This window comes from Aspergillus saccharolyticus (assembly GCF_003184585.1).
Source record: "Aspergillus saccharolyticus JOP 1030-1 unplaced genomic scaffold BP01scaffold_37, whole genome shotgun sequence".
Taxonomy (NCBI): domain Eukaryota; kingdom Fungi; phylum Ascomycota; class Eurotiomycetes; order Eurotiales; family Aspergillaceae; genus Aspergillus; species Aspergillus saccharolyticus.
The window spans coordinates 1-58585 of NW_020290647.1; the positions used below are offsets into that span (position 1 = coordinate 1).

The following is a 58585-nucleotide window of genomic DNA, read 5'->3' on the forward strand; positions in this document are numbered from 1 at the left end:
TAAAGTTGTTATTAAAGTTGGTGAAGCTATAAGTCTTTAAAATATACTCTTTTATATGCAATACACAGGGTGCCCACTCGCTTGCCGTGCCCACTCGCTTACCGATTACGTTAGTAGACCAATATTACTAATAGAGGGAGTAGATAAAATAGAAGATATAATCTAATAAGATAGATTGACTTGATAATCTTCTATATTAGAAGAGTAAGAAGTTATTCTAAGATTTATTATAGAATAATAATAATATTTAGTTATTTCTATTCATTCTACTAATAAGATATCTACTATACTTAAGAAAAATTAATATTTATATTTGAAGATTTTATCTAATATATCTTAGTCTAATATATTTTAGAATAATATTCTTAATCAGAGTAGATCTAGTAAGATATAGAGATACTAGGATTAATTGATAGTTTATCTATTTTTAATATTAGTAAATAAATAATATAAATCTAGATCTTAATAGATACTAGATACTTTATCTACTAGTCTATCTAAATAGATGTGTTGAAGTCTATATAAATTATTATATATATAACTAAATTACAGACTACTTGATTTAGAATATTCTAGATAGAAATATATTCTAGAAGATAAGATGGTAAGATCTAGAAACTTTAATAAATGTTTAAGAGAATATATATCTAGAATTACTCTTTTTAAAAGTCAAAAAGATATTCTTAGTATAGAACTACTAGATATGTAATAAGATTAGATTTAAGATAATCTAGATATATTAAAAGTAGTACTTACTAGTAATAGTTTAATCTTAGTATTTAGTATCTTAGATAACTTATTACTTTTATTAATTAGACTAGAAATAGAATACTCTAGAGACTATATTATGGAAATAAGAGGTATAGGGAATATTAAAGATATTGTAGTTGGTATATATAAAATAGAAGATATAGAGAATGGAATAGATAATGTTAATGACGGTGTTTCTCATGATTGATTATGACGATGTTGTTGATTCTGTCTAAGGCTTGGTGATCGCCGGCAGGGAAGAATCCCGCACAGGCGGTAAGACAGGCGGCATCATAACCACCGGCAGAACATCAGCAAGCTCAGCTACCACAGACGCCGGTTATATAAGATCAACATTCTCGGAGATTACTATATCTAATATAGAGAATAAATGATAAAAGATATTTAGAATAAATAGTCTTAATATTATAGAAAAAAGAAATTAAAACAGTAGAAAAAGAAATAGTAAGATATAAATACTCTAGTTATGATAAGTCTCAAATATATAAATAAGATTAGATATTCTAATATTAGATAATTATATCTATATATTATCCTCAGCTTTATAATCTTTCTATTATATAAGATATTAAACAACTAGAATTTATTATTAACTATAGAATACTATATATTTACTAAGTATAGTCTCTATCTTCTAGTAATTATCTTTATCTAGAAATTTCTTATTAATTATCTTGAATAACTAAGAAAGTATATAGTCATATATTTTAGAATTCCTAATACTATAAGTACACTTAAGCTGAACTACTAATATAATTAGATATATAGACTAAGATATAGATAGATCGGGGCAGTATACTTCTTATCTAATCTTCTTAAGAATAGTAAAAGATCTAGTATACTACTAATTAAGTTTCTATTTAATAATAGAGTTAGATAGTATAGTATATCTCTTATATAGTTATAAATATACTTAGCTACTAGATATAAATATTATAGACTTTTAATAATAATTATAACTACTCTTTGAATATATAGTAGTATACTTTAATACTTCCTCTATATTATAATAATATCTAGTCAGATATTAATATCTACTAAAAATACATCTAGATTATACTGTCTTAAATATAAGACTTATCTTAATTATTCTATATTATAATCTTTTATAGTAGATAAAATAATAATGTTAATATAAAAATAAGAAGTATTAGTAGAAGTATCTAATATATTATAATATTTCTTAGATATAGAGATATTAGTACAAGAAATAGAGTTAGAAATAATAATAGAACGATATCTAGAAGTATTCTTATATAATATAGCTTTCATAAGATAATACAATTAATATAGTAAGATATTAAATATTAACTAGTAAGAACTTTCTTTTATAGTAGATAGAGATATTAAATTAATAACTAAGATAATAGAAGAAAATATTAATAATTATAAGTATTTTTAAACTACTTTATATTAAAGTATTACTTCTATTATCTTGATTATATATTCTATCTGTTTATTTATTTAAGAATAAGTAGTAGTACTATAATACTACTTAGAATTTAGCTTTAGAAAAGAGTTTTCTAGAACTTGATATAAAGTATATATCTTAATTAGAAATAAACCAATAAGAAACTTTCTAACTATAATTCTATATATATTTAATTAAGACGGTATTCTACTATCTTACTATTTATATTAATTTACTATAAACTAGATTCATCTGTTTTATATACTCATTAATAATTACTAGCAAGAAATTATCATTATTAATAATAGAGAGATATAAGAAAGTTTATTATAATGATATAAAATAATATAGTAGAAATAATAGACTAATAGTCTATATAACTTATATCTTTAAGTATTATTCTAGTTATAAGATAAATAGTAGGAAATCTAGTCTTTAAACTATTTATAGTCTTAATAAATAAAGTCTATTTAATTTAGCAGAAACCGCGCCAGCTACACCAAACAGCACGCCACCATTGAATTATCGATCAGGGAGAGTGAAAGATTATATAAAACTCTATCCTCTATTGATCTATCACTTTTTAACGGTGTTTCCAACTCTTATAGTTGAGTAGTAGCTTAATATTATTTAAAATATCCTCTAGAAAGCTAATATAGCCTTAAATTAGAATTAACTACTATTATAAAAATTTATATATATATATAATAGCTATTAATAATATTCTTAAGTAATTTAAAAAAGAGTAAAGAAAGATAAATAATAATCTATTAAAATTAGTTTTTCTTTTACTAATTAAAAATCTTATTAATTTTACTAGTTAAAATATAGAGATACTCTTAGTAGATATTATCTATAAGAATCTTAAGAAGCTTAAAAGTACTCTTTAAATATAGATAAATTAATAGTTATAGATTACTAGAACTGTAAACACTCTTAGTATTTGGTCTATAGCTACTACTTCTATAGAAATACTGAAGATATACTTATATATTAATACTATCTATTATATAGTTACTACTACTATTTCTAGATTATATATAGGTAACTGGTTTACTAAGATCTAAATTAATATAATTAATACTATAGACAAGTTAATCAGCTTAAGTAGTCTACTAATATAGCTAGTATTTACTAAGAATCTTATTATTTATATATATAAGACTATAGACTTAGTAATTAATCTATTATAGTATAATAATAAGACTCTAGTAGATTAAATTAATAAAAGTATTACTAATATAAAGTATAAGATAATTATTTACGAATTTTTACTAATTCTATACTATTTAATAGTAATATAGTTCTTATAACTAATAATCTTAAGAATCTTATATCTTATATATAAATACTCTAGATTGAAATACTTAGTCTAAATATAATAATTAGGTAGTATAGATATCTAATTATAATATATAATATAGATATCAGCTATATTAGTAATAAATACTCTATAAAACTATAGAGATTCTTAATTAAGAGAATTAAAACTACTAATATTGATTATCTAATTATAATATCTACTAAGATTATATATATTAGTCAAATATATTTATAGAAAACTATTACTAAAAAGGGTAAATTCTTTATACTAGTAATTAAAATTAATAATCTAAATATAGTAAATATTCTTCTTTAAAGAAACTTTAGATTTAATAGTAAATACTTTAATACTAGCTATTATAATTATAATTAGTAGCTCTTATAATACTTTGGATACTATAAATATAGTTATATTAAATAATACTTTTAAAGAAATAAGATCTATATATACTATATTAAATTATATAAATTATTAGACTATATATTTAAGAATAATAAAATATATACTAAGTATATAAACTATAACTTAAAGTACTTTATCTTTAACTATATCTATATTAAGAAGAAGAAATATCTTAAGACTATTTAGTAATATTAATTAGATATATCTATATTATATATTAAATTCTCTATTAGTAATAGTAATTCTACTACTTTAACTAAGCTAATTAGTACTATTCTAGAGCTAAGTCCTAAGCTAATATAATTATAATATATCTATAGTTATTTAATTATAAAGAGTAAGACTAAGATAACTTATAGTAAGAGCTACTATAAATTAACTATAAAGCTAAAGATTATAAGGATCTTAGCTATAGAAATTTTTATTAAGATAGAAATCTTCTATAGTAAATAGTTAAAGTAAGATTATAAGAAGAATAATTAGAAAATTATAGAGATTAATATCTATAGCTAAAGTTTCTCTATAGATAATACTCTAGTATAGATTATAGTAAAGCCTATAGTAGCTTTAATATATAGTCTTAAGAATATTCTAGATATTATAAATTCTATAAGTTACTATTATAGTTAATAATATGACTAATTTATTATTCTAAATAAGAATAGTAATAATAAGCTTAGTATTCTTATTCTTAATACTACTAGTTCTACTAAGACTACTAGTAATATATAGATACTATAAGTAGCTAGAAATTATATAGATAAACTATTAGAAATCTAATAATATTATAATATATCTTCTTAGTAAGAAGAGGGTATAGAATATAGAACTTATTACTATCTAAAGGTCCTAGATAAACTACGATAATAACTAATTAATTATATACTTCTAGATTTTAAAAGACTATTTCTATCTAATTCTAAAATTAATATCTAGTATAGATCTTATATTATATATCTACTTCTTTATAAGTAGATATATTAATCTAAAAATATAGATAATCTGATACTACTTCTAGTTTCTTTATACTCCTATACTATAGATATTAAATACTAAATATATCTATATCTATAACTTATACTAGTCTAATAAGAGTAATAATTATTATAAAATTAATAAATCTAAATCTATATCTTGATCTAAAGATAAAGATCTCTATAAAAAGAAGAAGAATCTAGTTCTAAAACTATTATCTATAGTATTATAGAAATCAGATAAATATATAGTTCTTAGTAATTTTAATCTATACTATCTACTTTAGAATCTATTAGAATATAATTATACTAATAAGATAATTACTCAGCTACTTAATATTACTACTAATAAAAATCTAGAACTACTACTATCTAAGAGAATAATTATATATAAAAAGAATTAAAATTTATACTATAATTAATCTTATATAGACTATATAGTAGCTTAATAAATATCTTAGCTACTATTCTCTATAGAAGAACTAATAGCTAGATATTAACTATATACTAATCTATACTATACTTAACTTTAGTTCTATATCTGCCCCTGCAGTAAAGTACTGGGACTGATCAAATACTAACTAGTAAGCCTATTAGAAAGCCTTGGCTAAGAGTCTATAGCTATAATTACTTATATACTAACTAGTTAGACTAATTATTATTAATATTATAGTAGAGAATCTTATTAAGATTTTAATTATAGCTACTAAAGTTATTATATTAATAAAGATAATTATAAACTATATATAGCTCAGCTATACTAAAAAAATAAAGAAATTAAAATATAGATTATAGTAGATAAAGTAATAGACTAAATCTAGCTATAATATAGACTATAAAGTCTATAGTTAAGTTTATAATATATTCTACTAATAGACTACTAAGTAGAAGTATTAGCTTTACTAAAAGAGAATAGAAGATAAGAAGTACTTTACTAAGAGATTTTAGAAATTAATCTACTAGATTTATATATAGAGAGATCTATAGCTAATATTTATATCTATATTATAAGTACTAATTAATAAACTAATTAAAAAATCAGAGACTAAAGCTAAGCTATTTTAGTAGATCTTATTTCTAGTAATTAGTACTATAGATCTTACTAATATTAAAGACTTCAAATATTCTAAGTCTTATAAAGTATTCTAAATAACTCTAGAGAAGATCTACTAAGTTATTTAATAAACTATATTTAAAAAGACTTTTAGTTCTTATAAATTATCTAATCTAATTTTCTATAAAGTCTTTTCTCTTATTAAAGAATATCTAAGTAATATCTTTAATATATATTTTAATATAGACTATTATTCTCTATACTTCTACTATTCTACTACTATTATTATCTATAAATCTAATAAGAATAACTATACTATACTTAAGAATTATTATCTAATTATACTACTTAATATTATAAATAAGATTCTAGAGACTATTATTATTTCTTAGATAAATTATATAATAGAAATTATAGATCTACTTTAGAATATCATATTAGTAAATATTAGAAATAATTCTATAACTATATCTTATATCTTATTCTTAAATAAATCTATATTATATAGTGATCTAGCCATCTAGTAGCTAGTCTACTTATAATAGATATTTAAAATATCTATAATAATATTATCTACTAATATCTTATCTATAATCTGTAGAAATATTATATATTAATTAAAATTATGAATTTGGTTTTTTTATTAATTAACTAGTAAACCACAATTACTATATAGAAGATAATTATAAACAAGAGAAAAGTAGCTATAGATATTATTTAAGATTTATTATTCTTATCTATTCTTTATCAATTCTATAATACTAATCTACTTAAACTATCTTCTATAGATAACTATATTCTAATTATTAGCTATAGAGATAATATATTTATTAATATAGAGAAATATAGTTCTTAAGAATTATATTTATCTATAAAATCTCTATTGATATACTAAGAACTAATAATATTAATATATCTTAGTATTCTTATCTTTAAAGTATAGTTTAATTAATATAATAAGAAGTCTTTTATATATAGAAATACTCTCTATTATATAGTTAAATAAGCTTTTAACTATTATAGATATAATAGTTAAATTAATATAAAGTCTCTATTATCTTGAAATCTTCTTAGATCTAGAACTAGCAGAAACTACTTATCCTATATAATTAGAAGTTAAAGCTACTTAGTTTACTATAGTATTTTTCTTAATTATAGACTTTATCTAAAGTATACTTACTACTAATCTTTATTATACATATACTACTATTATACTTCTATAACTATTCTTTAGATACTTTATCTAATTTATTTAGAGTATCTAGTATAAGATTCTATACTAGATAACTAGAATCTTTTATATTATTATCTAGATTATTTTTAAAGTTTATTTTAATATACTATTATTATAGATTCTTATAAAATATACTACTAAGAATATTTATTTCTAAATTATAATATCATCTTTCTACTATAGAATCTTACTATTTATCTATTAAATATACTCTAGAAAATACTATTCTAGTAGTTTAGAAACTAACTTAACTATATTACTACTTAATTAGCTAAAATACTAACTAGTTAAAGATCTTAAGCTTAATCTAGATATACTAATATCTATAGAGACTATTAAATTAGTAATAGTTCTCCTATAGTAGAAGCTTCTATCTATAAATATTACTAATTTCAGAGAGGAGGCTATCTAAAGATATATTCTATTATCTTCTACTATTCTTTCTATATATACTAATAGCAGCAGCTACTCTAATAGTATTAGAGTTGTAGTAGTAATATAAATAACAACCAAATCTAACCAGTCAGCTATAATAATATATATATAATATATACTACTAAGCTTACTAGTATTACACTAGCTCTAATTCTTACTAAGAGAGAGTTAGAATACTTTATCTATAGAAAAACTATTCTCTGGATAAGATTAATTATAATTATTCTAAAGTCTAAGTTAGTAGTTATTCTTACTAATAATTAAGCTACTATCTATATCTATATAGAGTTAAGATACTAATTAAACTAGAAAATTATTAAAAAGATTATTACCTAGCTAGACTATATATAGATTATTAATTAATAGATATATCTCTAGTAGCTTCTAGACTATAAGAGTAAACTAGATAATAAATTTACTAATTAATATATTAAGATTATTATCTCTTAGACTATAGATTAATTAGTTAATATCTTACTAATTTCTACTATATACTAGTGCCTATGGGAGTTAGCTAACTAGTAATAGAGAATTAACTAGGCTGATAATCTATACAGCTACTATATCTACTATATTCATACTAATATAGTAGAGGGTAAGAAGACTTCTAGCTTATATACTAGTCTCTACTAGACCTGGTTCTTAGTACTAGTTTAGATATTAACTAGTAAGATTACTCTAGATACTTATCTAGATATTATTAGAGCTACTAAATTAACTATATATTTCAATAGATAGAGATCTTAATTAGTTAAATATATTCTTATTGTATATCTAAGATATAACTTTCTCTAATAAAGTACTCTTTAGACTAAGAAAAAGCTTACTGACTTCTAATATATCTTTAGTAAGAAGTTAATATAGTAAGTAATCTACTTTATACTATATATCTAGTTACTAAGCTAGTTCTATAATCTAACTAATACTATCTTAAATACTATAATTACTGATTTGTCCATTCCAACTTTTAATTAATAGACTAAGACAACCAGAGGTCTACTAGTAAGCCTAATTTCTTTAGTCAGCTAGCTTTTATTTATTATATTAAGACTATAAAATCTAGGGATCTTTAGGCTAATCAGTAAAGGAATACTGAGAAAGAACCTGAATACTAAATTATATAATAAACTAGTGACTATAGCAGCCGCCGGTAGGAGGAAAAACCCCACAAGGTAGATATAGAGATAAAGTATACCCAGTAGCTACTAACGCCACCAGTTAGCTATATGGGGAAGAAATCTACGTGGGACTATAAAAGACTACGTGAGAGTTGAAATTTCGAAGGAAAAGAAAAGCCAACTGGCCAACTGGCTGAATATTCTATTTGTATGGCCAACTGGCCGACTGGCTGAATATTCTATTTATATATATTTTTAACACCCCTACGGCCAGCCCGGTCGCAGGACAGGGACCTGCCGCCCCTCGGCCTATAGGGCTGACATATTTTTTATATATTAAGAAGCTCTAGTTAATCTTAGATTATAATACTTAATGGATACTATATTAAATATAATATATCTATAGATTCCAATAATAGATATATAGTTAATATAGATAATAACTAGTTTAAGAGAGACTTATACTAAATAATAAAGCTTTTAGAGTATTTATACTAGATAAGATATTTCTAACTTAGTTAGCTAATAATTCTTTTTAGAACTTAGTATTTAGAATAGAAAAATAATTAGATATACTAATATATAGATAGATAATTTACTAATCTTATTATATATAGTATTAGATCTTATAAAATATACTACAATATCTATTTCTTTTCTAAATATATTAAGATCTATATATAGATATTTAGTAGATATAAAATATATAAAATACTTAGAATTAGTAAAATTATCATATAATATCTAAGAGAACTAAGGCTTCTCTAATATTAAATTAATTATTAATATCTTAAAAGTATAGTCAGTATATAAACTTCTACTTAAGTATAGATTAAGTATTTATATCTTTCTATCTTACATTAGAGCTGTCTTCTATATATAGTAAGATATATAGTAATATAATTAACTGATTAAATTAAGAGACTATTTAAAATCTATAAGAATTAGTAAAAAAAAAGTATCTTACTTATCTTAATCTTTAATTTAGATATAATTAAACCAAAAGTATTAACTCTCTATTTTAGTAGAATAATAGATAAAAAGTCTATATAGACTTTTCTAGATTTTAACTTCGAATTTATATTTTTAAGATAGTAAAATATTATAGATAGATACTCTATATACTTCTTAAATATTCTAGAGTAGAGAGCTATATTGTCCATATCGATATAAATAAATTAGAGAATTATTTTAAAGTTAAAATTATCTAATATTATATAAAAGAAATAGAATAAATGAATTTCATAATAGTAAAATAGAAAATCTCTTATTCCCTATATATAACTACTATAAGTTGTTTTTATAATCTTTTTATACTAGCTACTAATAGAAGTAGATGATTAGATTGGAAATACTTATATAATAGTATTCTTATACTATAATTATTGTATCATTTTATATAGAAATAGAATATAGATCTAATTCTATTGTCTTGTTGGACAGCTTTCCTTCCTCGTGTCTTATGAGGCACCGACCATTCCTTCCTTCCATCCTGCCGTCTTCCGTCAATCTATATTTAGGATCTTGCGTAGCCTGAGAGTATAATAAAATAATCACCTTTGTATAGTTATAATATCTTGATACCTTAGTATCTAGAGAGAGGACTTTGGGTCTAATATGTTAACTCTAAGCTAGTAATCTATTCTAAATAATCTTGGGTTTCTCTAGATTTTTTTTTTAGAGTATAGAGATTACTTCTCTAGTATCTATCTTCTCTTCTTTCTCTTTACTACTAGATAGGGTTTCTAACTATCTTTCTTATATAGAAATAGCTATAATATATAGAACTAGACTATTAGATTATAATATTCTATCATATATTAAAAAGCTGATATATTTATTAATTAGATAAAGATATAGTATACTTTACTATCTATATTATTAGAATATCTAAATTATCTAAATTAGTAGATATTATTCTCTATTCTGTTAACTAGAATATTACCTATCTAATTTTAAATAATACTATTGGAAGGTTTAGATATTTTATCAAGTTTCTATCCTTAGAATCTATATATATATCTTCACTAATAGAATAACTAATTCTAGAAATTAATCTAGATTAACTTTTTAAACATATAACATCAAGATTCTAATCTACTAATAGAATATTATTTAAATCTAAGCTTTTAAGATTTATAGGAGTAGAAATACTAGAAGATCTAATTTCCTCTAGAAAAGACTTAATTCTCTTCTTTTTTATAGACTTTCTATAGAAGAATATTAATAAAAGATCTAAATATCTAACTCTATAGATACTAAGATAGCTAGTTCTACAAGTATTTATATTATCTATATAAATTCTAAGTACTTCTCTTAAGTTCTTATCTTAATATTTTTATAAAATCTCTATCTTAAGAATAGTATATCTAGAATCTAAATCTATATTCTTAGTATCTTTTGAATATAATCTTTAGTATTTTTCTTTACTCTAGAGCTAATCTTATTATTTTCTTTCTTATTTAATAAGTATTTATCTTCTATATACTCTAATAATAATAGATAATTAGAGAAACTATTTTTCTCTCTTTATTTCTTATTAGATTTTATAATATCTTTTTCTTCTACTTCTTTCGTACTTAACTTATTTATATCTTTTAATCTATCTCTACTAATTAAAAAGTCTCTAGAATTTATATAATCTTATTTGTAGAATAGTTTAGATATTATAATAATAATAAAAGCTAAGTTAAGCTCTCTATATAATCTAATAAATAATAAATAAAATAATATAGTTTAATCTTAGTTTACTAAACTTATAGTAGAGTTAAGAAATATAAATTAGTATCTTTATAATTTTCAGTAAAATTATATAATATAATTTAGAAAAAGTATATAAAAAATAAATATAAAAAATAGTAATACTATAATAATAGAAATAGAAATACTAATAATAATAATGAATAAATAATCTTATATATTAGAGTTTTGATATCTAATAATATAAATTATTTCTTTCTAGATATAAAGATAGACTAATATCTTAAATAAAAAGAATATATTATATATTTTAAGAATATTAATCTTTTTATTAACTAAGTTAGAGATATAATTTAACTATACTAAGAACTAGTAGTATATATAAATATTATTAATTATCTTTAAGATATAGCTCTTAATTAGTATCTTATATTTAGTAAGTATAAGAAAGATATATATATATATATATATCTTTGTAAGATAGAATACTTAAGATTTATATATTTACTCTAAGTTTAATATAATTTAAGCTCTTATCTATAAAGAAGTAATTGATAACTATAAATATATAGATATATATTAGGATAAGTTAATCCAGATACTTATTTAAGATATTATATATAACTATAAGATCTTCTATATTAATAAGATCTATAATTAATCAATATTAATATAGATATATTTTTACTCTAATCTTACTACTAGTTATAATTTATCTATATAAATTATAAAAATAATTAAATTTCTTAGCTATTTAGATAGTAAAATATTACTATAGTAAAGATAGTTAGATAATAGATAAGAAGTCTAGTAGAGATATTAATATAAATCTAACTATTATATAGATAATTATTAAGAAAAATAGTCTTACTAGAAATACTATATAATTATATATTAAGATTATTTTAATAATCATTATTAAGGATATAATGATTCTTAGAAATATTGAAGAATTTAACATAATAGAAAGTATTATAATACCTATTTTTTTAGAGACTTCTATATATTCTAGTATAGTTATAATTAGTATAAGAATCTTAACTATAGAAAGTCTTAGTTACTAATATAAATCTAAATACTAACTACTAGAATAATAATAGATAATTCGTTTAGAGAGATTATAATAAAATTTTTATTGGGAATCCCTATTTTTTATCTCTTATTCTAGAGATTCTAGATAAAGTATCTAAAAATAGATAGTTTTCTAAAATTAAATATAAAACATATCTACTACTAAATCTACATTAAAGAAAAAGATAAATAGAAGATAGTATTTTATATAAACTATAGCTATTTAAAATATATAGTTATATTATCCAGATTACCTAATATTCTAATAATCTTTTAAAGCTATATAATACTATACTTTAAAGACTTCTTAGTAACTTTTATATAGTACTAATATCTAGATAATATTTTTATTTTTTATTTAATAGAGATTTTTATATAAAATATATTTATTAAGTATTTAAAAGATCTTAAAAAGCTTAGCTTTATATTAAATTTTTAAAATATTCTTTTTATTAATTTTATATCAAATTCCTAGAATATATTATTAATAGTAAAGATGTCTCTATAGATTCTTAGTATATAAATAATATTATCTTATAGTTAATATCTAAGAATTATAATACTCAAGTCTTCTTTAAATTCTATAACTTTTATTAAAAATTCATTAGAAACTATTCTTATATTATATTATTTCTTATCTTTCTACTTTATATAATAGCTAATAGATAAAAACTAGAATCAATATATTTAAAAATATATAAAAATGATATCTTTTATTATTTAATAATTATCTATAAATAAGTATTTCTCTTAAGATACGTTAATTCTATAAAAATTTAATATTTAGAAATTAATGCTTCTAAAGAGAAAGTAAATAGAATTCTTTTCTAATCTTATAATAAGAGTATATTTTATTTAATTACTTTTTGATTATATAAAAGTTTCTAGTAATAAATTAAATTATAGTACTCTCAATTAAAAGCTATTTACTATTATTTACTTATTTAAATAATAGTAATAATATCTTAAAGATATTTTTAAGATTATTAAAATCTTATTTAATCATTTGAACTTAGAATTATTTATATCTTAGACTAAATTAATAAAAGATCAGTTTAATAGTTTGAATTTCTAATTTCTCTTAATTTTATTATTAAACAGAATATAGAAAATTCTAATCTAGTAGATAGATCTTCTTGATTATTTATAAAGATTTAAATTAAATCTATTCTATTAGAAAAGTTCTTAATCTTAATTTAAGAACAGTTTATAGATATATTATTTCTAATAATTAGAGATCTAATTAAAATAAAATCTTAGTTTAGATTTTAAGATATATAGAGTTATTCTAAATCTAATATTTATATAGTATTTAGCCGAAAGAATTATAATAATTAAATTAATATAGAGATAGTTAAGTAAACTACTTAAAATAATTTATCTTAAAAAAGATTTATTCTCTAATGCAAAATATTATTATATATATTATAGAAGTTCTATCTTAAATATATATAATCCTAAACTCTAAAAGATAATTTTATATTTATAGAATAAAGATTTAGAAATATAAAGATAAAAAGCTACTATTAAATGAAATTAATTAAATCAAAAGAACTAGAGTATTAATTCTATAGATTATATGTATTTTAGGCATTATTTCTATATATTGTCTTTGGAAACTTTACATTAAATATTTATTTATCTATACTATAATAATCTTCTAGTAGAATACTTTAGAAGAACTTCAAAACAGATACTATTATATAGAAAATTCTATTAGATAGATTATATTATAATATAGTCTAGTATATTAAAACCTATCTAATATATTAAGAAAGTACTACTTTCTAAGTATTAGTTATATAATAAACTTAAATTTCTACTAATATTCTTTTATCTATTCAAAGAATTATTAATAGATTTTATTATAGAACTATCTCTAGTTATCTAATATAGAAAAACTATTGATATTGTCTTAGTTTTAACAAATTAATTCTTAAAATATATTTCTTTTTTATTCATTGTAACTATAATTACTATTCTAGATCTTACTAAACTCTATTAAAAAACTAAGCTAATCTTTAGATTATTCAATATTATTATATTAGATTAAGAATCTATTTTTATAGTAAATTCTAGTTAAATTTATACTATAATGTTTATATTATCTTAAAGTTTTTAATAGTATATTATTCTTTAACTAATAGTTAAATAGAAAGGATAAACTAAATACTAGAATATTATCCTTAATATTACTTAAAGTAATTTAAAGTAAATTAGTCTATAATACTATTAATTATCTAATTTATTTATAATAATATAATCAATATAATTCTTAGATAATTATTTAACTATATTTCATATAGTTACTAGACTTCTATATTAAAATTAACAATAACTTTAGTAAAAAATGATTCTAATTATATAAGATAGAATTAATAAACCCTGAAAAAGAAAACAGTAACCAGAAAAGTAATAATAACTACTAAAAAGTAAAAGAAATACTATAATAAATATAGAAAACTATTCTATTTCAAAAAAAGAAACTTGGTTAAGCTATTAATCTAAGTTATAATGTAAAAAATTAAAAAAACTAATTCTAAAGTTTACAGAATTTTTTAGATTTTTAATTATATTATATTCTAACTATATTACTTATATTTATCTAAGAAGTATAGATAAGTTTATAATATATTTTATATTTCTCTATCAAAACTATAGAATATTAGAACAAATTATAAAGAACTACTTTTAATACTAAGCTAAAGAAGAAAAATAAATATTAAATTAAAAAAATAAAGACTGCTAGTATTATAATAGTTAAGATTATATTCTAATTAATTAGAAAGATTTATTAAATAAGAATAATTAGTAAATCTCTACTAAAAATATAATAGATATATAAGAAAGTATGAGTTTATGAGAAGTTATATTAGAAACTCTAATAGTTAAAGAAAATCTAATAAAATACTACTAATTAGGTAATAAAAATAAACTTAGATACTAATAATAAATTGTTATATATATTATTTTACTAATATACTAATAAACATATTTTATATTTTATTATAAAATAGTAGGTTATATTTATAAATATTAGGAATCTTTATTATAATATAATATTAGTTTAGTTATGAATAAAATCTAAATTATTTCTATAATTTATTTAAAGCCACTAAAAAATCCTTAAATATTTTATTAAGAATATTATCTAACTACTTATATTGAATTAAAGATTAATTATAGTTAAAATACTAGTCTTATATTATTCAGTTAAAGTCTAAAGAATAAAGCTAGAATTACTAGATATAAGATAAAGTTTTTTGATATTTATTTTAATAATCTTATAGTAGTAAGCTAGAAATATCTCATAGTTAATTATATACTACTAGTAAAATATTAGTATATTATTCAATAAATAAATCTATCTTTATATAAAGATTTTTATATTATTGAATAAATTATAGTACTAATACCATATTATTACTATATAAAGATTTCTCTAAGATATAATATATATACATTTATAGTATGAAAAACCTTTCTATTAAAATTAACAAAAGCTTTACTTTTTTATCTTCTATTTTATAAAAGAGATAATTATAATATTAATTTAGAAGTTCTATGGATTTAGTTATATTTAAGTATACTAGTAGATATCTAGATATATTAATTATAGTACATTAAAGAAACTCTATAAATTTCTATTATTTTATAGCTTTTCTAATAGCTATAATACTAATAGTATAGAACAGATTCTTTTCTATTAAGAATATAATTAATCTTAAAGATTTCTTACTCTTTTATAATTTTAGACTTAAAGAACTTTATTGAGATATAGAAATAGTATATATATTATAATCATTATAATTCAATTCCTATATTATATTTAAAATATATCTCATTGATTATAAATATATAATAATAATAATATAGACTAACATTTCTACTAGATATATTAAAAGATCTAATATAAAAGATATAATATATTAATAAATAAAATATAAAAAAAATATAAAAGAATACTTAATTACTAACTAATAAATAGATAATATAAGAAATAATAAGAAACATATATATATAATTATAAAAGTAAATAAAATAATAGTATAATATTAAAAGAATAATATTTACTTAGTAAAGATAAAACAAAAGAGAAAAGGAAATAATATAAAAGATTCTTTTATTTATATTTCTTTTAATAGATTTATCTATAAAAATATAACTAAATACTAGTAAATCTATATAGAAATAATACATAATTTATCTATATTATTTATTCTAGAAGTCTTTTATCTTTTATTATTAGATTTCTATTATTCTAAACTAGAATATATAGTATTATTCTTAATATCTAAGTTAGATAACTTATTTCTATAAAGAGTATTATTTATAGTAGAATAATCTAGTTATTAGAATTAAGATTATTAGAATAATATATTATAATAGTTATAGAGATTATAAAGTTATTAATAGTAGTTCTATATCTTCTTAATATCTATAAAGTACTAATTTCTTATGAATTAGTCTATTTATATATATAGACTATCTTTATTATTACTAGACAAATCCAGGGTGTTTAGTAGTTGATTTCTTATCTAGTTGATAGGCCTTCTATCCTGACAAGTATGTGGCCGCCGCCTCCGCGGCTTGCTGTATAGAGGCAGGCCTCTGTGCCTTCCTGGCGTATTGAGGTCTCCGTCCCTTCCTATATCGCCTGGATTGATACTGTGGGATATAACCCTCCGGCCTCCTAGACCCTTCATAGAATAAATAACTTCCTTATAATCACTTCTTGCATATAGTGATTTATTATAGTAGTATATTCTATAGTATATATACTTGACTATTTTACTCTATAGTATATCTAAGGATTATATTTCTTTTAATATTATAATCTATATATCTTTCTATATTATAATATATAAAAGTGTATTAGGATATATTATTCTTAGGTCTTATCTAAGAAGCTAATTACTTACTTTTCTATATCTAATATCTATTTATCTACTTAAATATCTTCCACTTAACTCTAGTAATCTATTCTAGTAATCTATTATTATAGTATCTTTTATTTTTTTAATTACTATAATATCTTCTTTCTTATTAAGAATAAAGAGTTAATTCTAGATAATTCTAATTTTCTTTTTTTCTTATGATCTTAATTATAAGATAGAACTTTTATCTACTATAGAGATACTCTAAACTTTATCTTTTTATTATTTCTATATTTTTTAAATCTTATTTTTTTATTACTTCTAAGCTCTATATACTATATATAATAGTTATCTAGTTATTTAATTTATATATTATTAAGACTTTATAAGAGAAAGTAGTATTATTTTATTAATTATACTAAACTATTTTTTTATCTATAGATAATCCTCTTAATTCTTTAAAAATATCTTAGATAAGTATAGAGTAAACTACTAAACTATTAATATTAAAACTACTCTTAAGTAAATAAGAGTATTTTACTAGGTTAGTTTACTAGCTATAGAATTTTTAATTTTATACTTAATATAAGTTTATATATTAGCTTAATAATAATACTCTTTAATATACTGAATATATATAGCTATATATATCTAATCTACTTTAAAATTATAACTTCTAGTAGCTACTAGACTAGTCTATAAATTATCTATTTCTAAATAAGACTATCTCTAAGTTTCTATATCTTATATATTATATCTTAGATCTGCCTGACTATTATATATAGTAAGATAAGTATGAATTGAATATTAGATTTAGAATTAAAGTATCAAATCCTTTAGAATATATATATTTTTTATTAGTTATAAGTATAGTATTTGTTACTAATCTAGAATACTCTATTATTCTTAAGATATCTAGCTAATTTAACTTATCTAATCCTATATATATATTATCTACTATGCCTCTAATAATAATATACTATTAATATATAGAGATTTATAATACTAGTATACCCAGTATATCTAGAATAATAAATATAGAGTAAGCTACTTCTAGTAAAGAGCTGTCTAGTAGTTTAGCTATTTAAGTATTAGATAGTTTAATAAATCCTATTATTATTACTAATTTTGAGATATCTTATCAAAACCCTTTCTAAAAGATCTTTATACTTTAATTATTATACTATAAACTAAAATTTATACTACTAATAGAAATATTAATATATATTTTAAAGATATTAATAGATATCTAGATATAGAGAATATAAGATATTAAAATAATAAAGTCTCTAGATATATTAAAGAATATTTTAATCTTTATAATAATACTATTAATTCTCTAAATCTACTTTTATCTTAAGATATAAGATATCTAGAGACTAATAAAAGATATTAAAAAATTAAAGAAGTAATATATTAAGATACTAAGAATAAAAGATATTTATTATATTTTCTTTAACAAAAGTACTTAGTTTATAAGTTAATATTCTTAGTCTTATTATATCTAAGTTAAAGTTTATTATATTATATACTCTCTTATTTTCTTATATTCTTACTAAGCTAGAATACTCTCTAGATTTTACTAGCTGCTTTTAATATTAATATATTAATATATATAAAAAGCTGTATTACTCTAATAGTAAAAAATATTTTTACTAAAAGATAGTTCTACTTAGAGATATTCTAGAAAGAACTACTTAGTATATATATTAGTTGAGTCTACTAAGAAAAAACTTAATATATTTGAAGTATTCTAATATAATCTTATTAATTCTTATATATTCTCTTATTTTAATTCTAATAATTAGTTATATATTAATCTTAATATATTAAAAAGAGATTATAGTATTATAGTATACTATACTTCTAAGTATCTAATTATCTCTAATAAGAAACCAACTCTATCTTCTTATATTAAAATATAGCTAGTTCTATTTATAAATTATTTTCTATACTTTATAGAGACTTACTACTAGTCTACTAAGATAAAAGTTATCTATCTTATATAAATAATCTATAAACTATATTATATAATTAGATCTATATCTAAGCTATCTATTATCTTTATTAATTATATATCTACTATTAATATCTATACTTATAATACTATATCTCTATATACTACTATTATTATTAAGAAGTTAAATCTATATCTTATTTATATTTTATAATATATATAGTAGTTTACTCTCTATATCTACTATAGACTAGATATTATAAATACTATAGTAGATACTCTATCTTATTTTTCTTAGAAGAAAAATAATATTTTATTTTATAATATTAATCTGAATAACTATATAGAAGATATATTTATTCTTAATATTAGAGATAGAATATTTATTAATAAAGATATTAAGATATTTAGTCTAGTTAAAGTATTTATAGTATATATATTTAAATATCTATTTATTATATTCTTATATATATTTTGTAAGTTTAAGAACTAAGTAAAATAAGAATATATATTAGATTTTTATATATATAAGATTCTAAATATTCTTTATAATAATATAGAAGTAGTAAATTCTATTATTCTCTTTTATATATTAAATATAATAGTCTTTTATATATACTTAAATATAGTATATATTAAGATAATAAAGATAAAAACACTATATTAAGTAAAAAGCTATAGCTATATTTATTATATAGTTTTACTTAAGATATCTTCTATATAGTATATAATAATAGATATTACTAAGATCTTGAGATATATCTTTATATCTTAAAAGAATTAATACTCTATTATTATTAATATCTTCTATATAACTATATATTTTATTACTCTAATTATTATTTATATTAAGTTCTTAAATATAAACTATATAATAATTTATAGTCTATTATTTTATTCTTTATATTATTTTATACTATTACTTTTAATTTTATTACTAATCTTTCTATATATAATAGATTTAATTAGTTACTTATTTTAGTAGATAAATTTACTAAAAGACTAGAGTATATTTTAGATAAGATTAACTAGAAAATATTTAAATAAAGAAAAGTAATCCTTATATATCTATAAGTTTATAATTAGAATATATTCTATATATAGATTTCTAACTAAGACTAATACTTTATTACTAAGATATTTTATAATTTATTTAAGAACTTAAAGTACTAATTGTTATTTAGTACTATATACTATTTCTAGATTAATAGTAGTTTAGAGTATATAATCTAGTCTCTAAAAGTTATATTATAGTATACTACTACTAAGAGACTATTCTAGATTTTATAATTACTAAATCTTATTATATTTTTTAATAGATCTGTCTATTTCTTAAGTAGCTATATACTATATAAAGTTATATATAATATAAAGCTTAATTAGCTACTTAGTTTATAAAAATTATTTATATTAATATGAATATACTAAGACTTTATATCTATATATCTTAATACTAAAGATATTATTAAATATACTATAGTCTATATAAAGTATAAGTATAATATCTATTATAAATCTATATAATTTAATATAAGTAATAAAGTATATTTAAGATTATATAAGAAATATGATATATTTATATTAAAAGCTAAGCATATCTTATATAAGCTAAGATATTAGTTCTCTAGCTCTTTTAATATTATTAAATATATTCTATTATTTCTATTTTATAGCTAAAGTCTACTTCTTATAATATTAATCTATTTAGTTATTAGCTATCTAAACTACCTATAATTAATAAAGCTAAAGATTAGTAGAAAATAGAATATATTCTTAATAAATATATATAGTAATATAAATATAATTCTATATATACTAAGTACTTAATCTATTAGCTTAACTATAGTCTAGAATATAATTAATAGATATATAAATATAATCTTAACTTATCTAAGTTTATTTTATATCTTTAAAGAAAATATTAACTAATCTTACATCTTTTTATAATTTTTAATATATCTATATCATCTTTATATATTCTTATCTATATATATATAATATTAAGAATAATATGTCTTTCTTTAGTAAGAGTAACTATAGCTACTGTCTCCGCAGCTTGCTGTATATAGACAGGTCTCTGTGCCTTCCTAGCATATTGAGGTCTCCGTCCCTTCCTATATCGCCTGGATTGATGCTGTGGGATATAACCCTCCGGCCTCCCGGGCCCTTGATAGAATGAACAACTTCCTCATGATCACCTCTCGCACACAGCGATTTATCACAAAGTATATCCTATCACACACCCTTTTCTTTTTTACTAGATGACATCACGCCCATTCTTAATATATCTTAGGCCCTTTCCTTTTCTACTGGGTGACGCCACGCCCGTCTTTGATATATCTCGGCGCGGTTAGTCAGTAGATATTAAGGAATAACAACAATATTTGACCCACGAACGATCTTCGCTGCTAGCGACCCCCATAGGGCGGCCAACACTATACCTAACTAGATGAATGAAATTACTTTAAACTATTGAGTTATATTTATAGAGTTTATACTTCCCATTGATTTTCTTAAGGATACTCTTAAGAATATTATACATAAGTAGAAAAGGAGTACTAATATATTCTAGAAAAAGTATATAATTATATTACTTCTCTAGTATTATAAGAATATAACTATACTAGATGATAATAAGAATACTACTAATTTCTATCTTATCTCTAAGAATATCTTTACTAGAGATAATAATAATAGTAATAATAATAATTTATACTATTCTATCAAACTTTTATAGTAATAAAATAATAAGAATATTATAAGGATAAGAAGACTACTTATTAACTACCTATCTCATTTCTTTCTTCTATCTTGTTGACTAATTATTCTTCTATCAGATCTTTCTTCTGTTAGTCTCCTTCCTTTGTATTTAGTATCTTACTTCAGGGGGGATAGAGGAGTGAATGAACAACTTCGCATGGTCATAACATCTTGACGTCTCGGCGTCTATTGAGGGCTTCGAGCCCAGCGTATCAACCACATAAACCTTGGAATAAGTATCTAACTAGTCAGGTAGTAAGTGCAGGACTTATAATATCTTATAAGCTATAAGCAGTGGATAGAGAAGATAGAAAGACAAGTAACCAGCAGAATCACAGTGTGACCGAAAGATATATAGATATTAACCATAGAGTACCCGAAGTCAATAAGAATATATACAGAAATACAGCAGGAACAAAAAGCAACCAGAAATCAACAGGTAGAACTGTAGAAACACACACCATATCTAGAAGCCGGGATATGCTACTATATATCAAGATTGTTGATATCTAAAATGTGATTCATGAAGATTCCTTATCAGCAAGTTGTTGAGGAAGATCTTGAGATGGGCGAACTAGCTAAAGGAACCGCCCCAAGACAGAACAACAAGGCAGAACTGATTGTTGTCTTCCACAATTACACAATATCCACCACAGTAGGACAATAAAAATTATATGTTTAAAATATTTTGAATATTCTGTATTTAATATAGTAAGTAAATATAAAATTCTCTTGAAATCTTATTCTATTAATGAAGAATTAGTTGTTATCTGTTAAAAGGAATGAAGTATCGAAGGAGAAAGATGAGGTGGGCTAGAAGAACACCACCTTCTTACCACCTTCCTACTTGGAAACTTGGAAGGTGGTCCTTGCCTCTTGCCTTGCCAGTGCCTAGTAGCCTGTATATCACGTGAGAGCGATCACGGATATATTCCGCGCACTAATGAGTTCGTTAGCACGTATCTAAATGCAACTCGCTTTCATGCGGTGGTATTGACATAATATGTTACAAATTATCTTTGGCCGGAGTGCGAATCTCGATCTTGTGGTCAAGCGGCCTTGGACTTTACCCAATCGGCCCACCATAACGCGTATCCAATCCCAGAAACTCAGCCGCCGCCATTCCAACAGATGGTGTGGTGATTCTGCTACAAAAGGTGCCTCCAATGCACATCGCACAATCTTCTCCGGTATCCAACCGACAGGTGTACCACACCTAGGTAATTACCTAGGTGCGCTGAGGGAATGGGTTCGATTGCAGAAGGCTGCCACCGAAGACACGAAATTATTCTTTTCCATTGTGGATTTGCATGCGCTCACAATACCCCAAGAACGTAGCCAGTTGAGGGCTTGGAGAAAGCAAATGCTCGCCACATTGATCGCGGTGGGCCTAGATCCGAATCGCTCTACGCTTTTCTACCAGTCCACCGTACGCCGCGCTGCTCTTGGTAGCCAACATCATGTTCTCCGCCACTAACCTAATATATCTAGGTTCAATCGCATACTGAGCTATTCTGGATTTTGTGCACGACTGCATCGATGGGATATTTATCACGGATGACTCAATGGAAGGTAAGCAAGCGCAATGCAACATGAACACCGCGCATTGTAGGCATCTTACCTTGGGATCACCTACCAAGCAATACCATTGACACTGCCAAGAGCAAGCTTCAGTTACCCGATGATGTGACTTTGGATAGTCAAGCAGCAAGAACCGAGTTGCGGCTTGGTCTTTTCTCGTATCCCGTCCTCCAAGCAGCAGATATACTGGTGCATAGGTTTGGTGTCATTCAACACCCAACAAAGCCTGGCTAATTATGATCAGAGCTACTCATGTGCCCGTTGGTGAAGATCAGAGGCAACATCTCGAATTCTCTCGGAATCTCGCGAATGGGTTCAATCATCGCTATGGCCAAATCTTCCCGGCTCCGGAGGCTCTTATATGTGAGGAGCTCCGATACTTCCAAGTCCAGTGATCGTTGCGATGTCAAAGAAGTATTGCTGATTTGGTCTGACTTGTAGCGCCCGCTAAGCGAGTGATGTCTCTCAAAGAGCCTACACTCAAGATGTCCAAGTCCCATCATGATCCTCGATCCAGGATTCTTCTTACCGACTCTCCTGAGGATATTCGTAGGAAGGTGAAGGTTGCTCTTACAGATTCAGAAGCCGGTGTAACGTATGACCCAGTTCGCCGGCCGGGGGTCTCTAATCTTATAGAGCTTCTTAGTCATTTCGATGGGAGATCATGCGAAGAGCTGGTCTTGGAGTACCAGTTCACCAGTCTCAGAGCTCTGAAGGAAACCCTCGCTGGTCAGGTTTCGAACAGCCTTGCGCCTATTAGGGAAAAGTACTTGCAGCTCATTGGAGATGACAGTGGGTATCTAGATGCTGTTTCGGAACGAGGCACTCTCACAGCTAGGGCCAATGCTGAACAAACCATGAATCTTGTCAGGGACGTGATGGGACTGTGAAAGGGCCCTGTTTCAATATCTGATTGTCTGTTGATAGTAGCAAGGCACCCTTTGCACTGTCAAGCCGCTGACTAAGCAAACAAACCTTACAATCTCATGCCTGACATGCCGGGCAGGGTGCAGCCCAACAGGTAAATTACCATTTCTGTTATACAACAATTGCATGGTCGTGGATCGACCATATCCTGAACATGAAAGAGCTTAGATAGGCAGGATTTGTAGGCAACGATATGATTTAGTATGGCCTGATTGATGTGAAAATGATCAAGGTCCCTGAGGATGAATGTACCGTTATGATGCCATGCAGCAGCCTACATGGCTAGGCACCGCGGAGGTCTGATTGGCTGTCTAAGGATGGGGTGTAGAATTTTATTTAACATACAGTGCTGTGTCTCAGAAGTTATGTAAATATACCAACTCTCTTGGTATAATACTGATTAGCTAATAACTGTACCAATTTATATAATGTAATCAGACACTGATGTGATAGAATAACCTAGCTATTGGGAGTAAGGTCATTGGGATGATGTATTATAGTGGTTATACGAGTTATAAGGTTATGAATAGCAGTTCTATATCTTCCCAATATCTATAAAGTACTGATTTCTTTGTAGAAGACTACTAATTTCTTAAGAATTAGTCTATTTTATAAATATAGTGTCATGGTATAGACGATTCATGGATGGGTATATCATTGAATAGTTGGTTCAAGACGGAAGACATCAAGATGGGTGGGGACGAAGTTCTGCCGCTAAGGCAGCCAGGAAGGCAGCTAGACAAACGGGCGGCAGAATCTTGTAGCAGCAATATTCACCACAGATACCAGTATCTAAGACTGACATGCTTGGAAGCTATATATAAAAATAAATCAATATAGTTAGAAAACTATTATAATCTATTTATATAAAGACAACTCAATTGTAACAGTGGAAGATGGTGTCGAGGTTTCTGCCCTGTTGTTCCGCCTTGGGCGGATCTTAGTTAGTTCGTCCCGTCTCGGGATCCTGAGAATCAACAACTTCATGATCATAATGACATTAAGACGTCTTCCCTACCAAAAACTTTGACACACAGATGCTGGTTATATAAGATGAACGTTGTTAGATATTACTAGATATAGGGAATGAACAACAAAAGATATTCAAAGTAGATACTCTTAATATAGAAAAGACGAATAATATTAGAAAAAGTGTTATGGGACCAAGGCCCTGATATAGAGCTCAGCTTCAGGCACCAGTTGGTGCCTGAGGCCTCGCACACTATACACTAAACTAGCGCTAGCTTAGTTCGCACACATCTAAAAGAATTTCGCAGGAACTGATAAAATAGCTCTTCAGCTATTTCTTCTTATTTAGAGCTATATTTCAATTAGTATAATTTATCTATTCTATAATATTAGAAATAGCTCTTAAAAAGTCCTAGACAGAGTCTAACTAGATATATAAATAGAATAAGAATATAAAAAGAAATTACTAGAATAATAGAATAAATAGATCTAGAAGAACTATAGCTAACTATAATATTTATATCTTTACTTAATAATATATAACTTCTTCTATAGAAGTTAATTAGTCTCTATATAAAAATAGTAAAATAGAAACTAGTTTTTAAAGAATAAATAAATAAGTTATAGAATTATAATATAATCTCTACTATTAATAGTAAATAAGAATAGAACTTCTTATTATAATTATATAAATTATATTTTAGATCTTACTCTTAATATTCTAATATAAAATTATTTAATAAAGAAGATAAGTATAATTATAAACTATTTAAATTAAATATATATATAAAACTTATAATTAATAGAAACTATTATTCTACTAGACTAGAATAAGTCTTTTATATCTATAGTTAACTATATAGATAAGTAGTATAATAAATACTTTCTTGGATTAAATTATAGAATACTAAGATAATATAACTTAAAAATTTAATATTAATAATAATAAGTAAAATCTTTAAAGACTAATATATAATAAAAAGTTCTTAATAAAGTAAATATAATAAAATAAAAAAGAATAGAACTAGAAAAAATTTCTAAATAACTTTAATAAAGCCCTACTATAAGTAAAGGAATATAATTAATTAAAGAAGTAAAAAAGATTATACTAGATACTACTATAAATTAAAAACTTATTAAGAGATTAATTAGAATTTTCTAAGAATCTATATATAAAGACTACTATAATTAACTATAATATATAAATTATAATTTAAATAGAGTATTCTTTTTCTCTAAAGAAAGTTATACTAAGATTATATTAGTATATTAAAAACTAAGTTTTAAACTAATAGAATAGAAATCTACTTAGATAACTACTATATAATAAGAAGAATATAACTTCTATATAACTAGTAATAGTTACTAGAAATAAGTCTAATAGATAATATCTAGTAAGATATAGAAAAGATATAAAGTAGAGTACTATCTCTACTATAGATAGAGTAGATATCTTATCTACTAATATTCTCTTAAGTCTATTATATAACTAAGTAATATAGTAGCTATTATATCTATACTCTATAAATAAGAGTAAAATATATCTTAAAAACTTAAATTTAAGAAAAGAAAAAGTCTAGTATAAAGTTATATATTTAGATAAGAATTACTAAATAAAACTAGAAAAAATTAAAAAAGTTTTAAAAAGAAATATATAATTATATACTTTTTTTTAATAGAAGTAATTCTAGATCTTATAGTAACTATCTATATATTTATTAACTTAGAATATCTAATTTATAATACTATAAGTAAGATATTTATCTAAGAAAATAATATATTAATTACTAGTATTACTCTAAGACTAGTATAAGAGATCTCTAATAATAAAGTACTAATCTACTTAATTATATAAATAAGAATAGATATTAGATCTTATATAGAAAAGAGAATATATTTCTATATAATATCTAATAATCTTAGATATAATTTAATCCTAGAAAAAAGCTAGCTATTCTACTATAATAGAGTTTTAGAACTAGATTAAGAAAGACTAATTCTATATATAATAAAAATAAGATTAAAAGATCTACTATATCTATAGTATATAAAGCTAAGAGTTTAGTTAATTATAAAGATAAAACTTAGAGACTACTTAAAAAAAAGATTTAAAAAGAATATAGAAGTATTTATAGTTTTATTAGTAGATATTTAGAAGATATTTAAGATTAAGAAGATAATTAATTCTTATATAATATTTTTAGAATACTATAAAATCTTCTTACTTCTCTTCTAACTAAAGAATATAGAGAAACTATCTCTATATAGAAAAAAGTATATTAATTATAAAATTAAATTTATATAATAAGATAAAAAGAAACTAGAGATATTATAAAATCTTCTCTATAATATATCTTAAGAAGAGTTAATAGTTCTATAGTCTAAATTTACTAAACTATTAGAGAAGAACTTTATATAGATTAGTTATTTATAAGTAGTAGTTCTAGTACTGTTTATATAAAAGTTAAAAGAAGGACTAAGATTTTATATATATTATTAAATATTTAATATAATTATAAAGAAGAACTACTATCTATTATTTTTAATTTATAAAATTTTAAATTAAATTAGAAAGATAAAATAATTTATTAAACTAAATATATTATCTATTTTTTTATAAAGTCTATAATATAAAGAATTAAGAATAGATAATAATCTTTTATATAAGATATAGATTATATAAATAGCTAATAATTCTCTTCAGATTAGTAAATACTCTAAATATCTTTTAGAAATATATTAACTAGATATTATATAAATATCTTAATAAATTCTATTTAGCTTATATTAATAATATACTAATTTAAATAAATAGAGATATTAAGAAGTTTCTATAAATATATATAAAAATACTATAAAAACTAAAGAAAATAAAACTATTTCTTAATATTAAGAAATATAAGTTTAAATAGAAGAAAACTCTTTATCTTAGATTTACTATATAAGTAGAAGAAGAGATTAAGATATATTCTAAGAAGATTAAAATAATTAATTTCTAGAAGAACTAAGTTAATTAAAATAGTATAGAGTTTTCTAGAATTTCTAAACTTTTATTAAAAGTTTATTCTTAGATTTTCAACTATTATATAATCTCTTATAAATCTAACTAGAAAAGATTAATTATTTTTCTAAATATTAGAATATAAGATAAGTTTCTAGATTCTAAAAAGAAAATTTATAATTAGACTAGTTATCTACTCTTTTAATCTAAAATATATAATAATAGTAGAAATAGACTTATTTAGCTATAATATAGAAGAAATACTTTTCTAAATAAATAAAAAAAAGAATCTATATCTTTATATTTTTTTTTAAAATAGAATATTTTAATTAAATATAACTATAAGATTTATAATAAGAAACTATTAGTAGTTATATAATATCTAGAAGTCTAGAATACTAAGCTATACTTAGTATTAGAGTTTATAATAATAGTTAACTATAAGAATCTAGAATATTTCTTTAAATTATATAAACTTATAAAAAGATATATATAGTAGAGTCTAATTCTAAATAGATTTAATTTTAAACTAGTTTACTAGAAAGAAATAGAAAATAAATAAGTAGATACTTTATTATATTAAGAATAGAATATATTTAATAAATAAGATTCTAGAGTATTATTCTATATAATCTAGATCTTTAGTAGAATATTAAAAGAGAATCTAGAAATTTAGAATTAATCTACTTACTATAGTTCTAGTATAGCTACAAGAATATAGAATAGGGCTAAATAAAGACTCTCTAGAATAAATATTACAAATTAAAATAAAACTACTAGAATTAGAGAATAAATCTAAGAATAGCTAAAATTATACTCTAGTAGTAGATATAGACTATTAAATTCTAATAAAGCTTATATAAGAGAAGATATAGAAATTTTTATCTTAGTTAAAGCTAAAGATCTTTCTAAGTTAATATTTAATAGAAGAAGCTTAAATATACTTTAGAGAAAAAAAATAAATTTCTAATTATAAATTATTTTATATAGAATTTATTTAAAGTAATTATAATTCTTTTACTATAGAATATTTAGACTAAGAATAAATCTATCTTTTCTTCAGTAGAGTATACTTTTAGTCTAATATATTCTAAGATATAGGAAGATATATCTAAAACTATAAAAGAATTGAAGTATAGATTATTAAAATTACTACTAATACTAAACTAATTATAGTAAGAGCTAATTATAGATTTTATTACTAATTTATCTAATAGTAAATTATATATAAATCTTCTTATAATTATAAATAGACTAATAAAAGAAGTAATACTCTATATAATAAAGAAGATTACTATAGAAGTTATAGCTAAAATACTACTTAATATAATTCTTAAATAATATAGACTACTAAAAATCTTAATATTAGATTAAGATATTTAATTTACTAATTAAATATAGAAAAAAGTATATAATCTACTAGAATTCATAAATAGTTATCTATAGTATATTATTCTTAAACTAATAGAATAATAGAATAATAGAATATATAAATAATATAGTTAGAGCTTATCTAAGAACTTATAAGGATTATAATTAAAAGAACTAGATTAAGGTATTATCTTTAACTAAACTAGTAATTAATAGTTATGGGAAGTATAGTTACTAGATTCTTATTATTTTTCTTAAGCTATAGATATAAGCTGAGTATAATATACTAAGAGATTATATATAATATAAATCTAGAAATAGTCTTCTCCAGCCCTATTTAATAAATGGATATAGTTATATAGAAGATATATAATACTCTAGACTAGGCCTAAGATATTATTATCTATATTTAGTAGACTATAGAAAAATAAACTAATAAATCCTATTAAGCTATTCTCTTATATTAGAAGAATAACTAAGTATAATTAAATATATAAAACATTTAAATAAACTATCTAAATAAAAAGCTGGACTAGAAGAATAAAGTATATTATTTTAGAAAGAATAGGATTATATACTATATAACTTAATATTTTAAAAGAATCTATTTTATCTTTATAGTAATCTACTTTATCTAGTAGCTAATAATATACTACTCTTATAGATATAAAAAGATATATGATTATTATCTATAATAGTTAATAATAAAGAAGAGTATTAAGTTAAAGAGAATTTTAATAAATAAAATATAATAAAAGACTAAAAGAATTAACTATAGTATCTAGTTAAATAGAGAGGCTATATAGAACTAACCTAGAAATTAATCTTAGTACTTAATAATACAGAAACTGCTGTAAGATAATAGCTATAGACTCTACTAAATCCTAATTAATATTATATAAATAATAACTAAAAAAAAAGAAATAAAATAATAATAAAAGAACTAGTATTTATTAATAGCTCTTCTTTAGTTCTAATTTATTAAACTAAAAGAAAGAAAAATAAAAAAAAGAAGAAGAAAAAGAAGAAAAGAGAACTAAGAGATTTTTTATTTCTTTAAATTAATCAGAGAAAGCTTTATTTAACCTAATAAAAGAAATTAGCTACTACTAAACTAAATTCTATTATATATTATATCTAGTCTATTAACTCTTTAATAATATTATAAGAGAGAGTAATAATAGCTGTAGACTTATACTTAGACTTATCTAATTTATGATATCTATTAAATACCATACGAAAATATCAATTTTTGGTATTTAAAATTTAGAAATTAATAATTCAATTAATTCTTGACATTTTCTAAAATTTTTGAGGATTTAATAATCTAACTATTTATCGGATTTTTAAGTCTATTTTTAGAATTTTTAATCCTGATTTAGGAAAGTTATTCTAAAAGAATATATTTTATTTTAGAATTAGATACTACACTAATAGTTTATTCTTTTTCTTTAGAAAAAAAAATACTTTAGTTAAAATATATTTCTATATAGAAAAAATAAGCCCAGGTCCTAACAGCTATTTTCTGAATTTTACTAAATTTTTATCTAATTTATAGCTTCTTTTTATAGAGTAAATAAACTATTTCTCTTCTATAATTATCTCTATATACTATAAGTATAGCTATTATTCAGACTATTATTTCTCTATATTCTAAGTAATATCTCCATAGAATTTATATAGATTAAATAGTCTCTATAGTTTATATAATTCCTATAATTTATATAATTTCTACTTTTAGCTTATAATTTACTAATTATTTATTATTTATATCTTCTAATCTATACTATAGAATCCTATACAATCCTATCTCTTCTAAAGAATTAAACTTATAGTCTATTAGATCCCTATATTTCTTATATAAGAAATAGTATTCTTCTAATATATTCACTACTATAATTCTAGATTAACTATTTAATTATAAGATCTGTAAATTCTATTTTAATTATTAAGTATACTTCTCTTAATTATATTATATTCTTTTCTTTTACTAACTTCTTAGATTCTCTACTATAATCTTTATTATAAAGTAAATATAATTCTAATTATAGCTAATTCTATAGAATAATAATATAGTAAACTACTAAAGCTAATAAGTAAGATCTAGAGTATATAGATAGTAAGTTCTACTATATCTATAGCTAGTTTTATAGATTACTAGTATAGTAGACTACTAAAACTAATAAGTAAGATCTAGATAAGATAATAATAAATTCTATAATATTTATAACTAGTTCTATAAAATAGTAGTACAGTAGACTACTAAAACTATAAGTAAAATCTAGATAAAAGAAACAGTAAGCCCTATATTATTTATAGCTAGTTCTATAGAACAGTAGTATAGTAGACCACCAAGACTAACAAGCAAGATCTGGATATAATAAATAGTAAGTCCTATAGTATTTAAAGTTATTTCTTTAGATTACTAGTATAATAGATTATAAAGAAATAGTCCTTTCTCTTTATATAAAGAATCTATAATCTATTCATAGTCTATCTTAGATATATTAAGCCTATATAGAAATCTATATAGATAATTCTAAAGCTATATAATCTCTTTATTAGTGTTCTTCTTATCTAGGACTAGCTCTAATAATTCTATACTAGTTCTATATAATTATAATTAATTAAGAAAATATCTCTATATATTCTTATTAATTATAGAAATACTATCTTAGATATCTATAAGAACTACTTCTATAAGTGGAATCTATTCTTCTATTATTTCTTAATAATTAGTTCTCAAGACTTAATTATTCTATTATAGTCTTGTTAGAGTCTATAAGCTTAGCTATATAAATGTATTATACTTTAATTATAAGATCTAATACTAGATTTCGAAGTAATATTATAGATTAAGTAAAACTATACTATAGTTCTTAAAATACTATATAAAGAATTATATTATACTTTCTTTAGTCTATATATCTTCTCTATTTCTATAAAATCTCTTAGATTTAATATATTTAGATAGTCTATACTTTATTAAAAAGATTTACTATTATAATAATATACTATATTTTATATTAGCTAATTATTATATAAATACTTATACAGCTAGTAGAATTATACTATTTAATATTATAAATAAGCTATTCTACTACTATAGTCCTCTTTTAAATAATAAGACCTATAGACTATAGTTTATATAGATATAATTTTATAATACCAAGTATAGTAATAGTATATAGATCTAGTATAATTCTACTCTTTAGCTACATATTCTAGACTAATTAGTTAACTTATTATAGAATATTAATCTATATATTCTACTTTATATAACTATTAGAAAGCAGCTTCTTAAGACTAAAAATTATTTAATATCTATATAAATTATACTAGCTCCTTATATTAAGCTTATTATAAAGAAAGATATAGACTAGTATCAATATAAAATCTCTATATCTTCTAAGATAGCTGTAATTATTCTAGATATAGAGTCTAATTATAGATATAATATATTTTATAATATTCTTTTATAATTCTATAAAGATAAGACTTAGTCCTCTTTAATATAAATTAATTCCTTCTATAGATTATATTTAGCTCTATATTATATTCTACTATTTCTATATAGTAATACCAGCTAGTGTTAGGACTTATAGCTCTATAGTAAGCAGCCCTATAGTAATAAATATAATAATAACTATAATAGAGAGAATAAGACTACTACTAGTTAATTAACTATCTATAGCTTCTATATCTATTAGATTTTAGCTATAATAATAAATTTAATACTCTTTTATAGACTAACTATTTCTAGTAGTAGTATTTAGTTAATATCTAGACTATAATTAAGTAAAGAAAATTAAACTAGATATTTTTGTCAGAATAAGTTATAGTCTAATCTATATTATAATCTTATAGATTTTATAGCTTATACTAATAGCTCTATTAGTATAGAGAAGCTAAACTATAGAATTATTCTACTATTTAGATTTATTAATAGTCTCTATTATATATAATAGCTATTCTAAGATATAATAGTAATTATATAAATATACAATCTACTATTATTATTTATTACTATAATAGCTAATCTTTACTAGTCTAAGATTATTAATAAGCTTCTATCTAGTTAGACTACTAATAGCTGTCTAGATAGATCTTATAACTAGAGTATTTAAATTGAAGATATATAAACTAATAACTCTAATTAAGAATAAGAATATCTTTAGCCCTATACTAGTATATTTCTAAACTTTAGAATATTAGAAGTATAGTCTTTCTTACTATTACTTAACTTAATTATTTTTCTTATAGATTATAATTAGTATCTTAATCTAGTTATAATTAATAAGATAATTTCTATAGAGCTTTCTAATTTAACTACTAATTCTAAGTTTTTAGATCTTATCTATACTTATATAATCTATAATCCCTGTAGACTATTATATCATTCTATAGTTTTATATTATAATAATAGTAGGAGTTATATAAAATAGTTTCTGGTTCTCTTATAGTCTAATACTCTACTAATTAAAAATAGATATCTACTATACTATAGATACTGTAGACCTGGAATAAGCTTTATAAAGAAGTTTAAGAACTATAAGATTTTAATTAATAATATCTAGATAGTTCTATAATCTATTTCTACTCTATACTTTCTACTACTATATTAATATATAGATCTACTATAGTATTAAAATAATTAAGTATATTACTAAATATATATATAAGGGCCTAGACTAGATAATACTATGAATTAATCTTAGAGATAAGTATAAATAGTATCTTAAGAGCTATTATATCAGCTTTATAGAAACTATAATAAGACTTCTATAATTTTATATTTATAAGAAATACTCTCTAGTAATCTCTTTTTTAATTTATCTACTAGATTAGTAGACTACATTCTTTCTATATAAGACTACTATATAAAATATTATAGATTATTTAGAGTTATTAAGTAGTAAATTAATAGTCTTTTTCTATTATAGTATAAAGATAGTTTATTTATAATTAGAATAGCTAATATATCTATATTCTAATATAGTATAGTATTTTATATAGAACTAGTAAAAGTAACTCTAGTAGTTCTATTAGAAAGACTTTATAATTAGATAAATACATTACTATAATTCTATTATAAAGAAATAGTTCTATATATAGCTTCTTCTAATTATTAAAAAGAGCTCTATTAGCTTTAAGAATCTATATATTATAAATAGTTATATATACTCTATTTTTCAGAATATCTACTAGACTCTAGAGCTCTTAAATAATAATAATAAGAAGTAGTTTCTTATTTTATTTTTAATAAGACTAAAGTCTTTATAATTAGCTCTATTCTAAGATCTCTATTTATTATAGCTCTACTTTACAGTTTCTTAAGTAATCTATTAATTCTATAGAATAAGTATAAAATCTTATTAATTAATAATCTTTTATATTTTATTACTTAAATAGCTAATTCTTCTAATATACTAGACTATAAATTTAACTATATCTTATTTCTTTTTATAAAACTTTTATATACTAAGAACTATTCTCTAGTAGATTATAATCTTCTACTACTAGTAGACTAGTAGAATAGAGTCTATATAGAAAATATTATACTAGTAAAGACTAGTTAATTAGTTAATTTTAAACTACTTACTATTAAATTAAAGAAATAGTTGAATAATTTTCATAAATAGCTTATATAATTATTTATAATACTATAAAGAAGAATAATTCTTTCTACTTCTTTATTTAGAAGACTAATAGTATAGATAAGATATTTCTATATAGAATAATATATAATTATCTATAGTCTCTAGAAAAAATAATTTTTTATATAATATTCTTTAGAATTATAGCTCTACTCTTATCTAAGAACTATATAATCTATTCTATCTTTTAAATTCTCTTAATAGTAAATAAGATATTAATATATAATATTACTTAGTAGTTATCTCTTATAGATAATTTTTATAAAATAGATTTTATTAAAATAAAATCTCTATATAGTACTACTTTATCTTTAAGATTATTTATTAAATCTTAGAAAATATTTATAATTTTTCTAATAAACTATTTAGTAGAATTACTATAATTCTTAGTAATAATTTTATATAACGTAATCCACAAGCGAGCTGGCTGCACAAGCGAGCCGGCTTCCGCGCCCAGCGAAATATGCTTCTATAAAAGGATGAAGCTATTATAGTCCTCTATATCAACAAATAACATGTTTAATTTGTGTTTTGACGTACTAGATATCTTGTTCTTTTATATCTAACTATATTATACTTACTACAGTAAGGTAGTACCTAGTAGCAAGATTGTTCCTCACCTACAGCTAATTCTATAGACTAACTTCTACTAGTCTAATTAGCTTTACTAGTCTAATTAAATATATCTCTTATCTCTTTAATAGTAAGACTATTAAGATTAGCTATTTAATAATAAGATTTCTTCTTCTTATTATTTTATCTTTCTAATCTAGCCTATAGATTATTAACTTTCTACTTAAGTAAAGTAGTTTAGTTAAAGATGATTTTATATCTCTTAATAATATAAGATAATACTATTTTTATCTATAAAAATAGATTAATTATATACTTATAGAGAAGTCTTTTAATTATACTTTTATATCTCTTTAATTATCTTATATTCTTAGATATTTTTAGTACTATTAATATAGTAGAGATACTATTAGTTAGAGTAGATTTATAGAGCTATATAATTAGTTTACTAAGAATCTTATCTAGCTAAAATAGAATTAATTTTAAAGCTCTGAAGATATTATATATAGTTAATTCTTTAAAAATAAGAGAATATACTTCTAAATATATATCTAAGAAATTAATCTTATCTATATAGTAAATATTCTAGTAGATCAGCTGTTCTACTAAGCTACTATATACTTATTTTAATAATATAAAGTAAGTGATATTAAGCAGTTAATAAAGATATAAAGAATATAAAGATATATAGATAGAAATAATATTATTTTAATTATATATATTATCAAATTCCAGAGTTAGATAAGAGTTATACTTATTAAGAATTAAGAGACTATATTATCTAATTTACTAATTCTTTATAGAAGAAATAAAGTATTCTTAAAGCTAATATAAACTAATCTTATTAGAAGTCTAACTATTTAGTAATAAGTTAATATACTAGTTAGCTAGAATAAGATCTTAGAATTATATCTTAATATAGACTTTATTCTTAAAAATTAAGTATAGTCTTAATACTATACTAGTAGTATTAATATACTTAATTAAGATTATCTATTCTTAATTCTCTAACTAAATAAGAGATAGCTTATCTATATAATTAGATCTTATAATTATATTAGACTATAGCTACTATTTCTATTATAAAACTAGTTTTATTAAAATTCTAGATATCTTTATTAAGAATACTGTATTTCTTCTTTATAATTTTAAACTAATTAAACTACTTACTTAAGAGCTTAGGATCTTTATATTTAGTATACTAGATATTATATCTTTAAGAGAAATAACTTTTTAAAGCTAATATATACTTAATAAAGTTATTTATTCAGTTTTTATTTACTAAGATAATAGAATCTAAGTTATATCTTTAAAGAAGAATAATAGCTATATTCTGAATATATAATAGCTGAGGATAAAGTCTATATTTAATAAGTAAAAGTATCTAGTCTTTTAAGACTTCTTCTTTCAGAATAGTTAATTTTATAGAATTAGTATATATTTTAAGATATAATTTAACTCTATTAAGCTGTTATTATAGAGTTAAATATAGAATATTAAAAGTTCTTATAGCTTTATTTATAAGTAGAATTTTACTAGTTTAAATAGCCTCAACTACAAGGTAGATACGGCCTTCTTATTCTACTAAATAATTTGGTGATCAAGGCATATTTGGTGGTGTTGTTGGTGACTGAATTGCTTTGAGTTAAAGAACACGAAAATAACGCGCGCGGGAGCCGGCTCGCTTGTGCGGCCAGCTCGCTTGTGGATTACATTAGATACTACTAGTAGTTAAGAAGAGCTATTATAGTAATATTATAGTTATTTATATTTATAACTCTTTCTCTAGTAGAATTTCTAGATTCTATATCTCTATAAGAATAAATAGCTGCTTAATAGACTATAGAATAAGATATATACTACTTAGATAATTAGATTATTCTATAATAAAAATTTATATAGCTATATAAGTCTTCTATTACATATAAAGTAGATAAATAATATAAAGACTCTATATAAATCTATATTCTTAGTAGTATAACTATAGACTAGTTCTAAATTTATATTCTTTACTAAATAGATAATTTTTATAATTGATAATATTTTACTAGATAAATTTAATAATTATTATATTAATTAGTTTCTAGACTCTATAACTTTCTATTATACTACTAAGTAGGCTCTAATAGATAATATAGAGTATAGTAATAAGAAATTTATGTAAAAGTATCTTTAAATAATCAATCTATCTAGTCTTTTATTCTTAGTTCTATAGTCAAAATCTAATATATTTATTATTCTATTATAAAATATATAAACTTATAAGAGTCTATATAGTAGAATATATCTATTAATTAAGACTATATATAATTATCTACTTAAGACTATTATCTTAATAGATAATTATACTAGAACTATATATTTAATTCTATAGATTATTCTTTACTTTTTAGAGAACAATCTATTCTTTATTCTCTTATAGTATTAGTTTCTAATTTATTCTTACTTTATTATAATAGAAAATAAGACTTAGAGTAAAATATTATAGATTATAAAGATTAATCTTTAGCTTTCTATATTCTCTTATAGTTAACTATATATAGTTCTTTTCTATATAATAGATATAGCTAGACTTATAATTCTCTAACTATTTAGTAGTACAATAATAGTAGATATAAGTATATCTAGAGATTCTTCTTTCTTTCTCTAAATAATTCTTATAATAAGTATAGATATCTATACTATAGTAGAGATCTATATTATAATTAGTATATAGTCTAGATAGATAATAAATAATCTATTTAATAATAGCTAACTTTAAGAATAATTTATAAAAAATAGAAAACTCTCTATATTCTTCTTTTTTTTTTTAGAAAAAAAATTTAAAATATCTTAAATTCTCTTCTTCTCCCTTCTTAATCATTTTAGTTATTATAAATTAGTTTAAAGATATTCTTGACTATTAGTTTTAGTATAAAAATATATTTATCTTTGATAATAATTATAATAATAGAATCTTCTATACTTGACTTAGTTTATAGTTTTATTTCTATAATATACTTAAGTATATAGAGAATACTATCTTTAAAGAGATATAGAAGCTCTATATTAGAATTCTTTTATAGATTTTAGATAATATATATAATTTAGTAGTTATTAGAGTATTCTTAATATAGTTTTACTTTAAAGTCTTATAATATTTCAAGATCTAATATCTAAAAGATACTTATCTTATAGATATATATTAGTTTAGAATACTTTCTAGATAGTATATCTAGTAGAAACATATATATAGCTACTATATTAATTATAACATAATCTAATTAATTAACTTATTAAGATTAAAAGAAGTATAAAAAATATTCTTAGATAGTAAATAGCTTAGAATATTAATAAGATTATTTATCTTATCTATATAATAGTATATAATAAGATAATATTACTAGATAAACTAGAAGATATATACTAGATATAGATTTAAATATTTAAATACTATAGTATTAAAAGTAGTCTTTAATGTGAGGCTGATAGTACTAGTATAATTGATATAGCTAATAGAAGATATATAGACTACTTTAATTATAAAACCGATCTTCTTAATTATCTATACTAGAGAGAATACTTTAAACTTAGTGAACTAGTAGTTATATTTTATGAAAGTAAGAGTTTAACTTAGGAATATAATTAGTAGTACTTATATATAAGAGAATAGTTTAAAAAGATTATTATAGATATTATTAATAAATATATAATAAAGAATAGTACTATACCCTTTTCTTAATATATTAAGATTAATATATAGTTAATATTCGGAATAAAAATATATAAATATAGTATCTTTATTAGTTTTACTCTATAAATTAGTAAAGATATTTAATTTCTATTATATAGTATTCTAGCTAGCAGCTACTATATAGACTTTATAACTATATTTCTTATTACTAGAAGATTATTTTAATAGTTATATCTTATACTCTTAAAGTAGTTAAGTATATTCTATATAGTAAAGAATATAGTATCTTAGATAATTAATAAGTTCTAAATAATACTTAAGGATTACTAGTGTCTTGGAAAACTTAAGACTATATATAGTAGTAAGCTTATCTACTAGTATAGTAAGTTCTAAATTATTAATTCTCTAACTAAATAGCTGAATAGAGAGAAAACTCATAAATACTTATATAGTTCCAGCTTTATATTTAAATAGTATAGGCACCAAAATATAAGATAAAGATACTTAACATACTACTCTAAATTAATAGATACTATAACGAGGTTATTAATATATATACTGTAAAATACTTTATACTTCTATAAACTAAGATCTATTTAATATTAGATATAGACTATTACTATTTTTTATATAATAGAAACTACATATACTATTAGAGTATATTCTATTATATAAGATATTTTTTCTTATATATATAAATTATTAAATATCTTATCTATAACTTCTTAGTATTTCTTAGAAACTCTATAGATATATAGTTTATATTAATTCTTATTTTATTTCTTTTTTATAGAAATATTAAGCTATTAATCTTCTAATATATTAATAAAACTAATATTTAAACTATCTAGATTAGTCTATATATTATACGAAGTAAGAACCTTTTTAAGTTATCTTACTATATTAGGATTATCTATATATATTATAATATTATTTAGTAACCTAGTAGTTATACTATTTATATTAGACTATGTGTAGTCTTTTACTAAGTCAGTGGTTGGTATATCTACTATATTTATACTAGTGGCGTCTAACTATTTATTACTATATATATAGTAGACATTATATTTTAAAGTATAGTAAAGGTGGTAATACTACTACTTATTAAGAAATAGATTATTTCATAAGCTAAGATTATTTTAAGTTTACTAAGAAGTATAGTTAACTTTAGTCAGAGACTATATAAGCTTATATATATAGTCTTCTGCTTTATTATAACTATTATATTTATTATTAGAAATACTATCTAATCAAGTATACTAGGATATTACTAGATTCCTAGTATCTTTATTTATAATTTAAATAAACAAGAAATTTATATTAATTAGATAGATATATTCTATAAGACTTTTATTAAATATTTAAACTTAAATTAATAATCTTAATTATTAACTAGTTCTACTGTGAGGTGCGCTGGGAACGTGATATACTGCGTGGAATGTAGGGGTATCGTATATATTGAACTGACCGCTGAGGTCTGCTGCGGCGGCCCTCAGCGGCCCCAGTAAGGGGTGTGCGTCACGTGCGCGCACCTTAAGCGAGGCTGCGGCGTGTATTGCGGCCTGAGGCCGCACTGCGCATCACGTGCGCGCTCCGTCGCTGCGCGGCGACCCGGGTTGCGGCCTGAGGCCGCAGTTAGGCTGCGCAGCCTGACATCTACTTTGGTTTTAACAGGTATACTGATAGTTAAAATATAAGAAATTGTAATCTATTTAGTAGAATAAATAGAAGTATTAATATATCTCTTTACTTAAACTTCTATATCTATTAGTAGATTCTTATATTTCTTAAGATATACTTTCTAATAGTTATAGTCAAGTAAAATCTCTTTATATTCTATAATATCTATATCTATAAGTAGATCTATAGTGAGTTTTGGATTATTTACTATAAATACTTATACTATAATATAACTAATAGTCTGATTTATAGAATATATAATTATAATTAAAGTAGTTTACTAGAAGTAAAGAAAATATATAATAAAGATAATATATATCTTTACTAAATAATAAGAACTAATACTATTAAGATATATAGATTTATTAGTAGACTTAATATAATAACTTTTTATACTAGATACAAATACTCTATCAACTAATATTAAACTATATTCTATATTAAGATATATTTTATATAAGTTACTAGTCTTATTTATATCTACTAGTATAGTACTACTTTACTAAGTATATAATATATTAATATTAAGATTCTTCTTATAATAAGTAGAAATCATAATATCTTCAGGTCTAATTAAGCTGAATATATCTGTAGATAGAGTATATTAAGAGATAGTAGATAATATATCTCTAGTTATTATAACTTCTTTAAGAGTCTTGAATTTTATCTTGGTATAATATTTAGAGAAGTACTAGTAGTAATATATTAGAAAGATCTTCCTCTATTATATATATTTCTAGATTATATAATATATACTTATATAACGTAATCGGACACCGAACCGGCGCGACACCGAACCGGCGCGACACCGAACCGGCGGCTCCCTCCGCCCCCATCAAAATCCTCAACATCCTCAACATCCTCAACATCCTCAACATCCTCAACATCCTCGACCACCTTGACCATCTTAAAGCTGAAAAACGTGCTTAAATTATCAAATCACGCGATTTTTAGTCTTTATAAATATAACTAATAAAAATAAATATATAGCCCTTACTATTAAGATTTTTTAATATAGAAAATTCTCTTTAAAGACCGCGTGTACTGCAGCTTTTAATATTAAGATTAGTATCTTTAAAGAATACTTGAATAGTATTAAAGTCTATATCCAAAAAGATACTAATTATAAGAAGCTATTATTAATTAAAAAAAATACTTTAAAACAGTGGTTTCTTAATATAATATACCATAGATTACCTCTTAGGATCTATAATACTTAATTCTTAACTAAACTGCTTGTCCAAGTAAAAATAAAGCTGAATTAATATAAATTTATATTTAAATACTAGATTAATTACTTTGTTAAATATTATTCTAAGTTATAATCTAAATTCATCTCGAAATATAATTATTAATATACTAAATATAAGGATCCTTAGCTAATTTAGAAGTAGTTTAAATTAGTCTATTCTATAATCTAGAAATACAGTATTCTTAATAAAGATATCTGGAATATAAATAAGACTAGATTTTAGATAGGAATAGCTTTAACTATATATATAATATACAGCTCAGAAATACAGAAATCACAGGCAAAGTATATATAGCCTAGAAATTATAAATAGATAACTTTAATTATTAGAATTTTAGTCTTAAAAATAATTCTACTACTATAGATTATCTTCGCGGTATAGAATTACTAATTAACTTAATATAAGATCTATCCAAGGTCTTATTATATTAGTATTAGTAGGAATAAGTAGACTACTAATAAGCTTGATTTTAAATAGCTTTAAAATATATTTAAATAGTATATAGTCTTATAAATAGTTAATTTATATTAATTATTAATTCTTAACGGCTATAGTACCTATATAATAAAATAGTTTAATTAGTTCTATATAACTTATAAGATTATATTTTTATATATATCTTCTTACTTATCTTATAAGCTTCAACTGCTTAATATTGTATACTTTGGATTATTAAAAAAGCTATATAGTCAGCAGATTTATAAAGCTATTTATAGTAGTAAAATTTAATTAGTAAGATTGATTTCTTATAGTACTATACTAATATATATATTAAGATCTTTACTAAAGCTAATATTCTTAGTAGTTTTTATACTACAGGTCTTGTTCTATTTGATTCTTAGAAGATTCTTTTAGGACTTTATATATAGTTAAAAATACTAACTCTGCTAATTTTCTTATATTTAAATTAGTTATTCTATCTTGGAAGGACATCTAGTAATCTATATAAGCTAAAGAAGTAGAGAAAAGATCTACAGAAACTTATAGATTAAGACCTTTTATTAATAATTATATATAAAGTTATTAAAAAAGTAATAAAGATAATAGAATAGTTAATATAGTTAGTAGTTTTACTTTAATACTAAGTTAAGTAGCTATAATTAATAAAGATATATAAATAAGAGAAGATAAAGATCTTATAATAATTTATAAAGAATAGAGATACTTTGATAGGTCAAGAAGACTTTAAAATTAGATAGAAGCTTGAAAATAAGACTACTTAGACTTTGGTGTTAAGACCTTCTAAGGCACGCCGGCGGGCTTGCTATAGTGTATATAGGAGTAAGCAATATAATCAGCTAAAGTGTCTAGTTGAAAACACCAAGAATTAAATATATATAGTCTTTGTGGTGTGGTCATAAAGCTTCATGAATATCAAGAGTAGTAAGGATTTTGAGGATTTTAATAGGGCCGCCGGTTCAGTATCGCGCCGGTTCGGTGTCCGATTACATTAACTGGTTTTATAATATAATATAAAAGTTATAGAATATCTATTATATATTATAACTATATCTCTTTCTTTAGTAAATAGAGAAATAAAATATATATAATTATCTTTATTCTTATAAGTAATATAATTATACTAATTATACTCTACTCTACACTGAATATCTTTATATTTTATTATAGCTATTATAGCTATTATAATTATTATAATTATTATAATTATATCTATTCTCTTTCTAATCGCCTATGTTATCTATAAACTATTTATTATAGATTTTAGTTAGCAAAGTGGGATTAGTAAGTACTGTATATCTAAAATACTATTAGACTATAGTAGATACTTTATCTTGAACTAATATCTGATTTATCTAGTAATACTAGTAATTCCAAGGCTACTTGTTCTTATTACTATTACTATAGATTTTTATCTTATTCCATAGGCAGTTAGTTAGAAGTAGTTAGTCTAAATACAGCTGCTATATTTATTAATTCTAGTAGTCTTAGAAAGAACACCTATTATCATGATTCATAATTATTATTATAGTTAGTATTAGTTATATAATTATAATTAGAATTATTTTAAATAGAATAAGAATTACTATTAAGATTATTATTCTAGTTACTATAATTTTAGTTATATATATAGTCTTATCTATAATTATAATAAAAACAAAATCTATAATTAGAAATAAAATTAGAATTAGTAATAAATCTAAGTATTAGTTATTTTTACTGAAGTTATTATTACTCTACTAGTATCTCTTATAGAATTCTTAGTTAAGATCTTATTTATATTATTATAGTATTATCTTTATATTTAGCTTATCTAAAAAGTCAACCATATTAGTTCCTAGAGTAGACCAATCAATATTAGATACTAGACTAGAGTATAGATAAGTCTATATAGTAGATATCTAATTATATAGCTTAGTAATTAAAGATACTTAATATTTATAAATAATATTCTAAGTAAAAGTCTGAATAGACTTACTGTTTTACATATTAGTCTAATCATATTAACTATCATCTTATAGATAGTTTAATATATAGATAGGATCTAGTTTAAAACAGGATTTTAATTCTTCCAGGATTCTAGCAATAATAGAAAGTTAAATATATATCTCTCTAATAATTAGATAGAGATAGATACCAGTTAAGAGCAGTTCTATATAGATATCTCTAAATATTAGCTTTGACTACAGCCCCTCTGTGGTAATATATAGTATTATTACTATTACTATTACTACTATTGTATACGAAAATATTACGATTTAATTAAAAACTCGATTTCTCAGTCATTTCTTTATATAATCTTCTAATAATAGACTCATCTGTTGCAGGAAAATCTGGCCTTTTGTTCTATATAAAAATTATAGACCCACTTGCCTAAATAGGCAGGATATCCAGAAAAAAGAGAAATTCTATATATATAAGCTTTATAGACTCAATTTTTCATATTCTCAAGAAATTTAAAATTCTATAAATAGATTAGATTTTTTGCTATAGTTTAATATGATTTTCAGTCTAGAATCTCTATTTTTTGAACTTTATAGATTTTTAAAATATAAGATTTAGTATTTTCCTATATAAATACTTTACTTTACTTTTATCTAGCTTAATTAATCTCTAACTAATAGTTCTTACTATATAAAAAAACTCTACTTATTCTTTCTATAGTCTATTATCTCTATTTATATTCTTATTTATAGCTTTATCTATTTTTACTTTTCTTTTTCTATAGTTTTCTAATATTATAGAACTCTATTATAGTCTATATTACTAGAATAATTAAAATTTCTTATATATTAGTATACTTTATATTTACAACTATTATCAATTAAGAAACTGAGTCTAATCTCTATTTAGTATTAATATAGAAAGATATTCTCTATATAATTAAAGATTATAAATATACTACTATTATTAATACTACTTAATTCTTTTATCAATAGTCTATATATATATATTATTATAATTGGCTTACTATTATAATATATTGCAGGTAAGAGGTTTTTTCTATTACTCTAATAGATTTTATTGATTCTGTACTCTATATATAGTACTACATAGATTTAAATCTATATAAATTCTGTATATTTACTAAGATATATATTAATAATATTATTATAGTATCTTATAAATATAAGAAGTATCTTAAGTACTTATCTTCAATCTTTAGTAAGCTCTAAGATATAAATATTAAATTAAAATTAATTAAGATATATATTAGTTTTCTGTCTATTCTATTACTTGGATAATTAATATATTAAGTCTATTAATACTAGAAGACAAGATTACTACTATATATAAACTATCTTTTCTAAAGATACTTATATAGTTAGACTAATATCTTAGTATAACTAGTTGGTTATACTACTATATAAGTTACTATACTAGTAAAGTATTTTCTCTATAAGAATAGAAGATATAATTACTTTATATCTAGACTTCTATTAGAGGATTGTCTATAGATCTATTATAAGTAAATAACTATAAGATAGAGTATCTTAAATAGTCTTATTAAGATTATATTAATAAGATATTAATTCTTAATTCTACTAAGAAAGAACTATATATCTTTAAGATATTATAGAATAACTTTAGTAATATACTTAAGCTTATATATTTTATTCTATCTAAATAGATATATTTAGACCTTGATATTTATTATAATAGATATAGAGTAATACTCTATTATATCAATAATAACTATAAGTATAAGGAATTATTAAAGCTGCTTTTAAGAATATATATTTATCTAATATTATTTCTTAGTCATGTATTAATATCAGCTAAGAAGAATTACTAGTCTACTGAGTTAAAGATCTCTTACTTTATATAAAACTATAGAAATTCTATTATATAATTTAAGTAGTTATCTCTTTAATTATCTATATCAATTATTCTAGTATAGTTATTCTCTTAAAGTAGATTATCTTTAATATAGTTACTATTAAATATCTTAATCTCTATCTTATCTATTAAGTTAATATATTTAGTAGTTCTACTTGATTATATATTACTATTCTAATATTATTAATATAGTTATAGATATATTATTATAGCTACTATAAAAAGATATCTAATATACTCTAGAAGACTATAATCTTAAGAATATTTCTATAAATATATTCTTAGTCTTTACTATTAAGATTATTAAAGAATTTAAATAATATATTTATAATAGTTATACTTAAGACTCTTAGATATTTAATTATTATTAAAATTCTTAAATCTAATCCTATAGTAGATCTTCTCTATATTATAGAAGATAATCTATTCTATATAATAAAATATATCTTCTATAATACTACTATAGATAATAGTTATACTATTATTAAGAAATCCTAGATCTTTATTTTATATATACTTATATCTAAACTTTTTAAAATTATTTATAATAAAAGATACTATTAAGAATTCAAAAAGTATCTTATAAAACTTTATAATCTTATTATTTATAAACTGTTAAAATATCTTTATAAATATATTAATTACTATTCTTAGTCTCTTAAGAACTATTTTTATAAATAGTATTTATATAGTATTTTATAGTTAATTATTTCTTTTCTTAAATTTTTTTATATCTTAACTATAGACTTTATTATATCTTTATCTATAGAGAATAATTATAACTAAGTTCTTATTATAGTTAATAAATTTACTAAGTATATTAGTATAATTTCCGTTTATTTTTATATAAAAGTAGATAATTAAAGTATTACTATTATTTAGTATCTTTAGAGCTATAACTAGATTATTTTTATTATTATTATCTCTAACTAGGATACTTACTTTATATTATCTTTCTAGAAAGAACTATTTTCTTATTTATATATTAGCTAATATTATTCTACTATAGTCTATTCTTAAACTAATAGATAGTCAGAATATACTATCTAGACTATTAAAATAATAATAAGATATATAACTATATAGTAGAAATTATAGTTGCTAGTTATTCTATCTATTATTACTACTATTAATTTTTTACTATCTATAGCTATTAAGAAATTGTCTTACTATCTTATATTTAATATATCTTTATATTAATCCTAGTATTTAATAAAGATAATTCTTAACTATTTCTATTTTAATAGAACTAATAATATTATTACTAATACTACTTAGGACTTCTTATCTTACTTTAATATTAAAGAAATACTAAAACTTACTACTATTAGAATAAAAAAGACTTATAATACTAAATATTTTTCTATATCTTTTATATCTAGTGACTTTGTATATCTATATCTATATTATAGTTATACTATATCTATAGTTAAGAATATAAAGACGAAGTTAACTTAATAATATATTAGATTATTCAAAATTCTTAAAATTATTAATAGATATATATATTATCTTGAGCTTTCTAATATATAGAAGATATATTCTATTATATCTATAGTACAGCTTAAATCTATTCTATATAGTATTGACTCTTATAATCATACCTATATAGAATTATCTTATATTAAAGATAAATATTTCTAGAATTAGAATAATTAAAAGAAAGTATCTACTATTCTAAATAAATATATTATTTTATATAGTTGATACCAAACCATGGTTATATAGTATCTAGTATAGTAGAAGGAGTATAATCTATAGTATAATAAATAGATTTATAAGAAAGACCTTACTATAGACAATTTAGTATATAACTATAAGTATTATATTACTAGTAATATCTAACTTGCTTTATTACTATATATCTATAACTATCTATATATATAACTTGGCGAGGACGCCCAGTTCTTAAAACTACAGCATCTATAGTAGTTTCAGTCCTACAGACATTCTACTCTTAGTTTCCGCCTTCGGGCGTCCTTTCAACAAAGTCAATTCCCATCTTCCGTCTTTCATCATCATTATTAACTATATCAACATAATAAAGATTACCTCATCACAAATTCAGCAGATCTATAACACTAATACTTAGGTATCTTAAGATTAATATTTATTAGTATAACTAATTCTTTAGATAGTAGCTTAGGAGTTTAGACTGATATAGAAGTTAGTTCAGAAATTAGTTTAGATATTAATAATAATAATAATACTAAGATTTTTATTAAGACTCTTGAGTATATATAATCTAAAGAATATAATAATTTAGTAAAGTCTTTAGATAAGTATCAGAACTAACTATCTTAAATCTAAGTAATAAATACTTTAGAGATAGTAAGATATTTAGTATATTATATAAAGATATAAATATCTTTATATAAGACTAATCTATCAAGATTCTAAGAAGAAGAGTATAGATAATTCTTAGTAGATAATAATATAGGCATGATAGATACTATATAGTATACCTAGAGTAGAACAGCACTATCTATATAATTCTAAAAGAAGTGAATATAGCTGTTATAGTATCTAATAATTCAATATATAAGTTCAGACAATATTTAGGATATAGACTATACAAATAAGATTCTAGTTCAAGTAGGGAGAGAGTATAAGTAGTAGTTAGTAGATTTCCCAGCAATAATAAATAATAAATAAATATCTTGAAAGATATTATAGACAACTTATTCTATAGTAGAGTAAGACACTAGATTATTATAAGACATACTACCATATATTATAGATCATCTGAATCCGTAAGGAGGCAATCTTTATTATAATATCACTGATAATCAAGATAGAAGACGGAAGATGAGAGACAGAAATCAACTCCATCAAAAGGACACCCGAAGGCGGAAACCAAGAGCAGAATAGCTACAGGGCTGAAAACCACCACAACCCCTGGTTAATTTCTGCCTTAGTCGCACTATGATTCTACTAGTCACCTATCTTTCTATCTTTCTTATTCATCTCTTATAGGTCATAAGATGTTATTAAGCTCTATCCTTATTATATAACTAGTAAAGTAAATAAATATTCTATAAATATCTTACTGAATTTTATTTATACTAAATTCACTTCTATACCTTACTACTAATTATCTATATTAATCATTATTTCTAAACTAATTATTTATCTAATATCTTTTTTTCTACTTATTTCTATATTCTATATCCCATCTTCCTATTATTATATCTAAATAGTTATTTTAATATTTAATATCTATAATAGAACTAGTCTACTAAATTATTCAGTTCCTAATAAAATTAGCTAGTCTATATATATACTAGCTTAATAGTAATATATGACTATAAGCTTATTATCTCTTATATCTTATACTAATCCCTACCTCTACTAAGAATTATTTATACCCTTTATCTCAGGATATAGATTAATTAATTCATGATAAAAATATTTGATATTTTCTTAAATATACTAAATATCTTCTTATCTCTAAATTATTTCTTATCTAGATATAAGACTTTTAGGAAGCTCTCTGTAGTTGATATGCTGGGCCCGAAGCCCTCTTTTAGACACCGAGGTGTTAAGACATTATGATCATGTGAAGTTGTTCTTCTATTATTCTCCTCTACTACGCGAGATCTTAAACACAGAATACAGAATAGTAGAATAAGAAAGAAAGAAAGATAAAAAAAGAAAGAATATTAGTCTAGTTAAGAGTCTATATTTAATAAGTAGTCTTCTTATTATTTTATAATATTCTTATTATAATTTACTATAGAAGTTTATTAAAATAATATAAGTTATTATTATTATTATTATTATTATAGTTATTATCTTTAGTAAAGATATACTTATAATAAGTATCTTTAATAAAGTTATTCTTAGAGATAAGATAGAAGCTAGTAGTATTTCTAATATTATTTAGTATAGTTATATTCTTATACTACTAGAGAAGTAAGATAGTTATATACTTTTCTAAAAATATATCTATATTCTTTTACTATTTATCTATAATATTCTTAAGAATATCTTTAAGAAAATTAATAAGAAGTATAAATTCTATAAATATAGCTTAGTAATTTAAAGTAATTCTATTTATCTAGTTAAGTATAGTAATAGTTATTATAGGATTTAGATTAAGAATATAATATTTCTCTATAAAGATAATATTCTATTATTTTTTATTCTTCTTATCAGCTTTAAGTACTAGATTAATAATATCTATATTAGATTAGTTCTAATTAATATAATAGTAAAGATAGTCATAGTTATAGTTAGATTAAAGTCTAAGAACTAGAATTATACACTATTTAGATATAAATTTATCTAAGAATTTAAAGTTATTAACTCTATCTTAGATAATATTATTTAGATTCTAATATCTAATATTCTTCTAGAATATTATCTTATCTATTTTTCTCTTTATAGTAGTTAATTTCAATAGACTAAGTCTAGTACTAGTCTTTTATAACATCTATTTAAATAAAAGGGTAGGTCTATTATCTAGTTTTAGTAGTCTAAGTCCAATCCCTGTCTTCTATATACATAGAGGCGTCTGTTTAGATAAAAGAGTAGCTCTATTATCTAGTTTTAATAGACTAAATCTGATTTTTATCTTCTAGATAGATGGGTTTGGTAGTATCTCTAGAGTAGATATATAAAGTATTTAAGTAATTATTTTAAAAAACTTCTAAATACTAGTCTCGACTATTTTCTTAATCTAGATAGATAGAGACGTTGCTGAGGTCTTAGATATTTTAGATATTTTATTAGAATAGAGAATATAGTTAATAGATAGCTTTAGAACTAATAGAATAGGATTATCTTTTTAACTATCTAGATCTATATCTAGTCTAGGACTAAGTAGTTAATTACTCTTATTCTAAGAAATATAAATATTTAGTATACTAACTAATAGTTTTAGAAAAATCTAATTTTATAGTAGTAGAAGAATAGTTTTTTTTTTTCTATTATAAGTATAAAGTATTATAAGATTATTATTATAAAAATACTATATATTAATTTTATTTTAACTTATCTATTTCAGCTTAATTTGATTAAAATAGTTAACAATATTATAATCTATTATAATAATAAGTATTTATATCTTATTAGTAATCTTATAGATATTCTTAGATTAAATAAGATAATATCTTATCTATATATTATTCTTTAATAAATTATTAGTCTTTATCTCTTACTATTCTACAAAAAGCTAAGACTACTAGAAGTAAGTAGTATCTCTATAAGAAATATATTCTTTTTATATAACAGGATACTGCTAGAGACTATAAATATAGATTAAGATAGTTTTACTAATTAGAATTCTAGATTAGAATTCTATCTATATAAAGTAGACTCTTATAAATAAAGTTAATATTATATTTTATTTAGTTAGTTACTAGTAGAAGTTTAAATATAAGATAAATAAGTTAGTTAGATATATATTATACAGTAGTTATTCTAAGATAATAGAATCCTAGTACTGAACTATTAAGAGTCTTTATATCTATATAGTTTAGTTATATTCTATCTACTTAGTTTTATTATTCTTTATTTCTCTTAGTATAGGTATAACTAGATTATAATTATTAAATTTTTATATTTTAGTATAGATAGTCTTTTAGTTAGCTAGAGAATACTATCTTTATAATACTATCGCCATGAAAAAAACCGCGCCAGCTACACCAAACAGCACGCCACCATTGAATTATCGATCAGGAAGAGTGAAAGATTATATATAACTCTATCCTCTATCGATCTATTGCTTTTTAACAGCATTTCCAACTCTGATAGTTATGTAGTAGCTTGATATTAAAATATTCTTTAGAAAACTTATATAGCCTTAAATCAGAATTAATTACTAATATAAAAATTTATATATATATATATATATAATAGCTATTAATAATATTCTTAAGTAATTTAAAGAAGAATAGAGAAAAATAAATAATAATCTATTAAATTAATCTTTCTTTTATTAATTGAAAATCTTATTAATTTTACTAATTAGATTATTAAAATATTCTTAGTAGATATTATCTATAAAGATTTTAAGAAGATTAAAAGTATTCTTTAAATATAGATAAATTAGTAGTTATAGATTACTAAAACTATAAATATTCTTAATATTAGACTTACAGCTGTTATTTCTATAGGAATACTAAAGATATACTTATATATTAATACTATCTACTATATAATTACTACTACTATCTCTGGGTTGTATATAAGTAACTGGCTTACTAAGATCTAAAATATTATGACTAATACTATAGATAAGTTAATTAGCTTAAATAGTCTGCTAGTATAATTAATATTTATTAAGAATCTTATTATCTATATATATAAGACTATAGGCTCTATAGTTAATCTACTATAGTATAATAATAGAACTCTAGTAGACTATATTAATAAAAATATTATTAATATAAAAGATAAGATAATTATCTATTATAAGATTCTTACTAATTCTATATTATCTAGTAGTAATATAGTTCTTATAATTAATAATCTTAAGAATCTTAAATATCTTATCTATATATAGATACTCTAAGTTAAGATACTTAGTTTAAATATAATAATTAAGTAATATAAATATTTAATTATAATATATAGTATAAATATCAGCTATATTAGTAATAGAAACCCTATAAAACTATAGAGTTTTTTAATTAGGAGAATTAAGACTATTAATATTAGCTATCTTGTTATAATATCTATTAAGATTATATATATTAATTGGTAATAGCTATAGAAAACTATTATTAAAAAAAATTAACTAGTAGTTGAATTTAATAATCTAAATATAATAAATATTCTTCTTTAGAAAAATTTTATACTTAATAGTAAGTACTTTAATACTAGCTATTATAATTATAATTAGTAGTTCTTATAGTACTTTAAAAACTAGAAATATAATTATATTAATTAATATCATCAAAGAAATAAGATCTTTATATACTATACTAGACTATATAAATTACTAGATTATATATAAGAATAATAAAATATATACTAAATATATAAACTATAGCTTAAAGTACTTTATCTTTAACTATATTTATATTAAGAAAAAGAAGTATCTTAAGACTATCTAATAATACTAGCTAAATATATCTATATTATATATTAAATTCTCTATTAATAGTAGTAATACTACTACTTTAACTAAGTTGATTAATATTATTCTAAAGTTAAGTTCTAAGCTAATATAATTATAATATATCTATAATTACTTAACTATAAAGACTAAGACTAAGATAACTTATAATAAGAGTTACTATAAATTAACTATAAAACTAAAGACTATAGAAATCTTAATTATAGAGATTCTTATTAAGATAGAAATCTTTTATAGTAAATAGCTAAAGTAATACTATAAGAAAAAGAATAAGAAAGTTATAGAAATTAATATTTATAGTTAAAATCTCTCTATAAGTAATACTCTAATATAAATAAAAGTAAAGCCTATAGTAGCTTTAGTATATAGTCTTAAGAATATTTTAGATACTATAAAGTCTATAAACTACTATTATAGCTAATACTATAATTAATTTATTATTCTAGATAAGAGTAGTAATAATAAGCTTAGTATTCTTATTCTTAATACTACTAGTTCTACTAAGACTACTAGTTCTACTAAGACTACTAGTAATATATAGTTACTATAAGTAGCTTAAAATTATATAGATAAACTATTAGAAATCTAATAATATTATAATATATCTTCTTAGTAAAAAGAAGATATAGAATATAGAACTTATTATTATTTAAGAGTCCTAAATAAACTACTATAGTAGCTAGTTAATTATATACTTCTAGACTCTAAAAGACTATTTCTATCTAACTATAAAACTAATATCTAATATAAATCTTATATTATATATCTACTTCTTTATAAATAGATATATTAATCTAAAAATATATATAATTTAATACTACTTCTAATTTTTCTATATTCTTATATTATAAGTACTAGATATTAGATATATTTATATCTATAATTTATACTAGTCTAGTAAAAATAATAATTATTATAAAATTAATAAATTTAAATCTATATCTAGACTTAAAGATAGAGATCTTTATAAAGAGAAGAAGAATCTAGTTCTAAAATTATTATCTATAGTATTATAGAAACTAAATAAATATATAATTCTTAGTAATTTTAATCTATATTATCTACTTTAGAATCTACTAGAATATAACTATCATAATAAGACAACTACTTAGCTATTTAATATTATTATTATTAAGAATTTCGAGCTACTTCTACTTGAAAGAGTAATTATATATAAGAAGAGTAATATTTATACTATAATTAATCTTATATAGATTATATAGTAGCTTAGTAAATATCTTAGCTACTATTCTCTATAGAAGAATTAGTAACTAGATATTAACTATATACTAATCTATACTATACTTAATTTTAGTCCTGTAGCTACTTCTATAGTAAAGTACTGATACTAGTCAAATACTAACTAGTAAGTCTATCAGAAAGTCTTAATTAAGAATCTATAATTATAACTACTTATATAGTAACTAGTTAGACTAATTACTATTAATACTATAGTAGAGGATCTTATTAAGATTCTAACTATAATTACTAAAACTACTATACTAATAAAGATAATTATAAGTTATATATAGCTTAGCTATACTAAAGAAATAAAGAAATTAAAATACTAAGTATAATAAATAAAGTAATAGACTAAATCTAGCTATTAAATAAATTATAAAGTTTATAAGTAAGTCTATAATATACTTTATTAATAGATTACTAAGTAGAAGTATTAACTTTACTAAAAGAAAATAGAAGATAAAGAATACTCTATTAAAAGATTTTAGAAATTAATCTACTAGATCTATATATAGAAGAATCTATAATTAATATTTATATCTATACTATAAGTATTAACTAGTAAACTAATTAAGAAACTAGAGACTAAAGCTAAGCTACTTTAGTATATCTTATTTTTAGTTATTAGTACTATAGATCTTACTAATATTAAAGACTTTAAGTACTCTAAGTCTTATAAAATATTCTCAATAATTCTAGAGAAGATCTATTAAATTATTTTATAAATTATATCTAGAAAGACTTCTAGTTTTAATAGACTGTCTAATCTAGTTCTTTAGTGAACTCTTTCTTTTATTAAAGAATATCTAAGTAAAATCTTTAATATATATCTTAATATAGACTACTACTACTCTTAGTACTTCTACTACTCTACTACTATTATTATTTATAAGCTAATAACTATACTATATCTAAATCTTACTGCTTAATTATACTACTTAATATTATAGATAAGATTCTAGAAACTATTATTATCTTCTAAATAAGTTATATAGTAGAGATTCTAGACTTACTTCTAGAATACTATATTAATAAATATAAAGAATAATTCTATAATTATATCTTATATCTTATTCTTAAATAGATTTATACTATAGTAGTCTAGTTATTATGTAGCTAGTCTATTTATAATAGATACTTAAGATATCTATAATAATATTATTTACTAATATCTTATTTATAATCTATAGAAATACTATATATTAACTAAAATTATTAACTAGACTATTTTTTTTCTTATTAATTAGTAAACTACTATTACTATATAGAAGAAAATTATAGAAAAGAGAAAAGTAATTATAGATATTATTTAAAATTTACTACTCTTATTTATTTTTTATTTATTTTATAATACTAATCTACTTAAACTATTCTCTATAGATAACTATACTCTAATTATTATAGAAAGATATAATTCTTAAATCTATATTTATCTATAAGATCTCTACTTATATACTAAGAACTAGTAATATTAATATATCTTAGTATTCTTACTCTTAAAATATAGTTTAATTCATATAGTAAGAAGTCTTATATATATATAAATATTTTCTATTAAATAATTAAATAAGTTCTTAACTATTATAGATATAATAGTTAAATCAATATAAAGTCTCTATTATTTTAGAGTCTTCTTAGATTAAAAACTAGTAGAAATTACTTATTTTATATAGTTAGAAGTTAAAGCTACTTAGTTTACTATAGTATTTTTCTTAATTATAGACTCTACTTAGAGTATATCTACTACTAATCTTTATTATATATATACTACTATTATACTTCTATAACTACTCTTTAAGTACTTTATCTAATTTATTTAGAATATCTAGAAATTCTAGAAGATAACTACTAATATTATAAAGTACTTTAAGAGTATTTAATATAAGATTCTATATTAAATAACCAAAGTTTCTTATACTACTACTTAAATTATTCTTAAAGTTTATCTTAATATATTATTATTATAAATTCTTATAAAATATATTATTAAGAATATCTATTTCTAGATTATAATATTCCTATTCTATTATAAAGTCTTACTATCTATCTACTAAGTATATTCTAAAAAATATTATTCTAATAGTCTAGAAATTAACTTAGCTATATTATTATTTAACTAGTTAGAATACTAACTGGCTAAAGATCTTAAACTTAATTTAGATATACTAATATCTATAAAGACTATTAAATTAGTAGTAATTTCTCTATAGTAGAAGTCCTTATCTATAGATATTATTAATTTTAGAGAGAAGATTTTCTAGAGATATATTCTTCTATCTTCTACTATTCTCTCTATATATATTAATAGTAGTAGCTATTCTAGTAGTATTAGAACTACTATAGTAATTTATAATAAGAATTATATCTAAGTAGTTAGTTATAATAATATATATATAGTATATACTACTAAACTTACTAGTATTAAACTAGCTCTAATTCTTATTAAGAGAAAGTTAAAATACTCTATTCCTAGAAATATTATTCTCTAGATAAGATTAATAGCTATTCTAAAGTCTAAGTTACTTATTATTTTTACTAATAATTAAGCTATTATCTATATTTATATAGAGCTAAGATACTAATTAGACTAAAAAATTATTAAAAGAATTATTAATTAACTAAATTATATATAGACTACTAGTTAGTAGATATATTTCTAGTAGCTTATTATAAGAATATACTAGATAATAAACTTATTAATTAATATACTAAGACTACTATCTTTTAGATTATAGATTAACTAGTTAATACTCTACTAATTTCTATTATATATTAGTACCTATAGGAGTTAGCTAACTAGTAATAGAAGATTAACTAGACTAATAATCTATATAACTATTATATTTATTATATTCTTATTGATATAATAAAGAATAAGAAGATTCTTAGCTTATATACTAGTCTCTACTAGATCTAGTTCTTAGTACTAATCTAGATATTAACTAGTAAAATTACTCTAGGTATCTACTTAGATACTATTAGAGCTACTAAACTAACTATATATCTCTATAAATAAGAATCTTAATTAGTTAAATATATTTTTATTAAGTATCTAAGATATAACTTTCTCTAGTAGAATATCTTTTAGACTAAGAAAAAGCTTACTAACTTCTAGTATATCTTTAGTAAGAGATTAGTATAGTAAATAATCTACTTTATACTATATATCTAGCTACTGGACTAGTTC

The 58585-nt window shown here is 21.2% G+C and overlaps 1 protein-coding gene across 1 annotated transcript; it reads left to right on the plus strand.

The window, feature by feature from the left end:
• Positions 1–22611: 22611 nt before the first annotated feature.
• BP01DRAFT_418122 (tryptophan--tRNA ligase MSW1) lies at positions 22612–24747 on the plus strand (the record flags this gene model as incomplete). The annotated part of the gene is made up of 6 exons (XM_025579303.1): positions 22612–22743; positions 23194–23517; positions 23580–23660; positions 23751–23866; positions 23914–24032; positions 24111–24747. 6 exons carry the CDS (start codon positions 22612–22614, stop codon positions 24557–24559), a joined length of 1221 nt encoding a protein of 406 aa, XP_025428143.1. The 3' UTR covers positions 24560–24747.
• Positions 24748–58585: the final 33838 nt, after the last annotated feature.